At 51.1% G+C, this 63,879-nt stretch overlaps 1 protein-coding gene across 7 annotated transcripts; it reads right to left on the bottom strand.

Moving 5' to 3' along the window:
• Positions 1 to 7,446: 7,446 nt before the first annotated feature.
• SLCO2B1 (solute carrier organic anion transporter family member 2B1) lies at positions 7,447 to 56,306 on the bottom strand. Of its 7 annotated transcripts, none has more exons than XM_040258815.1 (15): positions 55,859 to 56,305; positions 54,800 to 54,998; positions 43,444 to 43,574; positions 42,267 to 42,404; positions 40,298 to 40,460; positions 36,631 to 36,864; positions 36,299 to 36,397; positions 33,597 to 33,787; positions 23,691 to 23,793; positions 19,213 to 19,570; positions 16,825 to 16,990; positions 11,966 to 12,129; positions 10,750 to 10,814; positions 10,285 to 10,405; positions 7,447 to 9,275 (listed from the first exon to the last, which is right to left on the bottom strand). In XM_040258815.1, the coding sequence occupies exons 2-15, from the start codon at positions 54,819 to 54,821 to the stop codon at positions 9,095 to 9,097; spliced, it is 2,136 nt and encodes a 711-aa protein (XP_040114749.1). In that variant the 5' UTR covers positions 54,822 to 54,998; positions 55,859 to 56,305; the 3' UTR covers positions 7,447 to 9,094. The 7 variants fall into 7 exon arrangements, with proteins under 7 accessions (XP_040114749.1, XP_040114750.1, XP_040114754.1 ...); XM_040258816.1 differs by having other exon boundaries at positions 36,631 to 36,861; XM_040258820.1 differs by lacking the exon at positions 36,299 to 36,397 and having other exon boundaries at positions 55,859 to 56,306.
• Between the last annotated feature and the right edge of the window lie 7,573 nt (positions 56,307 to 63,879).

The following is a 63,879-nucleotide window of genomic DNA, read 5'->3' as shown; positions in this document are numbered from 1 at the left end:
CCCCTCTCACTGCAGCTAGGAGACAGCCCCTCTCACTGCAGCTAGGAGACAGCCCCTCTCACTGCAACTAGAAAACAGCCCCCTCTCACTGCAACTAGGAAACAGCCCCCTCTCACTGCAGCTAGGAAAAAGCCCCTCTCACTGCAGCTAGAAAACAGCCCCCTCTCACTGCACTAGGAAACAGCCCCTCTCACTGTAGCTAGGAAAAAGCCCCTCTCACTGCAGCTAGGAAACAGCCCCCTCTCACTGCAACTAGGAAAAAGCCCACTTGCAGCCATGAAGGCCTAGCACAGCCAAAAGTAAAGAAATAAATAAAATCTAAAAACAATACCAAAAAGCCAAATGTCTACGGCACACCACCTAAAATTATTCTGAATGCTCCCATGACTAGGCTTACTACACTTTTGGAAATACTGAGACATATATTGAAACGAATGTATATTTGAAACTTTCTCTGTTGGGGTAACTATCAAATCCATAAATGAGCATGGAGGACAGGGCAAGGTATTGTGTCTCCTTAAAGTATTCTCTGTACTGTTTTATCATCAAGCTCCTATAACTTTCTGTCCATCCTCACTTGACCATGCCTTCTAACCCTATGTGCACTCCTCCAGGTAACGGAGGCCATCACAATAACACACTTCAGTCCCCACACTATTGATCACATGAGTCTTAGCTGAAGAGTTCAAAACGTGCATTCCCCACTCTACTGGACAGCACATCAGCCCAACTGGAAATTTAAATATTTTCATTGTATCGCTTTGTCAAAAATTTCACTCAGGTATCATGTAACCAGCCACCCTCCCCCTCTGATGTATTTATTCCTTTCTTTCTCATATCTCTCAAAATTCCTTTCCCAGATAAGAGGATGTCTTAGGTTTTCTTGTGACACCCATTCTAATCTCCTATCACACCCCTGTCTCCACACAGTAGGGACTCCAGTTAGTTTAAAATTCTCTTTTAGTTCTTATACATTTTTCACAATTTAAATATATTTTCCTCCAACCTCAAAAGGGCTTCTCAGGTGGCGCTAGTGGTAAAGAATCCACCTGCCAATGAAGGAGATGCAAGAGACGTGGGTTCAATCCCTAGGATGGGAAGATCTCCTGGAGTAGGAAATGGCAACTTGCTCCAGTATTCTTGCCTGGAAAATTCCATGGAAAGAGGAGCCTGGCGGGCCAAAGAGAGTTGGACACAGCTGAGCACACAGAGCACATGACCTCAAAAACAAACAAAAAATGACGGGTGGGGGGACTTCCCTGGTGGTGCAGTGGATAAGAATCTGCCTGCCAATGCAGGGGACACCAATTTGATCCCTGGGCTGTGACGATCCCACATGCCGTGGAGCAACAAAGCTCATGTGCCATGACTACTGAGCCTGTGCTCCACAAGAGAACCCACCTCAAATAGAAGCCCAAGCACCATGACAGAGAGTAGCCCCCACTCACCACGACTAGAGAAAGTCCACGTGCAAAGCAGCAAAGACCCAGAACTGCGACCCCCCACCCAAAAAAAAAAAAAACTGATGGCTTAAACTTTTTATTTCCTTAACAAGGGAGCCACAGGGACGTGGAGTCAGGGTTGGTCTGGCTATTCAGCCATGTCTCTGATGACCCACGCTTTTTCCATTCTAAGCTTTGAGAGAGAGGTTCTCCTTGTGATCACAAAGTGGCTGATGTGGCACCAAGTATCCTGACCTCCCAAGCAGGAAGCAAGGGCATGGAAATGAAAAGGATCTTCTCTCATGCCTCTCTCTTATCCTAGAGGGGCACTTTCCAAGACCATCCCCTCATATCTCACTGACCAAAATAAAGTCACACGTTCACTCTTAGACTACTCACTGGCAAAGAGGAAGGCATCTCCATGAATGGCTTGGATCATCCTGTGGCTGGGCACCCTGCTATTGGAAAAGAGGAAAAGGGGATTGGCTGTTGGAAGGCAACCAACACTGCGTGCCACACTCACCCTCTGTCTCCTCTCTGAAGCCTCCCTTCTCAGCTCTACCTCCACCAGGTGGCTTTTCTTTATTTCCACCCCTTTGTCCTGCGGATCCTCTTCCATCATGTAATTGAACATTGCCCAGTTCACTTCACAGTCTACTTTGCCAAGCTTTTCATCTTTTCATGTCCAAATCTTGTCTTTTTGGCTAGCCTGTGAGCACTGGGAGAATAATAGCAGCTACTAATGAATAAGTACCTATTGGGTGCCAGGCCCTGTTTTGACACTTGTGGTAGCTTGTTTCCAACAGCTCCCAAAGATCCACACCTCCTGGTATCCACACCTGTGTGTGTTCCTGTCCCACGCTTTGCCAAGTTTAGTCTGTGTGACCAAAAGAGTATGATAAAAGTAATGGTATGTCACTTCCAAGATTAGATTATAAAGGATACTGTGGCTTCCATCTTAGTAGATTCTCTTTCTTGGCTCATTCATTTAGTGAAAGTTAGCCCCCAGTCATGAGCAGTCTCATGGAGCCTCTTGTGTAAAATGGAACTGAAATTTTTGACCAACTGCCAGCAAAGGATGGAGACCCGACAACAATCACAGAGGGAGCTTGGAAGTGGATCTTCCAAACCTGGTTGAGCTTTCTGATGACTGCACCCCTGGCTGACACTTGACTGCAACCCTATGAGACATTCTGAGCCAGAATCTCTCAACTCTGAGTTCTTACTCCTCAGAAATTGTACGTTGCACTCTGCTCAGTCACTCAGTCCTGTCTGACTCTTTGTAGCCCCATGAACTGTAGCCTGCTAGGCTCCTCTGCCCATGGAATTTTCTAGGCAAGAACACTGGAGTGGGTTGCCATTTCCTCTTTCAGAAATTGTGTGAGATAATAAATATTTGTTGCTTTAAGCTGCTAAGTTCAGGGATAAATTGTTACTCAGCAATAGTTAACTGCTACACGGCTACATTATCACATTAAACCCTCATCAAAGTCTGAAACATAGGACTTTTTTCTCCCAATTTTCTGATGAGAAAACCAAGGATGAGATGAATGCAGCTGACTTCCCATACCTGGAAAGTGAGGAGCTAGGATTTGTCCTCATGTCTACTGGATTCCAAAGCAGAGGGAACCTGGTTCTGTTTTCCCAGCTGGAATGTCTCCAGCTTCAAGGTGAAGGTTCCAGTCACATCAGTTGGCAGCTACTACATCTGTTGTATGTGTGTGAGTCGGGGACAAGTACGTTTCTTAGAAAAAACACTGGGGTTTAAGAGGGGGATACCTGAGCGACCTTGGACAAGTTCCTGCCTCGGTTTCTTTAGCCATTGTGTGGAGATAATAGTTTTTGTTCTACATTCCTCCCAGGCAGCTCTGAGAATCAGTGTGAAGGGACTTTGTAAAGTGTAATGCTGTGTAGTGCTGTGATCATGGAGAGGCTCTCACAGTCTGCAGGGGTGACAGCCTCACAAGGTCACCTCTGTACACAAGGCCAGTGCTCCCCCACTTCTTCCACCTGACTCTAGGTTCGGGAGACAGAGAATACTGAGAGCAATTGAGGGTCCCAACCAACTGCGCCAGCATCATCCCTCACTATGATCTCTCTTAGACTACACTGTAGTCCTGCTGAACTAGTGGAAATTTCCCAAGCTTGATAGGAACTCTCTGTATTTTGAGCTTTTATCTGTGTAGTTTCTTGTCCCTGGACACTGTCCCCCAACTTCTCCACCTGGTATGTTCCTACTCATCTTTTAAGACTCATCTTAGATGTCGAAACTTCCAGGATGCTGCTGTTGACCTGGTTCAAGGCTTCCTACATCTCCTGTTCATTAGAACACCAGTCTCCTGCCTGATCTCTTGGCATTCAGCTTCTTGTTTCCATTCAAAGCCCCCATGATGCAGACTGCAGTCTTTCTAAAGCACAAATCTTGTCATGTCACTCCTAGCTTAAAATAACCAGTCGATTGACTGATCCATCAATCAGTGCTTCAAGGGCTCCTCTGTGCCCTCAGGAAGACATCCAAAGCCTTCAGCTGGAAATCAAGGCTTGGTCCCCACAGGTATCTCCAGCTTCGGCTCTCCTCTGTCTCCTGGTGGCCCTGCACATGCAGTACATCCCAACCACCTCACTCTTGTACCATATCTCAGACACACTTTGCTCTCTCTCTGTTTTTTTTTTATAAGAATGTGATTTTTATTTATTGCTGTTGTGCCGGGTCTTCACTGCTACATGGCCTTTTCTCTAGTTGCTGGGAGCAGGGGCTACTCTGCGTTTCAGTCCGTGGGCTCCTCTTGTTGCAGAGCACAGGCTCTAGGCTCACGGCTTCAGTGGTTGCGGCACATGGACTCTGTTGTGGCTCACCTAAGCTAGAGCACAAGCCAGTCGGGGTGGCTCCTGGGCTTAGTTGCTCCGAGGCCTGTGGGATCTTCCCAGACCAGGGGTGGAACCTGTGCCACCTGCAGTTGGATTCTTTACCCCTGAGCCACCAGGGAAGCCCACACCTTGCTCTCTTATTCCTTCCTATCTTTGCTCTTCCCACTGTTTCTCATGCCCACTCACATATCCTCTACCTGGGGATTTCCTGCCTAATCTTCAAGGCCAGCTCTGACTTAACCTTTTCTGGAAAGCCTTCCATGGTGGCTCCAGGGAGAATCCATAGCATGCCCTTCTCCCCTCTCCAAAAAGACTACTCATGCTTTTGTTAACTATTTGTCAGCTTATCTGCTTATACTGGGAGTTTCCCACCCTGGCCCCAAAGCAGCATCCCCAGCAGAGCCAGGACAGGGGTGTAGAGAAGCCATAAAAATTGCTGGTTGGTTGGGTGGTTGAATAAATGAATGAATGAATGGTCAATGGATCCATCCTGGAACCATCATTTCTTGGCCAGCGCCAGAACTGTTTCCAGCATTAGCCCATTTTATAGCAAAAGGGGAAGCAGAAGGAAGGGGCTGCTGGGACTGCTCGAAAGTAGAAAGAAAATCAATAAAAATGTAAATCTATTGAGAAAAGCTGTCCCAGGCTGGCTGTGGGGAGAGATAAGACTGGGCTGGCTGAGCCCTGGCTGACAGGGGAAGAGATTAGGGGACAGGCAGAGCGGCAGCCAGGGCAGGGCAGAGGGAACGTGTCTCCTCCAGTGGTGCCTCCTCCCTCCGTCTTCACTGTCCTCTCGCACCCCCGTGTGCTCCCTAAATTCTTGCAGGGACAGGAGAAGGGGAGGGAACCTTACAAACATTGGTCATCAGGTGTACTGTCTGTGAATGGGTATATTATCATTATTTTGTCTTCATACTTTTTTAGGGTACAGGAAGTAGGAACAATCAACCTCACTTTACAGGTGAAGAAACTCAGAGCCAGAGAAGTTAAATCTTGCTCAGGGTCACACCATGCATCAGTGGCAGAGTCCAGATTTGAACTGACTCTAAAATTCTGTTCTTTTTTCTCCACTCTGCTGGAGGTCTACAGCCAGGCTTTAGATGATCCCCAGCCTCTGAAATCAGATGCACAATTGTGTATAAGTCTCTGTGCATCTTTAATGGGACATCTATATCTTTTATCTGATTCCCTAAGGTGGTAGTCACCCACTCCCATTGCTTATATGATGCTGTGTCCCTGGAGGTGGTGGCCTTTGAGCTGGAGGTTTGGGCAGGACTTCATGAAGCGAGATTGAGAGACTAACAATGGAGTGGGATGTGAACAAGGCCAGATGGACAGAGGGAAGAGCACATTAGGGGTTCTAGGGGGAAATAATTCAGTACACCCAAAGAATGGCAAGTGTGCCGTAGGTTCTTGCTCCTTGTTTATTTCTGCTCCAGTCATGGCTTCTGAGGGCGATCTGCCTGCCCTGCAGTTTCTCAGGATGGGTCTGCAGCCCAAAGGAACTCCCGGCCAGGAATCAGGATGTCCAGTCTGGTTCCTGTGCTGTTCTCAGCTGGTTTTACCACCACAGAATCTAGCAGGAGACTATATACCTTCTCCTCCAACTCCCAGGGACAGGGTGAGAAGAAGGGGGGCTAACAGGTGCAGCTGCTCATGGCTTTTCGTTGGCCAGAAGCCTTGTCAGGGAAGAGGGCTGCTCCCAGTATCTGGGAAGTCCGCTGGCCCTTAGCTGTTCCATCCCTGGCTCTCAGCCCCACATGTCTCTTGCGATTTATTCCTGGAGTCTCCTCATCCTGACCAGCTTGGATGATTTTAAGTACCTCAACTTCTTTGAATCTCAGCTCAACCCAGAGGTGGACTCAGCATGAAGCTAAGGCTGCTTGAGCATCAAGGCCTCTACCCAGGCCCAGGGTGAGGCCTCTGCAATACATCCCTCTTGTCAGGTTCTCAGGAAATTTGCAAAGGTTGACACTGTCACCACAGTGGGTCAAGACTGCTAGTTCTTTCCACTCCAACTTCCCTGTATCCCAGCTTCCCTTTATGTAAGGTCGTTGGCATGAGAATTTCTGGAATATGGCTAAGGGGGAGTGGAGTTGGAGATCAATTTAATTTGGGCTCATTGGAATATATTTATGTGGTTATCAGTCACCTCCACGAAGAGGTAAAGTTGCTAGCTACCTCTGTATAGAGAATGGCTTCTAGGAATCTTCCTATCCACAGTCCAACTCATTTGGCATTGTGACATCAAAGTGTCATATTCAGAGGTCATCTGGTGACATGAATGTGTTTTCTGCTGCCTCGCCCTGGAAGTATATGGACAATAGAGGAGAAACAGGTTTGAAATCTACAGAACCAGAAGCTAGTCTGTAGAAAATATTTCCGATCATTAGGGGGAAATTTTTGGAAGTGTGCACAGCAGACAGTAAAAAAAAACTTAGGCTATTTTTCTGAATTGTGAGATACATTGTTTTGACTTATTTGGCCACCTGATGCGAAGAGTTGACTCATTGGAAAAGACTCTGATGCTGGGAGGGATTGGGGGCAGGAAGAAAAGGGGATGATAGAGGATGAGATGGCTGGATGGCGTCACCGACTCGATGGACGTGAGTTTGAGTGAACTCTGGGAGATACTGATGGACAGGGAGGCCTGGCGTGCTGTGATTCATGGGGTCACAAAGAGCCGGACACGACTGAGTGACCTGAACTGAACTGAAATATTCACCTTCTTACCTAATTTTGTATTCTTTTGCTTAAAGAGAACTTCCCAAGTTGTATAAGCTCCAGTTCTCACAAAATTGAAGTCTAATCCTGGCTCCAGCATTTACTTTGTGTAATCTTGGTCAAGTTGCTTATCCTTTCTGAACCATTTCCTCTTCTGTAAAACGTGAATGACAATTTGGGCAGGTAAGGACTTGGAAAGCCTTGTGACCTTACTCCACTTCTGAAAAGGTTACTAGAGGAAGTAGCCCAGCCAAAGGAAAATGAGACCAGCCTATACAGGGAGGGGAAGATGTAATATACAAGAAATAATGGTAAGCAATGAATCCAGTAAAACTTAAATCTAAATAACTGGAAATAATGTGGTTGCAAACTGTAATGCAGTTTGTGAGAAAGATTTCTGTAATAGAAGAGACACTGTGCAAGAACAAATTTATTGATAAGCTATATTTATGATTCCAGATTATTTCTGCAAAACATGGGAAACAAGAGGGAAGGAGGAAGAATACGAACATAGAAACAGCCTCATCTTGTTGGATGAGACTTTGAAATTTCTGGCATTGATACATACAGGCTCAGATATTTGTTAAACATTTAAAGGTATCAACCAGTAGAATAAAAATGGGAATTAGAACATTTGTATCTCCCTCTTCTTTCATACAGAACAGCACTGAGAGCTGCACAGAAGGCCAAAGCTTCTGGCTAAACCCCCAGCTTCTCCCCTGGCCCCCAGCACAGGGCTGCACCTGGGTTGGGGAAGCTCCTGCTGATGACTCCCTGTCTCCTGTCTCCCAAGGCTGGGTATGGGTGGTGACAGAATGGGCTGGGAGCAGGTTGGGAAACTCTCTCCACTTCCCAGGAAGATAATCAAGCCAGATAAGACCTGGCCGAAAACCAGACAAGGCCTGACACAGACAAGCGCCTGTCTGTTCAGGCCCAAGCAGCCCACAGACCCACTTATTACACAGAATCAGGCATTACTGCTCCTGGATCACAGGGCTGGGCATCACAAAGAACAGGTTCTTATGCCAACCCAGGCATCACAGGGAACCAGATGTTACCCCAATATGTGGGTGTCACAGAAGGAGACATTGTCTACAGAATCCCAGCTGACACAAGATCAGGCACTGGGGAGGAAATGGTGAAATTAAGACTCTCATCACAGAAGTCACAGTGGTGGGTCCACGTTAAACGTATGAAATCTTGGCAATACGTGGATGCCAGTGAGTCTATGATGAGTGGGTTTGGTCTTTGAAATTAGAAAATGCACAAGAGTGGGGCCTGGATCCCCCTCACCACCAGGCAGAGAATAGGCCTCACCCAGACTCTGACACCTTGAGGGCGAGGGCTGGGGTTTCCTGAGTCCAGAGAGGCAGCTCCCTGCTCAGCCAAGGCCCCTGGGGCCTTCACCAGGTTTCTGAAGGCCCTGCATGCCTGGACATCTTGAGTGTCTCCCACTGCTCAGGACTCTGCCTCCAGGGGGCGCCAAATAGACACATCTCAATAAAGGCTGTGCTGGCCCCACATTCAGGCTGAGTGGGGCTGGGGAGGAGACCTGAGTTGGATGTCCAGGCCACATAGATGGTCCCAGCTGGAAGAGGCCTGAAAGCTGACAAGTTCATTTCCGCCTGACCAAGATGGAGGCTGAGGCTCAGATGGAGGCTGAGGCTCCAGGTGAGCAGCAGAGAGGGGCCAGGACCCAGGGTGTGGGGGAGCCTGGCCTACGATTGTCCACTTCTCCATCCTAGGGCCCTGGGGGGAAGATATGCGGTCCTTCCACCCAGGAAAGTCTGTTTTCAGGTCAGCCTGTGTGGCTGAGGGAGAAAGGCGGAAGACCCTCATGCTCCAGGAGGGGTCAACACAACAAACCCCCAAGGAACTCTTTGGTTCAGATGAACAAACACAGGCCCAGAGAGGGTCAGTGGCTTGCTCAAAGCCACACAAGTTAGTGGAAGACTCACAATTGGAAAACAGGGTTCCCAATACCCAATTTCAGGCAAAGGGCCCTGAGGAGGTACTCGCTGTGGCTGCCACTCTGGGCTAGGCTGGGGCCCTGGGACAGCTCACACTCTGGATTCCTCAGGCTCCTTCTTTGCCTCTGATACTAACAGCTGCTGCTGCAGGCCAGGGTTGGGTTTGGTCGCCTTGGCCCTCTCCTCTTTGTCCTGCTGCCTTAAGATGGCCAAAATCAAGGCAAAGCAGGCCAGGGAGCCTGTCTTGAAGAAGAACTGGAGGCCGATGAACCTGGGAAAGAGTGAGGAACCCTTGAACTCAGGACCTCCCCATTCAAAGCCTGGATGTGCTGGGGCTGGGAGCAGAGTCGGGTCAGCAATCATCACCCATTATGCAGTGGAGACACTGAGGCCTTGTCAGGGAGAGGCCCCCAGCCTCAGGGCAGTGAACCCTGTCACCATGGCTTTGGCTGGGGAGGCAGGGGAGCCCCTGAAGTTGACCCCCATGGGAGTCCTTCCTTGGAAGGTGGGAAAGGCTCTGAAAAGGGAGCCCTGGGTTGGGGGAGAAGCCTGGGCATCTCCCCTGCCCTGTCCTGACTGCCTCATGGCCTGGGCTGGCCCTGCCTCTCTCTAGGTCTTTCTAAGGGCTCAAGGGGCCTATTAGTTGCAACTCTGGATCACCTCGCCTGCCACAAGAGAAGGATTCCTGCTTCTCTAATTCACCCCTCTTCTTTGAGTTTTCCTCCTCTAGGAAGCCCTCCTGGAACCATGCACTCCTGAGCTGGAAGTAAACAGCTCCCTGCTTCCAGATCTGCTAGTAAGTCCCTCTCCTCAACTGTCCATTGATCCCAGGGCCAGTAGCCTCTCTGCCTGCAGGGTCCTTTGGGCTCCCCATTATACAGATGGGAAGACTGAGTCCCCCAAAAGGTAGGTCTCACAATGAGGGAGACAGAGCTGGGCCTGGATCCTAGGCCTCCTGTGTCCTAGATAGAGCCATCTTCCTACCCCATGACAACTTCCTGTCTTTCTCACCACTGCTTGGCTTCCCTTAGTCTCCCCTCACTCAGCCCAGCTTTGCTAGTTATCAGCTGTGTGACTTTGGGCCACTTACTTGAATCTCACTATCTTCATCCATCTAAAGGGGAGACAATATCTAGCTGGCAGGCCTGGGGATTAGCACTGGAGAGAGCCTGTGTCACCTTACAGGTGGGTGTCAGCAGACCTCCCCTCCCTGATGGGACCCCAAGAATATTTTTAGCAGTTTCCCTATAGCCCCCTGGCAATTGACTCCCAGGTCTCACCGGTTTCGAAGGAGGTCGTGGTCATAGTAACGGCAGACGGCCCGACGCCCGCAGCTCTGGGCCCAGTACACACAGGTGGTGTCGATGGCACTGCCGTGGATCACGGGGCTGGGCATCCAGGCTGAAGGAGGAGGTGCTCAGGGGACAGTGGAACCTTGGCATCCCTGTATCACTCACCCCGCCCCGTCCCTAGCACTGAACCACTGGGGCTCTGAGCCACTGGGAGCCTCTTGGCCCATTAAGTCCTCAGCCTTCAAGCCCACCCCTCACCCTTGTATTGGATGCTGTTTCCCTGATGGGCTGTTTAGCTGCTTGAGCACCCACATCCAGGGTACCTAGGTCAGATTTGGAACCCTGTGGACCGGTGAAGCCTAAGGTCAGGGACTGGTTCCCACTCATCCCTGTGCCCCCCAGGCCTGGCACACAGCAGGTATCTGGACCAGTGATCCCCAGCACGTTCTTTACCCAAAACTCTCATGAGCATGAACTGGATCCCCACAGCCAGAGTCTTGTCTTCTTTCTTCACTCCCCTAACAAGCAGGGAAAGAATAACATGAGGATTGAGAGGGCTCCAGCCTTCAAGGGGTTCTCACCATCCCCTGCACCCCCACTACCCAACATCAGCCTGCGTCCAGTCTGAGGTCCTTGGTGGATAGGGCACAGGCTCCACACTCCCTTCAACCTACAGAGCCTGTTCCTAGGTATATCCATTGACCATCAGGGCCCTGTGCTGACCTACCTGTGCGTCACAGCACCCCTCTCTTTGCACCCCCTGGTCCCACCAAATCCTCCCCTTCCTTCTAAACTTGGCCAAACTTGGAGCTGGGCAGTCAGACACATGGTTTAACTTCCCTGATCACTAAGATACCTCAGCCTGGGTGGCCCTGGTGACCACTGGCTCCTCCTCTTAGTAACCCCAGAGTGCTCGCTATGGTTCAGTTATTTTCTAGTGTGCGCCCTCCTCGCCATGTCACCACCATATAGTAGGTATAGCATTATGCCCATTTTACAGATAAAGAGACTGAAAGATATTTAGACAGGTTGAGTGACTTGGCCAAGATCCCAGAGCTGATGGGTGTCAGGAGTCAGAATTTGTGCAGCAGACTGACTGTATTAACTCCTCTTAGGCTGCCTGCTGGGGCATCTGATTCCTCTACTTTCGCTCTTGCAGCCAGCCTAACTTATGGATCTACATGCCTTCTAATATTGTAAGGCATGCCTCTTCTAATTTTCTAGAAAAGAAATAGGGAATAACATAATCCCAGCATAATGAAAATTTGGAAATATCCTGCTCTGAGGTCCTCTTATTCCAGCCTCCACCTCAGGAGGTACTGACTCTGGCCTCAAGTGACAATTTGTCGGTCCCAGCAGGTATCCTCAGAACAATGGCTAGGAAGATCTTGGACCAAGAGGGAGTGCACAGCACAGGCTAGGTCCACAGTGGGCACTTAATCCCCTCAACACTTGCTCCTGACTTCCTCTGAGCCTCAGTTCTCCTATCTATAAGATGGGGAGAAAACTTCATCTCAGCAGTTGCCATGAGGATGATGATATGACAGCCTGATCTACTGCAGGGGCCCAGGACACCAGCTTCTTCAAACCCCTCCCTCCGGATTCCCTGTCCCGCTTGTGGTTAAGGACCTCTTGGTCTCCCCCTGTTCTGGCACGCCTCTGCTTTCACCTTAGGATGAGCATGAAGGAGGGTGTGTGGGTGACACTCGCCAGCGCGGCACCCAGGCTGATCAGGATCATGAAGGGAAGCACCAGGTGGCTGCAGGCCGAGTCGCAGGAGCCGGCTGGCACGGGGCCGCCCCCCGCCACGCAGCTGCAGTTGGTGTAGAAGACCTAGGGTGGGGAACGGGGAAGAAGAGCCTTCAGGAACCTCTAAGGACAAGCAGCTGGCCAAGGGCACAAGGCTCCAGGAGGCGTGTGAGAGCCATGGACACCAACGACAGCGAACTGGGGCAGAGCTGGCTGGATGCTGGGACTTCTGACCCATTGGCTGAGTCAGGATTGCTTGAGCGCCAGACAGAATCTGGACACAGGCTGTCTGCACACAGGTGGGCTGAGGCTGTGGGAAGGGGGAGCAGGGAGAAGAGAAAAGGGAGAAAGAACCAGAAGAGAATCACCCCCAACAGAGCACACAGACACACACATGCACGTTCGCTACACATGCTCGTGTATGTGCTCACACACACTCACACACATACGTTTAATCACACACTCACTACCTGTACACACACATACCTTCACACATGCTGACAACTCACACCCACACACATGCTCATGCACTTACACACACTCACACACCACATATGCTCGCTCATTTTTTTCACCTGGCAACGTCAGAATGTTTGAAATTCCTGACGGTCTGTGCAAATACTAAAGCAGCAAAGAGTATTTGTGGGGAAGGAACTCAGATTTTCCAGTTCAGTGTCCCCCTTTCTGCCTTCCTGAGGTCTTCCCAGACACTGGAGGCTAGAGTGGATTCTCAAGGAGAGATTCAAGTACAGGATGGAGAGACAGATATCACAGGAGGAGTCTTGGATCAGCAGGCAAGGGAGGACCAAGGAAGGCTTCACCAAAGAGAGGTGTTGGGTTTGGGTCTTGAGGAATGAATAGGAGTTCGCCAAGAGGAAAACTGGAGTGAGTAGAAGGAGTGCCAAATGTAAAATTACAGCGGCATGAAAGAAGCCAGAAAACCTTTCCTTGCACATGTGCGAGGGCGGAGGGGAGGCTCCCGGGGTGTGGGACGCTGTGTGCTGGGGCCACATTGTGAAGAGCCTTGGACGCAAAAGAGAACCGACTGCTGTCTCCAGAAGAGGGTGGGCCAGGTGCCCTGTCAGCCATCCTGCTGGCAGCGATTTAAAACACTGGATAAAACGTTGAAAGCAATGTTCCGAAATCATCCATAGGCTGGAAAAAAAGAAAAAGTCCTCAGGTTCAGAACTAAGGGAGGCGAACCCAGGGAGGCGAGCAGAGTCCTGACACAGGTTTTGGCTGCCAGGGTGTTTGCAGAACCCTGTACGATGGAACACAGCTTTCTGGGTTTTGGGGGCTGCAGGGCCAGAGGACAAGCCCTGGCCCTCCCTCCAGCCAGATGAAAAGCCTAATAGGAGACGCCCGGAAAACTGGGACCCCACCAAAGGCTGAAGAATGAGAAAAAGCAGACCACTTTCTAAAGTGCAAGGAAGTGTCCTCAGGCTGGTGTGGGGTGCATTTGATTCCATCCTTCATCTCCACCCCCAGGTGGCCTGGAAAACCCCCAGTTCTTTCAGAATTGGTCTATACCACCTCAGGCGCCTGAAGGGAGCAAATCTGACCAAATAAGACCTGGCTTTGATCCTCTGCCCTGTAGATCAGAGTTTCCCAAACAGTGTGTCCAGAGGCCCTCGGCCTCAGCCAAGAGACAGGTGAGCAGGGATGCCAGCAGCCCTCGGGATGACCTGGTGAGCTCCGGGCAGAGAGAACCCTCTGGGCCTTTCACCTTCAGCTGTGGCAGCTGTAGACTCTTCCTAGTGTGGAACGGGCTGGGAAGCCCTGATATGGATGCCCAGAACCACAGGCAGATTTTAAGCGTGGGAGAGACAAGACCTGATAGCACACAAGCTGCTCTGCTGATTCAAGAGGGTGGACCTGATCCAGGGGCTGAAGAGGCAGGAGGGAGGGAGAGTGGGATGAAGAAAAGCGTTTTGCTTTGAGAGATACTGCTTTGGCCAGAATGTTCATTTGGGTTTTTTCCAAACATACATCATATGGGAAAACCTGAACGAACCTTTTGGCCAACCCTATATTTAGGAGGTGGAATTAGGGCAAGGTGAGACACACATACACAGAAACAGAGGAGAGATTGGAGACCTCGGATTCCAGCTTGGGTGACTGGGTGCTCCATCCATTACATGACAAGGCCATGCTGGCCATATATGGGTCCCCTCTGAGCACACACCATTTGGACCTTCACTACACTGAGCAACCCACTGGGTTGGAGATACACTAGAGGGACAGGTAAGTGGAGAAATATACCAAGGCCAGGTTACTGGACGTGAACGTGCATCCTGTTCTGAGAGGCAGAACGTTGCTGGGAGGGGTGAAAAAGCTACAGGCCTTTCTCTTGGGGGTTTCCCAGCCCTTTATTCATATTCATCTAATTCCACGGCAGGAAGTTGTTCTTATGAACGGCTTCAATCTCTCCAGCTGCTCCTGAGTCTCATTCCCTAGGGCCCCACCCCCTGAGCCCTAGATGCTGCCAGCCATCCATGTCTCCCTTTTTTCCTCTGGTCCTTTACTCATTCATAAATGGTTACTGAGTGGAGCTGTGATGGACACTGACTGACTCATCCCTGGGCTGAGGAGCTCAAGTCGGCCTGAGGAGGCAGGCTCATCAAGAGACAATTCCAGGACTGCCCTGGCAGTCCAGAGTGATCCCTGGTCCAGGAGGATTCCACATGCCACGGTGTGGCTGGGCCCGTGTGCCACAGCTATGGAGGCCCATGCACTCTAGAGTCTGGGCTTTGCAACAAGAAAAGCCACTGTAATGAGAAAGCTGCACGCTGCAACTAGAGAAAGCCCATGCGCAGCACCGAAGACCCAGCACAACCAAAAGTAAATCAATTAATTTTAAAAAGAGAAACAATTCCAGGCCAGCGTGACAGTTTCTGAGTGTCAAGCAGGACTCAGCTGTACCCTCCCCCAAATGCCATACCTAACACCACCTCTGAGGGTGCTCTGGAGAGGGAGCCAGGCTCAGAGGCCAGAGCCCTTGGGTCTAGTCCCAGCTCTGGCATTAAAACCTTGGGCAATGCCTTATCCTTTCCTAGGCCTCCATTTCCCATCTGTATAATGGGCATAACAGAAGTGTGTATCACTGCATCCTTAAAATTTCTCAGGCTGAGTGCTTTTCATGGATCATGTCATGTGGCTCTTCACTTAATAAATGTATCTAGATGAAGAATTCTGCACAGTGCCTGGTGTATAGCAGGCACTCAATACTCTCACCCCCACTTTGCAGAGCAGGAAACTGAGGCACAGATTAAACCATTTGCTGAAGGTAACAGAGCCAGCTGGAAGCAGAACAGGGGTCTGAACCAGATAGCCTGGCCTCCATGCTCATAGCCCCATATCTGCAGGAGTTCACAGTCACGTCGAGGATCCTGCCCCAGCCATCAGGGCTGGAGACCTCTAGAAAGAGTCTCGGGGAGATCAAACAAGGTCAGGACAGTGAGTGCTAGGACGCTTGAAAAGGCTTTGATTGCGATTATTCCAAATGCAAACAGTATACATAGCTTGGGAGGCACCTGGCTGGCTTCTGAAGTACATCAACCAGGTGCTTCCCTCCATGCCAGCCTGTGCGGCCCAGGTCCCTCCCCAAAGGGGTCTTGGGCTTAGAGGCTGCTGCCCAGCAGGACACAAAGGCAGGGGTTCTGCATGATGTGGGTGGGGCTCTGGAGAGAGGGAGGTATTGTCATAACAACCAGGCTGACACTACCCACCCCACAGCACACACACACACTATATTCCAGCCTGGGGACCTGAGGAAGGTGACTATCGTCCCCATTTGCCCTTCGGGGGCAATGAGGAGAGAGGAGGGGAGGAGCCACCTGGTCCCGGTGGTCTTTCTAAGGCTCCCATAGAATGCACTGCAGTTAGTTATGCTGTCCACTCCTCCCCTTCTCTCCCCAACACCCCACCCCTGGGAGCTCCTTGAGAGCAGGGCCCCTTGGCTCTGGGTCTGTCCTTAGCCCCCAGCACAGGACCTGGCACAAAGGTGGGGCTCCACAAAGGTTTGTTGACTGAGTGATTGACTAACTGAATGGGCTCATTTCTCCGGCCTCCCCCTCACCTCCCTGCCTCCTGGTCTGCATTCTACTCACCTTCCTCCACACTATGGCCTCAAATGTGATTAAACACAAGTCTGACCTCCCCGGCTCAAAACCCATCCAATCTCCCCACTGCTCTCCAGATAAAGTCTCTACTCATGGCCCTTCCCTATTCGAGGCCCTTCCTTGTCTGGGCCTTGCTTTCCCTCCATGAACTCTCAGGCTTCTGCCCCAATTATATGAGCAAGTGTGTGGATGTGTGCCTGCATGCCATGTGCTGGGCCCTCCCTGCCAGAAAAGCCCTTCCCTAGTTTGCCTGCTCACCCTTGAAGATCCAGCACAAATGCCATGTCCCATGGAGCCTTCTGGGACCCTCCCAGGTGGGCTACATCTCCTTCCATCATTAAGTGTCTTTGTGGGGACCACTTCTGTCTGTCACGACCCCTGGAATTCCCGAGTTACTTCCTTCTGCACCTCCCCTGCTTGGACAGCTGGGACCAGATCTGATTCACCTCTGCACTTGGGGCCCCGGCACAAGACTGGCAATGAAGGCTTATTGAAAGAATAATATTCTGTATCTGCCAACAGAAGGAGAAGACAGGTGATAAACAGAAAGAAGAGCCAGAGAATGAGGACATTCAGAGGTGGAGGGTGTGACAGGCACACAGAGACAGGGAGAGCAGAGCCCGTGAGAGGCAGAGGGGCAGCCGGAGGCCTGACCCACCTGGCTTTTGTCTGGAACCTCCTGGACTACCCGGCTTGTGCAGCCTGCGTGGCAGGGCGTGATGTACTCCACACGAGTGCTGGAGTCGCAGACAGGGTTAAAGTCGTCTGAGGGGCAGGAACAGGACTCCATGCAGCCTGGAAATAGCTCCAGGCCAGGCTGGGCACTGGTGGAAGAGAAGGCCGGCCTGGTTGGTCTGGTTCTCCCTCCCTCAGGCCAGGGCTACCTCACCCCTGCAACCTCCTCTGAGAGCCACGGTCAGATTTCAGCTCTGCACAGAGGTTTTTACCATCAGAGTTGTTCCATGACATGCAGTGGTGAGCCCCTCGCCAAGGAAACTGCAAGAGGCCTCCAATGGGAGAAGTGGAAAGCAGGGTATGGGTCAGAGGGTCCGAGACCCCTTCCAGCCCCAAGATCCTACAAGTCTTTGAGCTGCTTCTGTGACCATCTCTGTTCTTCAGTGACCCTCTTTTTAGGGGACATATGATAAATTCTTCCCAGAATTTAGTCTCAGATGAAAAGTACCTTTATCTAGATGAGCTGGATTGCTTCCTTTTCTGATAGTTAGAACTATACGTGTGGGGTCCGGTCAGGGTACCTGAGTAGCTGTGAGGTCTCCAACCTGTTCCTGCCTCTCTCTGGCCTCAGTTTCTCTGCCACCTCTGTGGATTCCTTCTCCCTATTGCCATCCTGCAGTCTCACGACCTCCCTCTCACTGTCACTCCCCTGTTCACTGCCCAGGGCATGTAGCAGTCCCATCTGACTCCCTTTGAGGGTCTGTTCCCAAGCCTCAGGAGATCCCCTGCTCTAGTCTGGCCAGGCTCGGCACCCGGGGACAGGAGATCAGAAGGGAGGGGCCTTGCTATCCTCGTCTGTGAAATGGGGATAATGGTAGGACCCCTCCTGGAGATCCCACGAGGGTTCAGTGAGATGGAATATGGGAGCATCTGAGCGCATGGAAGACCCTCAGTTCTTGGCAGCTGCAGATACCATTAGTTATGATGGAGTGTGAAAGTGAAAGTGAAAGTCACTCAGTCGTGTCTGACTTTTTGTGATCCCATGGACTATACAGTCCAAGGAATTCTCCAGGCCAGAATACTGGAGTGGATAGACTTTCCCTTCTCCAGGGCATGTTCCTAACCCAGGGCTCCCGCATTGCAGGCTGATTCTTTACCAGCTGAGCCACAAGGGAAGCCCATGATGGAGTATGAGAAATTCTCAATTTGTTCGGTTGGTCCTCAAAGGCTTCTTCAATGAATTAGAACCCAAAGCTCAGTGAGTAAATTACAAGAATATAGATGAGAATCTGGGTGAGATGAAATGTTGGGTCAGGGTGAGAGACTTCAGAAGAAGAGACAAATGGGGCATGTGAGGTAGGCTGACTTTTCCCCATTTGCTTAAAAAAAAAAACTGTAGGAAAATATTTATTTACTTTTTAATCTAAAAATGATTAAAAGGCCCTGGCTCCCTCCTCTGACCAGAGGCTTCATGAAGGCCTGGTTGAAGCCCCTCCTTCATGCCCAGAGGGAGGCTCTGCAGACCTTCGAGAAGAGAAGAGACAAGGAAACAGGGGAGAGGTCAACGAGGTGGGACCTGGGACAGGGTGCGCAAGAGCTGAGCATATCTGCACTGAGCCTCCCCAACAGTTACACAGAAGGAGCCCCTGGTGTGGAAAGTTGGCACATGGATGGAGGGAAGAGATGCCAAGGGAGAGGAGTGAACAGAGCACATTGGGGGATGTTAGCTGGGTGTTGTGCCAGCCTGAGCCTGGAGTGGCTTCCCAGGAAAAATGCAATCATTCTGGAGAAGAGGCATCAATGGAACTTCCAACATCCTCTCCAAGATGGTTTCCTAGGGGAAAGAGTCTGTGTCTATGAGGGTTTAGGGGGCAGAAGGGGAAGGGAGAGAGGTATCAGAGGCTTTCCTCCTGGAGGGTAGAAGTCCTGCCCCTCTACCCTCCAGGGGAAAAAGACTGGTACTTTAGGGTCACAGGACAACAGGATTTTAGCTCCCAGCCTCTACGGACCAAGAATCTCCAAGGTCTCCAGTCCAACTCCCTCCCAGGGCATATGTCCCCTGGGCAGCGTTCCTGAGAAGGGCCTTCTTACATGTGCCGTCCACACAAGTGGCCTTGCCCTGCCTCAGCCTCCAGCCCTTCCCAGACCTGAGCTGTCCTGCACACAAGTTCCACCCTTACCTGGTGGTGACTGACACCTTCACTGAGCCTTCAAGGGAGAAGTCCCCCTGCTCACAGCGAGCTAAGCGGGGAGAGGTGGGGAGATGTGAGGTAGGGGCTACTCCACTGACCTGGCCTTTTCTGGGCCACTCCCTCCCATGCCCCTGGCACCCTCCTCCAGCTTATGCTCACCGGCTCTCAAACATACTCACCCAGGCTGGTGGCTGATGCCTGCAACCTGATGGGAAGAGCAGCCCATGAAGAAGAGGGGCGTGCTGAGGATCAGGCAGCACAGCGCCCCCAGCAGGCAAAGGGTGCCACAGTGCAGGGGGCCCAGGCGGAGGCGCTTGACCAGGATGCCCCCCACCACGATGCCCACGATGGCCAGCGGGATAGTGAGGCAGCCTATGAGCAGGTTGGCGTAGGATGCTGTGATGGAGAACTGGCGTTCCAGGAACTTGGGCAGGAAGGTGGCCATGCCCGCCACCATGGACGACATGCACACCTGGGACAGGACCACCAGCAGAAAGATGGGGTGGCGCAGGGTCCTCAGCAGCACCCTGGGGAAGACTGTTGGGGTGAGTGGGGGGACAGTCAGGGTGGGCTGGCCGTGCCACGCGTTTCCGTCCCATCCTGCCCTGTTCAGCTTGTTCCGTGTCTTCCATCCTGTCTCGTTCCATTTAATTCTATTGCACTGAGTTTCATCCCATGACATTCCATTTACTTCTGTTTCATCTTTGAAGTTCGGCTGCATTTCATTCCATTGAGTTAGACTGCATTTTAATCAACTACATTTATTTCCAATTCAATTCTACTCAAGATGCAATTCCATGTAGTTTGCTTCTATATTATCCTGTTTGATTCTCATTCAGCTCATCCCATCTCATTTCTTCTGTTCTATTATCCATCTCATTCCCCCCACTCAGTCCTTTCCAACCTGTCCTGCAATAGCTCTTTCCAAGGCAACCCAGGCCTCTGTCTTCCCTTCTGTGTCTCCAACATGGGACAGCACCCACTGCCTTGATTTCCCCATTCCTAGTTTATGTTTCTCCATAGCACTTTACCCAACATACTACACATTTCACTCATTTAGCCATTTTATTGTCACCCAATCAGAATGTAAGCATCATCAGAGCAGGGATTTTTATCTATTATGTCAATTGCTGAATCTCCAGAGCCCAGGGTATAGTAGGCACTCAATAAATATTTATGGAATGAATGAGAAAATGAGTGAATGCACATACAGACTCAAGGTGATCAAACAGCAAAATGTTAGGGTGGAAACTAAAATCTTCAGAGAAGATTAAAACTGAGCAAGCCTGGTGCTAGGCAGCTTCCTGGAGGTAGGACAGAGGCAGGGCCTGAAGAAGGGGAAGATTTGGAGTGGGGCAGTCCTATAGGGGAGAAGCCAGGGCAAAAGCCCATAGACAAGAATAGAAGGGATGGCTCTCCCCTCTCCTGCCACCTTCTAAACCAATGCCTATGTACAGGTCTCCTCGCTGCAAGTCGACACATTGAGTCAGTCCCGCGGTCTGGGCTTCGGGGACTTCATCAGCAGGGCCACCCAAGGTGATGCCCAAGAAGGCTTTGTGTGACCTCTTTCCACTGACAACAGATGAGAAATACATGTTTCTTCCCTCAGAAGGCAAGATGAAGTTAGAGACATAAAGCGTGAAGGAGACAGGAGAAAAGGCCTTTCTAAGAAGAGACATCTAGGTATCGGGGACTTCCCTGGAGGTTCAGTGGTTAAGACATCATGTTTCCATTGCAGGGGGCATGTATTTAATCCCTGGTCAGGAAACTAAGATCCTGCATACCGCATAGTGGCAAAAAAAGGAAAAAAAATCCTGATTCATACCAATAGGTCATTCTATAGGATTATATCTAAAACAATAAACAGTATTTATCAAAAAAGAAAAAAGAAAAGAGGCATCAGAGGAGCAAACTACTTGCCAGGCTGGGCTGGGGGAGAGATGGACATGGGCTCCTCTGGGCTGAGTCTGGGGGGTCCCTTCTGTTCCTGCAGCAGCAGGGCCAGCGTCCCTGTCATGGGAAGTTTCTGTTTGTCCTCAGAGCATGGGGAGAGCCAAGCCAGCTGGTTCCCTAGCACCCTGGCCTGGCCAAGAACACTTCTCCTTGGGCGCCAGAGAATCAAAACAGAGTCTAGGCAGGGTGTAGCGGGGAGAGCTGGGGCTGTGGAATTCCCCTTCCTCCCAGTCCCAGGCCTCCTCCTGTCCGAGTCCCTGGCCACACACGCAGCACATCCAGCCGGCACTTGGAGTGGGGAAGGTGTGACACCGGGCCTTCACCCCAGCCAGCTACTCCACTTCCCTCCCTCCTTGAACTGCTCTGGCCAGGAGTAGCCTGGGCTTGGTCCAAGCCATACAGGTGACCTCATGGTACGTAGGGCCAGGAGTGGGGCAGGGACTGGCCCAAGTTCATCTAGGAAGGTCTGATTCAGGCCAGGAGTTGCTGGGGGTTTCCTGACTCCTGGTGTCAGTGTCATTTCCCCTTCTGTGCCCCAACTCCCACCCCAGCCTACATTCCTAGGCCTCTGGCTGCCTGACTTCAGAGGGAGGGCTCCATCTCATGGACTGCTTCCATCCCGTTCTCCTGGGCTGATCACTACAGTGCAGCTATTCTCTAAACTCCTTCATCTTCAATTGTCCCTAGGGCAGATGGAAAATTCCTGGAGGGCAGGGCTATGCCTATAGCTTAGATAAGGGATACCTGAAGGGGAATTCCAGGGCTGTCTCTAGCTCAGAGACTTTAGCTAAACAGGTGCTTCCCTTGGCTCATCACAATGTCTCCTCCCCTTGGACAAGCCAAGGCCTCTCACTGCTTAGAGACTGTGTCTCCCTTATCAGACAGGAGAACCTCCTCCAGCACAGAAGCCAGGTCTCCTCCATTAGCCAAGGCAAGTTCTCCCCCCATTCAGGGACTAGGTATCCTCTATCAGACAGGGACTTATGTCTCCCCATCAAACAGTGCCTCTCCCAGCTCAGGGACTATGTCTCCCCCATCAGATTAGCTCAGAGACTGTCTTCTTCTAAGAATTAAGGATTCCAGAAGCTGAAGGACTGACTGTGTTGCTTCTTCTCTCTGCTGCTCCCTCTCCCAATGCCAGGTTGTCAAGGCCAAACCTTAGGATCAGACTGGCCTCCCTGGAGCTCAGCAGGAAGCCGAGAAGCTGGCCTGTGCCCGCCCTGTCTTGGTCTCTCCTAGGATCATGTAGGAGCTTGAAACCATCAGAGATAATCTGGCCCAGGACACCCACTCTAGGATCCAATTTCTGCGACTGGCCCCAGCTTTCTTCTGGGCTGAAGCCAAAGCAGTGATTAATAAGCTCTTTCATGGAGCAGGGCACTGGAGGCTTCCAGCAGCTGGGGGTGACCTCAGGTTAAGGAGTCTAAGCCCCTGCCTCTAGGTCCAGCCTCATAGGTTCCAGGCCTATCTTTCCCTAGGAATAGAGGACAACAAGGCTACTGGTATCCTAACATCAAATCCTAGGACACCAGGGGATAGGTGGCTGATATCCTAATATCAAATCTGAGGACACCAGGGGCTAGATTACTAGTACCCCAACATCAAATCCTAGGAAACTTTCCCCAAGAAACTCTCCCCTAATTAACTTCCTAATGCAAAAGTCCTTGGGGATGGGGAGTGGTTTAAGCAAACCCTGTGGTTATCACCCTCATAAACCACAGGCAACTCAATTTACTGTCCTGAGATATGGTCAGAATAATAACAGCAGGGCAGAAATAATAATTGAAAAAATAATTGTACCTTATATAAGCATAGTTTTTTAATAGTATGTAAAGGACCTTCCATTCATCATCCCATTTGAGTCTCCTAACAGTCCTTGAGAGAGGCAGAGCAAAGATTACTGACCCAGTCTTTTAGATGAGGAAACTCTGGTTAGGGGACGAAAGTAACTTCTAAAAGATTGTACACTGGGCAGTGCCAGGGGTGGGCCTCTAAACCACCCCTTCTTCTGACTTGCCATCCTGTGCCCTATAAGATCCTGATGCACAGCAGGCACTGTGTTTGCAGGATCAGACTCTTTAGACAGGATGATGGGGCCACAGCATGGACCCTGGTTACTGATCAATTTAGCTCAAAGTCTCAGGGTCAGAGTGAAATGGATTTCACCCCTCACTGTACAGATGGAGAAAGTGAGGCCCAGAGAGGAGGAGCAAGGACCCAAGATGAAAGTCTAGATTTTTGGACTTCAGCCCAGAGTTCCTTTCACCAATGCTACAGCCAAAGAATTTAATAAAAAAAAAAAAAATTTACTGAGAGCCTCCCATTTGCAGGCTCTATAGTGGGAGAGGAAAAAGGGTCACAGATGAGCCATCACAAGCCAGATGCTCAGGAGCTCGCTGCTTGGTAGAAGGGTTGGACAGCACAGATCTGAGCTGATACAGGAGCCCTGAGAGTTCAGAGAGCTGACAGCAGGGAGAGCCAGGCTGGGGGATGGAGAGAATGGCTTGACTTAGAGGTACAAGGAAGCTTTTATAGTGATAAAAAATGATGTTCTAGGCAAAAGGAATCCTATGAGCAAAGCCTTACATGAGAAATGTATGGTGCTTATGAGGGGCCTGTAGGTATGGAAGATGAATCAAGAAAGGCAGACGGGGGGCTGGATTCTGTATAGTCTCACCTGCCTCTCTGGCCTCAGCTCACTTACCTTTGATAAACTGGATCACAGTCAGGTCTGGGGCAATCTGAGCCAGGTTGTCTTTCTTCTCTGGGGAGTCTGCAGGGCTCTGCTCAGAAGAGGAGTCCTCACCCTGGGAAGACACACGGCCGAGGGCAGTCAGTTAGATGCCCAACATTCTGCTCAGAAGTGCTGTGGGCGAGGGAAGGGAGCTCTGGGGCAGGAGAGGACGAGGGGTCTGTCACTGCCAGCAGCGTCCCATTTGTTCTTGGCCCAGTAGATACTTAGCAAGTGGTTTTTGAAAAGTGGATGAAATTCCAATGGTTGAACTTTGTCATCACCATTATTAACATCATAATAACCAACATGACCATGAAAATTCCCACAACCGCCATCATCATTATTCTCATCATCTTAAATATCACCCCCGTTCATATCACCAATTTCACCACCAATAAACAACCAAGATTGGCCTTACTATTGTTGTTGTCTCTGGGAAGGTCACCAACGGGCAGTGGGTATAGGCAACACCAGGCTCTTGGAAGAAATGTGAGAACATCAACAGGAGATGCTATTGTGTTGGCAGGAAGCTTGTAGCTATCTGAGATGCTATCTCCCAGGCTAGAGTCCTCCTTTTGCTCCAAATAAAACTTAACTCACAACTCTTGTGTTGTGCCTTTTTTTTTTTTTTTTCCAGTCAACAGTAACTTGCACAACATCACCCAACTAGCACGGGTCAGAACTAAGATTTAGCTTAAGCCTGCCTGAGTTAAAAACACACATCTGATCCACCAAGCCTGTGAATCAGAGATCTGGTGCAGGGCTGGCAAAATTAGGAAGCACCATTGTGGGAGGATGTGAAGGGGCCTGAAATCTGAGTCTTATTTTTCTGGATGAGGCACTGTGGATCTGTTATTCATTTTTGTCTCAGAGCTGTGCTGTCTGACGCACCACTGGAACTGTGACTAGTCCAAACTGAGATGGGCCAGAGTGTAAAGTACACATTGCATTTCAAAGACTCAGTATGAAGGAAAGGAATGGAAAATATCTCACAACTAGTCTTTTATACTTATGATATGGTAAAATGGAAATATTTTAAATATAGGAGATTAAAGAAAATATTTTATTAAAATTAATATTTTTTATTTTTGAATGTGGCTACTAGACCATTTGGGCTTCCCAGATGGCCCAGCATTAGAGAATCCACCTGCAACGCAGGGTTTGATCTCTGGGTCAGGAAGATCCCTTGGAGAAGGAAAAGGCAACCCACTCCCGTATTCTTGCCTGGGAAATCCCATGGACGTAGGAGCCTGGCAAGTGACAGTCCATAGAGTCACAAAGAGTGGGACATGACTTAGCAAATAAACTAGACCATTTAGAACAATGTTTGTGACTCAAGTTGATATTTCTTTTGGACATGGTGTCTTAAGGAGAATTAGAAACTCTCCTTACTCCATTCTCAGGCCTAGCCTAGCTATAGGAGAGCATGTGGGAAGTTCCTGGGTCCCAGAGGGAGAGGGTGCCGCCCCAGGAATGGGAGTAAGAAGGGTGGGGATAGATTGATTTCTTTCCAATCTTCCTATTGGGGGTGGGGCAGGCCCATCCTTCAGACACACAGCATCTTGTGAGTTCCTTGCCTGGGGTTCCTTGTCCCCGAGTAAACAGTAAAAGCCACAGTGTCATCTGCTGTGACATGTGCAAACCCTCTGTGGTCTACACTGCACTTTCACATCCACCCTGTCATTTAATTCCCACAACAGTCTGATGAAGGGATTGTTATTGCACCTACTTCACAGAAGAAGAAACTGAGGGCCTCCCCCAAAAGGGCACGTGTCACCGGGGAGTAATTGGCAGAGTAGTCTCCGTTACCACCCCCAGCACCATCCTGCCCTCTGGGGTTTGGAGACAGGAGGGGAGGGACAGTCCTTCAGGGGCTGGGGGGTCCAGAGGGCATCCAGGGAGAGGTGAGGTCTGAGACTGGATCCACAGGAAGGGAGAGGTTATTTGAAGCAGAGGCCTAGTACTAGCAGAAGGGTGGTGGCTGGAAGAGCGGGGTGTGTGAGGTGGGGGGAACCACCCTGAAGGCGGCTAAGAGCCTCTCAGGACCATGGCAAGAGAACCACTGCAGAAAAGCACCCCATCAACCTCTACTTGTTACAAGAAATGGCCAGACCCCAAAACCTGCCAGGGTTAACACTGAACAACCATTTCTCCTTTGAAATACTCACAAACTACTCTTTTTTCCCCTCCATAGGTTGTCAAATATATCTGGAAACCAATTAGAGATTCTCCCCCACTTCCAAAGAAACAATTTTAATAGAATGCTTGCCAATCAGAAATTGTCTCAGTATTCTTTATACTCTTTAAAACTCACTTTTCTTTCTAACACCTTTGATCCTCTCAAGAAAAGAATGTAACAGCAGATGGGTTCACTTGTCAAGTTTATGAATAAACAGTCACTGTTAACTTTTGGGGAAAAAAAAAGAACCTCTCAGGGCAAGAGTGGGGTGGTTCAGAGGGCCAAGCTGAGGGATTGGGGCTTTCTTCTGTGGGTACTAGGAACACTGACCTCCAGTCCCTGTCTCTGAGGCCTTCAGAAGTTCCTCCTCCCTCCCCACATCTGTTTCTGAGGACTCCAGAGCGGGCTTCAGAGAACGACACATCTGGGCTGTGGTTTGCCCAGGTCAGCAGGTCTGGGATCTGGTCTGAACTTCCCCTCTTGGGCTGTGTGCTGACTGCTGCAGCCCTCAGGAGTCGGGGTGCTGTGTGTGGTCCAGCACGTGGGAGAGCCCACTGCCTGCGGGGCCTGCAGAGGCCAGGAGCTGTCCTCGGAGGAAGCTGGGTTCCTCGAAGGCGCTGGGGCAGGACTGGGACCCCAGCCCCATGGAGCCTGTGCTGACCCTAGTGGGTGATGTGGAACTCTCTGCCAGCCCTCAGCTTCCATCACACGTGGTCATAGGAAGCAGGCACAGGATGGCTGCTCAACTTGTACACACACACAAACACACACACATGCACACACAAACACGTGCACACACACATACACGCATGTACACACATGCTTTAATCAGACAAGTTCTACTTTTCCATATTTTTATACCAGTCTTTTGAGTGAGATATAAATTGAGAAAGGGGTTCTACTACAAAAAACAGTATTTAAAAACACTGGTACAGTCCAATACCACCAAGTTTTAGAGGAGGATACTGAGGCTCCTCCAGGGTTTTCTATTCAACTTCTTATCTCCCACAGGAGGGAGATGGTGTTTTCTAGCAGAGTTCCTGGGCATCTGAGATTCTATGGGATGGGGGGTGGGGGAGGAGGGTGGTGTGCTCCCAGCTCTCTTATGTCCATGGGTTTCTTGCAACTGACCGTGTCTCTTTTCCTTGTGGCTACCAGAAAGCTCAGGACCAAGTGAGTGTTTCAATAATAGCATCTAAATTCGTCTCTCTTTCTCTCTCATTCTGATAAACTTTTGCTGTTATTTCTATCTTTCTGTGTCTTGGTCTTGATTGAGTGACTCAGCACAGGCCCTGTGACAGCTTTTCTGAGCCTGAATCCCAGCTCCACCTTTTACTAGCAATTCTACTAGGTTATTTTATCTCTCTGTAACTCAGACCCTCGGGTGCAAAACAGGGGTAAAAACTGAACCTATTTCATAGGTAAGTTATAGGGAATAAATAGGCTAATTAATACAAAGGGCATAGAACAGAGTAGGCAATACAAGTTGGCCTATTTTCCACTCTTACTAGTACTGTACATGTATTTGGTGTGAGTAGCCTTTAAACCTTTTATGGAATATAGTGGAAGTAGGATATAGAAAAGCATCTAAGAAGAATATCAGAAAAAAAGTCATTTTTCCTTTTAAGAGCTGGCCTGATCCATGCTAAGAACAAGCACTCCTGGTTACTGAGACTGCAGGCTAGGTATTGAACAACCCACCTCACAACCTCACCTCATTTCCTTTTACAAGCCCTGCCACAGGGATGTAGATGGTCTGATTATTCCCATTTTACAGATTTCAGATTAGTAAGTGACACAGTTAGAATTCACATGCAGGCTGGGATGGTGCAGACAAAGCTGCTGCTGGCCTTCCTCCCTGCCACAGAAGGAGGTCTTAGACTCAGGCCAAGGAAATGCTTATATGGTGCATCCTGGGCCAGATCAGCTAGAGTCAGCTCTCTTCTTTAGCCTCAATCTCCTCCTCTATCATTTGGCAGTGTTGGACTACACCAGTGTTTTTTTTTTGTTTTGTTTTGTTTTTGTTTGTTTGTTTTGTTTTGTTTTGTTTTTGGTGCCGGAACCCGGGACACCAGTGTTTTTAAAACTGGTTTTTACAATAGAACCCCCTTCTCAATTTCTATCTCACCCAAAAGACTGGTATAAAAACATCAAAAAGTAGAACTTGTCTGATTAAAATGTGTGAAGTAGAACTTGTCTGATTAAAGTGTGTGTGTATGTGTGAGTATAAGGGAGGAAGGTCCTTGGCCCTGCTGGGGAACCCCTCTCTCAGTCTCCCTGTGGTGGCAGCCTTGGGGTCCTATGGGGTGCAGTTGAAAAGCCACAGAGCAGATCACCCCAAAGGACTTTCCATACCCAATGACTGAGGAGCTTGGATCTGTATCAGGCTGGGCATAAGAAGCCTCTCTTCAGCCTTTTGGGGCCAAGCCCTGCCCTTTTACAGACTGGTGCAGCAGGAAGTGCCGCTGGCCAAGCTCTGGACACAATCTTGACCCAGTCCCTCTGTCCGTAAGATGCAGTGACGGTTGAGCTGGATGAAGTGGGGCGAGGATCAAGTCACAAGAGCGGGGTCACTTGGGAGGGGAAGAACTCCTAAACCAACTGGGAGGGATCTGGAGGTAGTGCCAGCTAAGGAGAGACATTGGGCACAGGGAAGACCATGTCACCCGGCACCCAGCTGCAAGACGGAGCACAGAGTCTTAGGCCAAAACTATAGCTACTTGGAAAAGTGAATTTTGGGAGTCACATAACATTTGAGGCACAGAATCTTAAAGTAATGGAACACAAATACTTGAGAACCTACAATTAGTATAAACTTAGAACTTTAAAACCAGATAATATTAGAATCCCAGACTCTGGGAGATACCCTAAAATAATAGACATGGAGGCTCCTGGGAAATATAATAGAGGCCAGTGGTGCTCAGAGGGTGGGTGCAGACCTGCAGTCCCCAGGGGATCTGATTTCAGTCCCGGGCCCAGGACCAAGGGCAGCTCAGAAGGGCCAAAGGGCCTGGAGAGCAAAGAGGGCTGCTAGCTGAATGGGTCCTATAGCCACTGCCCATATGGGGCCAGAGGACCTGCGAGGTGCACTTAGGAGACCTCTTTACTACATGGGCCCTGCAGGGCCATCTGCCAGGAGCCCTGAGCCTTTGACAGGACCTTAGAAACTGGCTAATTGAAGACAGGGAAACAGAGGCCTAAGAGAGGTGAGGCCTACCCTGGTTCCCTTCTAGAAAGATGTCTGCGTAGCCACCCGAGTTCGAGGTCACAGACACATGGGCAGAGCCAAAGGGAGGGAAGCTGAGCTCCTGACGCTCCTATACGGGCATGGCCTCCCCGACCCCCCACGTCATAGTCTTCTCTGTGGAGACTGTTAATCCCCTGCCCCCTGGCAGAGAACTCTGTCATTCAAACCTCAGCTGTGTTGTCTTCCATCTCTCTGCACCTGGCCTTCTTTCACGACCTGAGAACTCCCTGGGGCAGGGGCTGTGGGATGCACCCCACTGTCCCCCTGTGAAAGTGGTCATGTTACTATCAAACCTCCCAGAGCTAGCAAACTTTGTTCAGTCTTCTGCCTATTGCATGGACAGAGAGACTGAGGCCAGAGACCTTCTCTGGGTCATACAATCCTTTCTATTACATACAACCATCTCCTGGACACCAGTAAAAGCTGCACTTACTTCTAGGAAGGTATTTAGAGAACCCCTGTGAGGGGGTGCTTGAAGGGACTTCAGAAATAGCCTCCCCCTTGACCCTTCATTTTCTCGTGCCTGTTTCTACTCTCTGCAAAAGATACACGACCATGTCGAAACACTTGGACTTTCACCTAATTGGGCCAAAACACTTGGACTTTCACCTAATTGGGCCCTTCCTCCTGGTCCATCCACCTCATCAGTGGCCTGAGCACACTGGGCCAGCCCAAGCAACTGCAAGCCGAGGCAGCCGAGGCAGGCGGGGGAACAGTTCCTCCCACTTCAATATTTATTACCTGAGAGCTGCTGGAAGCAGATCATCATGTTCTCGGCCTTCAGTTCTTTTTTCAGAACCTCTCACCCCCTTCCCTCCCCACTCACCATCCCCCATGTGCTGACGAATGAATCCAGACAGTCAGACAGGTTCACAGCCTAGGAACCAGGGTTTCAAGGCCATCACAGAGACAAAGCTCTTAAAATGAGAATCTCTGCATCACAGTAGCTTTGACTCAAGAAATCGTGTGTTCTCAGAATCCAAGGCACACAAGACATTGCTTCAGGAATCTAAACCCAGTGTCTTACACAATAGAACAGAATGGGGAAGTGACTTGCTCAAGGTCACATGACCGAGCAAGGACATATGACTGAGCCCAGCCTAGCCCAATCTCATCCTTGTTTCTTCCACCTATTCCACCCCATGGCCCAAGTAGCACTTCTTTGTTCAGATTTAGTACCCAACTTGGAGATTACACATAACTGGTAACCAGTCTCTTCCCTTCTGTGATCATCCCTGCTTCTAAGAACTCTTCTGCAAGTTCCAGGAATTCCATCTCATTCATATTTTGGCCTGAGCTAGGCAGAAGCGGGAAGGACCATCTGTGGTTCCAAGCTGTCTTCTTCCTTTCCCTGAAACTGATCTCTCTCCAACGCCTGCCTCCCCCTGCCTCTGAGCCAGCATCAGCCCTTCACTGTCTCTGGGATGATTGACCCATAGCAGAGCAGGATACAGGTCTGTGTGTTTCCCCTCCTGCGGGGTTCTTTGGACTCATCCCCACACCTGCCTTACTGCAAATGCACCAGTTCCTGCCTGGACCAACGCCATAGCTGTCACATCAATCTTCCTGTCCCCAGCTGCTCTCTGCACATCTTCCCTTGCCTTCCAATCCTTTCTGTGCTAGCACCTGGTGATAAAGCCACAGGACTCCCTCCAGGGCTATCCGCTGCTCTTGAAGCTGGCAGGCAAGGCTTTAATTGTTCTGGCCCCTGCTGGCTGTCCTGACATCAATTTTCTTTAGTCCCCCAGCCCCATGTACACACCCTTTGCTGCAGCAGGGGGTGGGCAACAGAGTGGTGTGGGTGCCATATCAGACTGATTTGGGGGTTGAATCTCAGCATTTCCAGCAGAGGCATTTTCAGCCCTTCGTCTTAAGCCCAGACTTTCTTGTTCTAAGAAGGAGACACTATCTCACATTATGGCAAATGTATTCAAATGCACCAACCTGCAACATTAAATTGAATTATTCTTGCTGCAAAATATTTGACAGGATTTTTTATAAATTGTCCCTTTGAAATTAGAATTACTTAGCAACAACTAACTTCCTTAATTTATGATTGTTTGTGGTTTCTCAAAATTCTGGCACAGAGATCCTAAAACTCCTGTAAACAAGGGTGCTAAGAAAATCTTTTGTTCTGATATTTAGCCTTTGATCCTGGTTCCTGACCCAGAGCTCCTAAGAGCTTTGTAATTTCCTGAGTGGTAAGAGCATCTGACACCGAGCTCCTAAGTCCCTTGGCATTTCCTGGTGATAAGAACATCATTTGTTTTAATGAGGTGACTCCACTGGGCTCCAGGTTAGGGCTGGTCACCAGAAAGACCAAGCCATGATTGGAAGCTTAGAACTTTCAGCCCACCACTGCAACCTAATTCTGCAGAGAAGGGAGAGAAGCTAAAAATAGACTTAATAATCAATCACACCGACATGATGAAGCCTCTATAAAAATCCCAATAGTATAGGATTCAGGGAGTTTCCAGGTTTGGTGAACACAGCCACGTGCCGGGTAGGCAATGCACCCAAACTCTACAGGGACAGAGCTCCTGGGCTCAGCATCCTCCTAGACCTCGCCCTAGGCATCTCTTTATCTGGCTGTTTATCTGTATCATTTATCATATCCTTTATCATGTAATGGAGACCTTCCCTGGTGGCTCAGAGGGTAAAGTGTCTGCCTGCAATGCGGGAGACCTGGGTTCAATCCCTGGGTCCAATCCCTGGGTCAGGAATATCCCCTGGAGAAGGAAATGGCAACCTACTCCAGTACTCTTGCCTGGAAAATCCCATGGATGGAGGAGCCTGGTAGGCTACAGTCCATGGGGTCGCAAAGGGTTGGACACAACTGAAGGACTTCACTTTTTCACTTTATTATGTAATAAACTGGTGAACAAGTGTTTCTCTGAGCTCTGTTAGCCATTCCAGCAAATAACCAAATCCAAGGAGGGCATTGTGGGAAACTCTGACTTGTAGCCAAGTCAGACAGAAGTTGAAGGTAACTTGGGGGCCTCCTACTTGTGATCAGCATCGGCAGCAGGGGCAGTCTTGTGGAAGTGAGCCTTACCCTGTGGCATCGGATACTGTCTCCAGGTAGACAGAGGCAGGATGGAGTTAGGTTGTAGGACACCCAGTGGATGTTGCAGAGAATTGATCAGTGTGGGAACAGCCCCATACATCTGGTCACTGAAGTATTGTTTATGTGTTTGTGTGGGGGGCATGGGAGGTGAGGTGTAAAGGTGAAATATGAGTATTTGTCTTTATACACCCAGACTTGGGAAAATAGAAAATCTAATGCACAAATTTTCAGAATATAATGAGTGGTGAATATAATGAAACGTGTATGAGTATTAAAGAAAAATGAATGAAGCTGACTCTAATGACATATAATTGAGCTTTTATAGAACATTTCCATTTTGTCATTTTTCTTTTGTATTTTAGAGCCAACGTATTATTTCGGGCCTCGTGTTTTTGTGGGTCCCTGGAAAACGTAGAGAACCCTAGCCCAGAATCCTCTCTCCTGTCCAGTGGCCTCACATAGTCCTGCCTTCTCCTGTCACATGTGACCTTGAGCACATCCCTGCACCTTCTGGGCCTCAGGACAGTCCTCTGAGGAGAGACGACCTGCCCCAGGAGCTGAGCAGAATGGTTCAGCGAATCCCCTTGAAGCACCCGGCCAGTTGTTACTTATCAAAGAGCCTCTGTCCTCACTAGGCTATGCCTGTTTTAAGGGTGGGGCTCACATGCTGAGCCCCGGGGTCCAGCCTGATGCCTGGTCCCCAGCGAGGCACTCAATACCTGTTTGTCCCCTCACTGTCCCTGAAAAGGCCCTGGTCATTTCTACAGTCAAGTCCTTTGTCCAGGCTGTTTCCCACCTAGAATGGCCCTCCCCGTCCTTGCCATGCTTCTACACAGGCTTCAAAGTCCAGTAGAATACCCCTCTCCTCAGAGAAGTCTGCCTAGACCCTCCTGTAAGCTCTCCACCTCCTTCCAGTTCTCAGCACTGCTGTAGCATTTCACAATCTACTAAGCACGTTCAGTGACAAGCAGAGGCAGTAGGGTAGTGGTTAGAGCAAGGGGCATGGGCTCAGATAGGCTTTGGGTTCTGGTCCCAGCAGTACTTAACCATGACACACACTGCCATAAAGCTGAGAAAGTCAAGGCCCAGAAAAGGTCAGGGATGTGCCCAAGGTCACACAAGACACAAGTGGCAGAGCCACAGCTGATACCCAGATCTCCTTGGGGGGGTCACTTCCGGCTCTGGCCCTCGACCCCCTCAGCTGCGGAAGGGGCTGGGGAGACGCACCAAGCAGGAATGCTGGGGAATGCAACCGAGCTCTATGGAGATGGCTTTGGAAGCTGTGACGTGCTGTGCCCAGGAGAATGGAGTTGAAGGTTATACCAGAGGACAAGCGTGTGGGGGCTGAAGCTTGGGTTAGGGTGGGGCAGGGAGGGGGCTTACCTTGCTGACAGGTAGGTCTGAAACTTCCAAGCCCTTTCGCCGGAAGCGAAGCTCTTGCTTCTCCTTGGGCATCTCCTTGGGGAAGAAGAAGTAGGGGATGGCGGCCAGGGCCATTGCACCAGACGAGATGAGGAAGCCCAGCCACCAGGCACCCACCCATCGGGGGTCCTTTGAGGTCAGGTTGATGCCACCTGGAAGAGAGGGTGTTAGGGTCGGGATGGGCTGTAGCTTCGCGGCCACCACTCTCGGACCAGCCTCTGAGGTAGGACGTGACCTGGGCCGGGGTCAGGAGGTCTGGGTATCCGCTGTGGCTCTGCCAGGTGTGTCTTCTGTGACCTTGGGCACGTCCCTGATCCTTCCTGGGCCTTGATTTTCTCAGCTTTACGGCAGTGTGTGTCATGGTTAAGGTCATGGACTTTGGAAATGGCGTGACCTTGGGCAAGTGACTTAACCTCTTTGTGCCTTGGTTTCTTCCCCTGTAAAGCATAGATGCTAGTAGTACCTACATCATAAGGCTGATGTGAGGATCATAGAAACTAATATGTGTAGACCACTTAGAATAGTGTTGGCACATAGAATGTCGACAGCGTTCGCTCTTTGTTTACTGTTACTTTTGTGATTGTTATTAAACTGATGGCTAGAATGATTCTTGGGGTTCTCAGACCTGCCTGATGGTTAAAATCACAAGGGGTGCGTATCAAAACTACTCAGCCTTTTCCAAGATCAACTTAGAACTGTCATCGGATGGGGTGGAAAGGTAGCCAAGGAATCTGTACCTTTAACAAGTTCCCTAGGTGATTTTGAGCCCCATCTAGGTATAATCAGGACAAGATTAACTCAGATATGGGCTTCCCTGGTGGCTCAGGGGTGAAGAATCTGCCTGCTGATGCAGGAGGCACAGGAGATGCAGGCTCGATCCCTGGGTCAGGAAGATCCCCTTGGAGAAGGAAATGGCAACCAACTCCAGTATTCTTGCCTGGGAAATCCCATGGACAGGCAAACCTGTCGGGCAACAATCCAAGGGATTGAAAAAGAATTGGGCACAACCTAACGAGTAAACAACAACAACAGTCCCAGATGTGCCTCCCTACTGGAGTGCCCATCTCTGCCATCAGACCTCTTGACCCCAAGGCTGAGTTAGGTACCTCCTTCTTCAACTGCCACAGCACCTGCAAACACTTTCTAACAGTACGGATGCATGACAATATCAACCCCATGAGTGGGGCTGGCTCCCAGATGCTTTGTCCTGAGCGCTTCTGGAACCGGGCCCAGAGGACACAGTCAGCACTCAGCAAAAGCATCTGTAAAAGTGGGGGTGGGGTTGGCTTTTGTGCAATTTCCTCCTCCACTTATTATTCCCCCATCTTCTGTTCCAGGCTGGTGGGAATTCACGCACATCCATCTCAGATCTTCCGCTTCTTACATGCTGGTCTGGGCTTGCAGTGGATGTGACCCACCCAACCAGTGAAATCCCCCAGAGAGAAAGAAGGAATAGAGAGACAGCACCTTGGTTTGCAGTCCACAGGAATGCCATGTCTGCCTGTGAAGGTGTCAGCACCACCAGGATGATGTCAAGAGAGCCGGAAACATACTCCCTTCTCCTGAATTGGGGTGTGTCTGGGAAACTGAGCCCTGACTTTTAGGACTGTTTCATCAAGGGAGAATGGAATTGCAACCAGAGACCATGCTGGGCTCCTGGGCCCAGATTTCTAGAAGGAAGGGGGTTGGGGCAGGGCCACCCCTAGTGACTCCTGTTCAGAGCCACCCAGACCTATCCTGGCTAGAGGCACTCTTGGGCAAAAGCTGGATAACGAGAAGCAGAATCTGCCTGTCCATATTCTTGTGGATGTGCCCCCTGAGGCTTCCAGGGTTGCTGGAAAATCTCCAAGTGAGGGATGGGACATCTGAGCAGCAGGATGCGGCAGGCAGAGCTGGAGGCTTGGAGCTGCTTGGTGTGACCAGCAGGCAGCTGAGACACCACAGTGACCTGTTCTAGAAACAATCCCCTCCCACTCCCCACAGAATGCCAGAGCTCTGAGACCCCCAACACTCCCCCCTCCTGACTGTCTTTGAACAAACTTCAGTTCCACACCTTGGCCCACCCTGACCACCACCTGGATCAGAGACCCCTTTTCCCCAAATGGTGCCCTCAGCATAGATGGCGAAGCTTTGAGGTGGTCAGAACTTGAAGGGTCCTTAGAGGTCACCCTGAATTTCCCCTCTGAAATGGCCCAAGTTACTGAGTCCTGCTCCAAAATTCTCTCCATCATCCCAGTGTCTTCTCTGGATCCTGAAGACTGTCCCCCATAAAGGTGGGAGCACCCCAGAGACCAAAAGAATACATGGCCCTGTCTGTGGTCCTGTAGTGTATCTGAGCAGAAAGCTGGGGGCCTAGGGTCGGGGGAAGTCAGGGTGGAACTAGGTGAAGACTCATAACAACAGTGGCAACAATTACAACTCTCCATCTGATGGCAACTTCTGGCTTATCTCCACATTCTCACTGCATTCTGATTGCAGCTTTGGGAGGTGGACAGGGCAGAGAGTATCTCAAAGATGAGGAAGCTGAGGCTCAGAGAGGTTAAGAGGCATGTCCCAGGTCAGTGGGGTTGCTGGGTCCTCTGGTTCAGCGTCTTCTATGAGACCAGCAGTTGATCAACTGTGTCTGTGTGCCCCTGGGGACAACTGTGTGCTCTGAAGCTCACCTTCTGGCATTCGATCAATGTCCACGTAAAGGCGCAACATGAGGCTGCCCAGCCCATAGGCCATGCCTGGCCCCATCATGGTCACTGCAAACAGGATACCTGCGATAGGAAGCCTGGGTTAGTGCCCTCTGGCCCAGCTTCCCTTCACAGGTCAGGGCCTGCTCAGCCTCCACTGGGCAGGAGCAGCCCATCTCCCCCACTCAGGCCTGGGAAGCTCTCCAGGGCTCCTCTGGGCCTCTAGTGGCCACAGAAGGCAGAGGTCAGGGATTCGTACTTAGCCCGACCTGAGCCTGGCCCTCCCTCAGAGCCTGAAGTGTGGGACAGATCCTCACCGAGGTAGAGGGGCGAGTTGCTGTTGTGGGAAAAGTCATCGATGTAGGAGATGCCAAAGGGCTGAATGGGCACCCCACCCACGCCGAGCAGGGTCTGGGCTGTGAACATGATCCCCACCACAGCCAGGTGCCGAGCCTCCGTGTAGCTGGAGCAGCTGCTGTTGGATGAGGCTGAAGCTAGGGCCTTGTTGCTGGGCAGGCACAGGGAAGCCTCAAAGTCTTGTGACATGTCTGCTGAGAGATGATAAAAGTATTAGGACAATAGCTAAGACTCCTATAGCACTTACTGATGGGAGGTACTCTTCTGAATCCCTCTGACGCCCACAACAAACCCAGGGGATGGGTACTCTCATTACTCCCATTTTGCAGATGAGAAAACTGATGCTAAGGCAGCAACTAACAAGGGGTGGAGCCAGGATTGGAACCCAGGCAGTTAACCCGCCCTATGCCAAATCTCTGAGCAGAGGTATGTGGAAGTGCCATGGCAACGGTGGATCTTGAGTGAGGGTGGGGTAGGACAGCTGAAAGAGGTGGTTTGAACTGGGCGGAAAAGAACGAACAGGATTTTCCAGAACGGGAAGGTGGTGGTCAGGGGTGGGGTCCAGAAAGAGGCCACAGCACATGTAAAACCAAGGTCTTGAGAAGTTCAGCATGGCTGGCTCACAGAGTGTTAAGGGTCAAGGCCAGGGCTGAAGGCAGGGCCCAACAAGGGAGGGGTGCTGCGTCTGGGCTGTGGAAGCAATGGTTCCCTTAGGCCTTCATTCTGGGAAGGGCTCCTGTCAGCTCGGGACACAGAGGTAGAGTGCAATAAAGGGAAATTTCTTAATTTAGGGCCAGACATTTGTTTCCTGTAGCTCACCAGTATTTGGTGAGCAAACTTAAGAAGACCCTCATACTATTATTACCCCAAATGTGGGTAGAGAAGTGGCCTCCTCTCTGCGGCTGGCCAAGCCCTTTCTGGGAGCTGGGTCTCTGAGCCATGTCCACCCAGCCCGGTGAGACACTCTCTAGGGCTGGAAAAAGCCATGTAAACCAAGTTCAAGGACTTGGACCCTCAACCAGATTGCCTGGGTTGAAGATGGTGAGACTTTGGCAGAGGACCTCAGCCCCTCTGGCCTCGGTTTCCTCATCTGTTGAACAAGCCGTGTAGAATGAAAGTTCTACAGAAATATGGAACTTACAAGCAGAATCAGTGGTCAGAGCAGAGGCTCTAGGGCCAGGCTAGCAGGGGATGTCTACTAGTTGTGGGCCTTGAGGAAGTACCTCCCTCTCTGAGAGTCAGTTTCCTCATTCATAAAATAGGATAATGATAACACCTGCCCTAAGGGTTGTAAGCGTTAGGAGTGGTGAGTGATGCCTGTGACAGTGCTTACTAGATGTGAAAGTGATTATAGGGATCTGTCTTTTTTTCCACCCTTGAGTCCCCAGCAGAGGGCCTGGCACATAAACATTAATGTGCTGGATGCTAAGTTGCTTCAGTCGTGTCTGACTCTTTGCAACCCCATGGACTATAGCCCACCAGGCTCCTCTGTCCATGGGTTTTCTCCAGGCAAGAATATTGGAGTGGGTTGCCATTTCCTCCTCCTGGGGATCTTCCCGACCCAGGGATCGTACCCGAGTTTCTTCAGTCTCTTGTATTGGCAGGTGGATTCTTACCAACTAGCGCCACCTGGGAAGCCCAAGGATATCTTTTGAAGGTTGTGAGTGTGTGTGTGTTAGTCCCTTAGTCGTGTCCGACTCTTTGTGACCCCATGGACTGTTGGCTGCCAGGCTCCTCTGTCCATGGAATTCTCCAGGCAAGAATACTGGAGTGGGTTGCCATTTCCTTCTCCAGAGGATCTTCCCAACCCAGGAATCGAACCTGGGTCTCCTGCATTGCAGGCAGTTTCTTTACCATCTGAGCCACCTTAATGATAATTAATTAATTAATGATAAGGAATGAGTGAATGAAATAGCCTTGTATGTCAGTTCAGGGTGGGTACTTAGAGGTCACCAAGTCCAGTTCACCCATTGGACAGATGTGGGACTGAGGCTCAGACAGGAGAAGAAGTTTGCCTGGGGTTCCGTAAGGAGCAGAAGGGTGTTGTATGGTGGTGAGGATGGAGAATGTGTGTGACCCTGCACAGGAAAAGCTCTGTTAAAGTGAACATTCTGGATGGGGAAATATGAGTAAGTATAATTTTTTGGCATCTGAGTCAGACCTCTTGACAGTTCTCCACTCTGGCCTAGAGAACCACTCTGCTGTCTTCTGGGACTTCCCCCCTTTCCAGCCATTGCCTGAGCAGCTTCCTCTACCTTCTTTCTACATCACAGTCAGACGCTGCCTCCTCCAGCTCACTCCAGCCTCCAGGGTCCATCCTCTACTCGGGTCTCTACCTGCTCCCCCTGGCTGTCTGGTGCTGGACTCTCTGGTCTGCAGCAGAGCTGCCCATGCTCACACCAACCCACGCTCCCTCAGAGATTCTTAGGGCTGGCTGTATCTGCTCCATCTTTCCATCGCTCGGCCTGGCACAGAGTAGGAGCTCTGGGGTCCGAGCTGATGGGAGGACAAGGGAGAAAGGATGCTTTCTGACAGCTCTCCTCCCCTGGGAAGCCTTCCATGATGCCCTGCTGGGCTGTGGGCTCCTTCCCTGGGCTCCTTCTGCCCAGCTCTTCCTCACACAGTTGATACACTGGGTGGGGGCAGGGGAGGTATTGTTTGTTTCTGTTTTCTCTCCCAGACTGGGAGCTCCCAGAGGGCAAGGACTGAGTCCCTCAAGAGTGTCCAGCACAAAGGAGGAAGCACTAATGTTTTCTGGGGTGGACCACCAGATGGACAGATGGGTGGAGAGGGTAGGAACAGTAACAGAGGGGAGGATAAGTAGGTGGATGGATAGGTGGATGGGTGGATGAATAGATGGGTAGATATGTAGGTGGATGGGTGGATGGGCAGGCGGATGGATGGGTAGGTGGGTAGGTAGGTGGATGAATAGATGAGTGGATGGGTATGTACGTGGATGGGTAGGTGGATAGGATGGGTAGGTGGATGGATGGGTAGATGAGTGAATGGGTGGAGAGATGGATGGGACAGGGAGGGCTGCTTTGGTCCTTCTCCAAGGGACAGCCATCCATGTGTCAAGTTGGCTCTCAACAAAATCCCACTGGGCTAAACAGGGGCTTCACTATTCCTGTCTAAAATTCTTTCATGTTTTTGTTTGTTCTTTCATTCATCCATTCTTTCAACAATGCTTTGACTTCTTGTGTAAATTAAATGCATCAGTACACATTAAGTGCTTAGAACAGTGGTACCTAGTAGGTGGTGTGTGATTCTGTTATTATTATTCCTCAGATATTTCTTGAGGACCCACACAGACCAGGGCCTAAATCCACCTCGACCTCAAAAAAAAAAAAAAAAAAAAAAGCACCATACAAGCAGGCCCTCACCAAGAGAAACCCAGAGGGCCTCAGCTTTCTGCCCCAGGACTACCCCCCCATCACCACTGCTCAGGGCTGCCAGAAGGACTCATCTGGGCTGAAGCTGAAGGAGGCAGTGGGGTGGGGTGTGGGGGACTAGTAAGTGTTCTGGGAAGCTGGGCCCATCCTGACCGCTGGAAGCCTGGGTGTGGACCCTGTGTACAGTAGTGTGGCAACTCATATCCACCCTCAGCCCAGCTCCTCCTGTTCTTACCGGGGCTCGTGTGGTCGTAACGGTACGGCTCTGAGATGAAGTGCGGGACAGTCATGAGTATGCCCGCCAGGGTCACAAGGATGGCTCCATACCCGATCAGGCGGGGCCGATGTACCCGGCTGCCGAAATAGCTCACAAACACGATCAGGGCTGTGTTCCCCACCTGCAAAGGGATGAGAGGACCCATGAAAGTAGAGCCCTTCTGCAGAATGGTTGAATTAGAATCATTCAGGTCCCTGTTAAAGACACAGGTTCTGGGTCCTCCTAGGATGTGTTCTATTTACTGCTCCAATAGAGGAGAGAAATAAGAGCAGCATGGACAGGGCCAGAAGTTCAGTTTCATTCTAGAATGTGGGTTGGGTCCCATGTTAAAACACGGGTAGTAGGACAGTCAAGGACAGGGATCTGAGCTTCTGGGATGTCATGAATGGGAAATAAACGAAGTCTGGGTCTCCCAGGTGGCGCTGTGGAAGAGAATCTGCCTATCAATGCAGGAGACGTGGGAGACCTTGGTTCGATTCCCTAGGTCAAGAAGATCCCTTAAAGTAGCAAATGGCAACCCACTCCAGTATTCTTGCCTGGAAAGTTCCACGGACAGAGTTGCCCGGCGGGCTACAGTCCAAAGAGCTGGACACGACTGAGCACAGCACAGAGTAATCTGCCCGTGTGTCTACACCCAGAATCAGAACTTCTGTCCTGTTTAGTGCTTCCCTGGTGGCTCAGACGGTAAAGAATCTGCCTGCAGTGCGGAGACCTGGGTTCGATCCCTGGGTTGGGAAGATCCCCTGGAGGTGGGCATGGCAACCCACTCCAGTATTCTTGCCCAGAGAATCCCCATGGATAGAGGAGCCTGGCAGGCTATAGTCCACGTGGTCACAAAGAGTCAGACACGACTGAGCAGCTAAGCACAAAAAAAGTCTAAAGCCACAGGACTAAGGCTGGTATTTCAAGCCTTAGAATTAAAAGCCTTGGATGTGGGTGCTGGAGGGGCCTGGAGAGCTGTCAGGGCAGGGCGGGCTCTGCTGTCAGAAGCTGGGGTGTGTGTGCTGCACTCCACTGTTTCTTGGTTGTGACTGTGGGTGGGGTACTCACCTGTGAACCCCAGTTCTTTGCTGATGGAGTGGGGCAGTATCAGCAGAGGGGCCTTGGGAGGACTGATCCTGGGAGGGACAGCCACTCTCCGTTTTTTAGTTGGGACACTGAGACCTAGAGTCAGGGAGTGACTTGTCCGAGGTCCCACAACTGTGTAATGACAGTAATGACATTCTTTCCCCATCTCTGACATCTGGGAGTGGGGTGATAAGGAGAGTCTGGGGACTGAGTGGAGACCGTGGGCCTTGGGTTGGGAGGAATGTGACATGTCACCCAAGGGACAGACAATTTCACAGAAATCTTGAGGGCTGGGGAGAGAGTGTTCTCTGGACAACAGCCTTCTCCGAGGCGGAAAACATCTGGTGGGGGAGGGGCTGGGCACAGCTGGCCTCTGATCTCCAGATCCACCCAGAGGAGCTTGTCTAGGCCTCGTGGCTGGGCTGTCAGCCCAGAGGCAGAGGCCTGTGGATCCTGCGGCAACTCCACGCCCTAGTATCATCCGCTCCCTTCTCTGCCCTAAGGTCCCAAAGTTTTGCCTTTGATCTCATTTAAACCTCTCTCCCTACTGTTAAGTTGGCTTCCTCTGATTCCTTCCTGGGCCAGACAATTGTCGGGTGCCTGAAAAGGTGAAGGAACCAAAAGGAGAATGGTGGGGAGGTGCGGGTAATGGGGACCCTGCCTAGCTCTAAAATCCTCTGTGAACCCCAGCAGAAGGCCCTCCCCTAGGGTGCAATCGGAAAGAGCTGTGATGGGGTTGCTCGTGGCACTGGAGGAAGGGCTTACATTAGAGCCGTGAGGGAGGGGCAGTGGAGGCGAGAATCTCCCTCAATCCCCCACCACCTCCCCCGGCCCATGGCTGTGCTGCCGGGGCCAGTACCTCATTGAAGGCGGCCAGCAGCCCCGAGGTCTGACTGGAGAGGCCGAAGCGCTTCTCCACCGTGGAGATGGAGCTCTTGAGGTAGCCGGAGCTCATGAGCTGTGCCAGCTGCAGCAGGCTGTGGCACAGGACGAAGAACTGGTGGAGGGGCCGCAGGTGGAGACAGTCGTGGGGGAGGATGCAGAGAGACAGAGACAGAGAAAGGGAGGAAGAGAGTCAGAGGGGACAGACATACAGGAGGAGCAGGAGGAGGGAGACGAAGAGAGGGAGAGTCCAGGGAAAGAGGAGAGAAAGTGTTATTGGGGTAGTGCATGGATTCTCACAGGCCTGAAAAATAGGAAAGCTGTCCTGGGTACCCTGGGGGTCTGGGGGAGACTTGAAATCCACAGGACTGAGAGTAGGGTCTTCATGGGGCCAAGGATGGTGGGAGCCCCTCTGTCCTCAGAGGTCTCCCAGGCTGGACTAGAACCCCCTCCTGTCCCCAGGAAGCTCCCCAGATCTCACCTCACCCCACCCCACCCAGTGCTTGCCTGAACTTCCCTGGGCGACCACCTGCACACAGCGAACCCCCCAGCTACACTCTCACTTCACTCAGCCCCATGCAAACACCCTGCCTGCCTGCAGCCCTCCTGAAAACCTGGTCAAATTCCTAAGAGAAAAACGTGTCTCACAGAATTAAAAATAGGGTGTTTATGCTGGAGCTTAAAAAATAGAATGTTTGTTCTGAGTTTTGGTTTCCTCATCTGTGTAACAAGGATGACACCCCTGCTTCGCCAGGTTACTGTGAGAGCTAAATAAGACTGTGTGGAGTGGCCCCTGGCACAGGGCCTGGCACCGTGCAGGTGCTGGTACAGATTTGGTTGTTTAGGGCTGCCCTTGGTTGAGCCAGTGCTCCCAGGATTCACACAGGTTCAGGATCTTTCTCTTTCCCCCTAGAAAAACTGGCGCCAAGAAGACTGGTCCCCCAGTGCCCACAGAAGAGCCTCTCTGGAAGGAGAGAACGTGGGCCTGAAATCAAGCTAAGTGCTTCTAGAGATCACAATCACCCATCCTACAGATGAGGAAACTGAGGCTCAGGGAAAGGCAGCACCTTGCTTGGCATTTAACAGCCTGTAAGTGGCATAGCCTGCTCTGTCAGGCTCAGATGTCCCTTCTCCTGCCAGGTCCCGAGAGGTACCTTGATGCTGTGGAACACACTTGGCTGCAAATTTTGAGGATTTGGGCTGGCTTTGCCTCCAGGTGTGTCTTCTGTGCCCATCATGGCCTTGGCATCCTTGTCTGGCACCTGGAGCTCCTCACCCATCGGCCCTGTGGGACAGAAAGCCAGGGAGTGAGAGCGGAAATGGAATCTCAGAGAATGACACTGACCAGGCAACCTGAGGGGTTTCTTGGGTTGGTGAGAATCTGAGTCAAAGCACTGACAGCTTTCCTGCATCTCAGGAGCCAAAGGAGCCCTTCCTCAGAGGGTATGTGTGTGCTCCATGTGCCTAAGCTGGCCAGATCCCACTGAGACCACCTATCCACCTCTTCATTCCATTCCTAGCATAAAGCTTCCTTCCAGTGAGAAGCTGCAGATGCCGCCACACATCCTTTGAGCTGTGGTGCTAGTGTAGAAATGCATAGCCCTACCCTACTGGGGCCTGTATCTGTGAGACGTCCAGTGTTCCTGGAGGCTAACTCTGGGTCAGGGTTTGTCTGGCTTAGTCTAAGATCAGAGGTCTAGGGCCCCGTGCATGGTCAAGGCTTGGTCCAAAGTCAGGGCATAAAGGTTTTTCCTAGGGGTAGTTTGGAATAGATAGCAATACTTCCACAGGGCACTACACAGCATATAATCGCAGAACTCACCAGTCTAATGCCCAAATCATGATCTCATGGCCCACGGCAACCATGGTAACCTTGTCAGTCTCCCACTCACTGAAGCCCTTTCAGAGGCATCTGTCAGGGTTTCCTGAGGTTTAATCTCAGTGAGGAGCCTGGAAGCCCAGCCTTGGGAGATTCCACCTCTCCATTTAGAGGAAAACCTCAGGCAGCCCAGGCTTCTAGGACTTTCCTCCCCTCCTGGGGCCCTGCTTCCTGCGGAAGCCTCTCCATTGTCTCAAATGTCTCTCAACCTGGCAGGAACTTCCCCTCATTCAACAAGCTCCTTATGGAGCCCGAAAGCTGCCCTGAGGACACTCCTGACCGAGGGAAGGGGTGTGGGCTCTCTTACGACATCTCTGGACCTAGAAGACCAACTCAGCCAGAGGGATAAGGAAGCCTGCAGCCGCCACCAGCGAGGGTTTTCTGCTCCTCACACAAGGTACCTGGGAGCCTAAGGAATCTTTAAAAATTGAGATATAATTCATATACCATACAATCTATCCTTTCAGAGTATATAATTCAATGGTTTTAGTATATTCAAAAAGTCGCGACTATCTAATTAGTTACATACTACCTAATTAGTAATATAGTATCACCACTCTCTAATTCCAGAATACTTTCACCACCCCAGTAAGAAATCCCATATCCATGAGCAATCATTCCCCATTCCTCTATCCCTCCAGCTCCTGGCAACGAATGATCTATTTTCTGGCTCTCTGAGTTTGCTTATTGTGGATATTTTAAATGCGTTCACATAAAGGAAATCATACATGTGATATTGGCTTCTTTTACTTAGCCTAATATTTCAAGGCTTGTCCATGTTGTAGCTTGTATCTGTGCTCCATTCCTTTTAATGACTGAAATAATACTCCAATGTATGCGTATATACACAAATACATACAATTCCATTTAGTTTATCCATTTATCTGCTGATGGACATTTGGGTTGTTTCAGGTCCGGTGAACATTCATATACCGACTTTCAGGGAGATACACATGCTCAGTTCTCTTGAGTATACAGCCAGGAGTTGAATTCCTGATCCATAGGGTAACTCTGTCTCACTTCTGGAGGAACTGTCAAACTGTTTTCTAACACCATCTAACACCCATTCTTGCTAGCAGTGGGTCACGGTTCCAATTTCTCCACATTTTCACTAATATTTATTGTCTGTCTCTTTGATTACAACCATTCTCATGGGTGTGAAATGATATCTCATGTGGTTTTGATTTGCATTGCCCTAACGACTAATGCTGTTGAGCATCTTTTCATTGCTTATTGGCCATTTCTTTGGAAAAGTATCTATTCAAATAGCTTGAGTAATTTGGCTGAGGAAATGGAAGCATGTGTGGCTGGGGAGGAGTCCCTTTAATGGGTACGAACACGCAGAGGAAACGAGGAGATACTGAAGTAAAAGCGACACCTGACAGGGAGATGAGGGACTGGCCTAGGCGGGGGAAGTGGAGGTAATGCTCCGTGGACATCACTCTGAAGAAGAGAAAGTGAGGGGGTTCCCAGCAAACTCAACCAGAGGAGATTGACAGGACAATTTCCGAACTCCAGCTCCTCTCACAAGCAGAGCCCACTCACCCATAATAACATAAGTTCTGTGCTACATGCTTTCCATGTATGTAAAGGCTTGCGTGCACAATCTGTACTTTGGCCAAAAAGTTGGTTCGGGTCCACCCCGTCGTGACCAGATCCGACCGAACTTTTTGGCCAAACGGTAAGTGCTTGAGAAGCCTCTCCACAGCTCCATGCCTTCGTGCAGTCATGAGCTTTGTGCTTCTGATGGGGACACCGAGGTTCACAAGTAACTAGCTCTGCTAGCTCACACTAGTGCAGGAACTCAAGCTCAGGTGTTAACTTCATGCTGCTCTGCACTACTTGCACAGATTTAATGAGGGGTAGAAGCACAACATTCTTCTCTGTCTTGGCCCAGCCAGTCCTAGCCAGGCCACATGAAAGGCAGCAGTGCCTGCCTTCCAAGGGGCAGGTCAACCAGATGATGGAGTGGGAGCTGAGGTTGGGAGGGCAGAAGTCAGTAATGTTGATCCCCAGCTCTGAGAGAAGCCCAGGGCATGGGTGAGAGAGGGAACTGAAGGTCAGTGGAGCAGATCAGAACTTTCCACCCTCCTGTGACTCAGTGTATCGTATGAGCCCCTGGGGGGAGAAGGGGAAGCCCTGGCCCCGTTCCACTGGGTTCTGAAAGCAGCTTCCAGTCAGTGTGTCGATGGTCACTAAATAGGGCTGGTCAGACTGGTTGTCAGTCCCCTTTGAGCCCTTCCTGTGGGCTGGAGTCCTCTATAGAGGGGCTGGCAGCAGAGAGTCCGACGCCCCGAGAAGAGGTAGAGCTTCCCCTGGAAGGAAAGTCCTGAGTCCAGGGCTGTAGGTCCACCTCACCTGCTGACTCGGAGGTCCTTACCATCCTGTGAAGGCTTTTTCAAGGGCCAGCTCTGCAGGAGAGAGGGCAGCTGAGGGAGTGCCCCTGAGCTGGGCCCGGGGGCCCTGTAGGAATGAGGGGAGAGGCAGGGAGCCAGGCCCCAGGAGAAAATGACAGCCCCTTCCTCTCCCAGTTGGGCAGCCAGGTTTGGGGGCCCCAGGTAGGCCAGGTGCTTCCAAGGCCTAGCTCCTACAGCCCCAGAGCTGGCAGGCAAGGGGTCTGCGTGCCTGTCGGTGGGTCACATGGATGGCCATGCGCACGGGCACACTCATGTCTGTCAGCTGGTGAGTCACTGGGCTACCAGTCCACTGTCCTTTAGGAGACTCGTCTGTTCAAGTTTGTCAGTTCTTGAACAGAACTTACAATTGCAGAACCTACTGTTCTGCAATTGCTCAGAAAGTCAGTCAATTCAGAAATTGACTCAGAAATTGCCCTCAGAAATTCAGGGCAGTTTCAGTTGCCCTGAAATTCTGTCAACCAGAGACCTTCAGTTCAGACGCTCCAGATGTCTATGAGGCAGAGTGTACCGGCCACGGCCAAACCCCCTCCAGGGCCAGGAATTTGAGTCTGGGAGATGAGGGCTGAGATTCAGAGAGCAGCCTGACAGGAAGGGCCATTTTTCTCTGCCTGTTCTGTTTTCCTTAAAGACTCAAGGATCTGCCTCCTCCAGCCACCTCCCAGCTATAAACAGCAAATCTCAGGCAGATATGGGACTGAGTATATGTTTCAAGGGGCTTCCCAAGTGGTGCTAGTGGTAAAGAACCCGCCTGCCAGTGCAGGAGATGTAAGAGATGCCTGTTCAATCCCCAGGTTGGGAAGATACCCTGGAGAAGGGCATGGCAATCCACCCTCCAGTATTCTTGCCTGGAGAACCCCATGGACAGAGGAACCTGATGGGCTACAGTCCATGGGGGTCACAAAGCGCTGGACTCGAATGAAGTGACCTAGCACGCACGTACACAAAGGTTACAAAGTCCCCAGACCTGGGTCTGAACCCCAGCCCAGCCACTGGTCCTCTGTGGAGCATGGATGTGCCCTTGATTAGCTTGTCTCCTTTGTAAAGTAAGCATATAGCCTCTACTCAGGGAGGTAAGGCATCTCGGGAGGCTGGCTCAGACCTGGCACACCATAGGCCCCCTGAGGGCCAATCTTCCCCTCTTCTGAAATCTTCAAGCACCTCTGAGGCTCCAGGCCCAACTGAACCCTTCCACACACAGCTGGCTCCTCCACGTGAACTGCTTCCTCTCACAGTGCCATCATCCATCTCCAGATTATCTCTCTCCCTCCGATCCAAGCCCCAGTCAACCACAAGACCCGAGGACCTAGGTTCCTTCCCGCTGTGCACGCTCATAGCCATGCAGGCAGTTGCACAGGTTTCAATCCTCCAGCTGGGATCCTCATCCTCAACGCAGGGATGGCAACCCCTACTTCCCACTGCCGAGAGCACCCACTGAGAACCTGAACCTTCCCTCCACATTCAGCGAGGACCCTAAAAGCCCCAAACCACAGCTTACCAATGACATTAACTTGACTTTGCTACTCTACTGTCTTCATTAGCAATTTTCTTCTTACTTTTCTTAGATTGAGCAGCCCCAGCAAATTGCTTGATTTTTCATTACAGAAACTTCCAGAAAGACGGAGCAACTGTTCAAGAAAAACTGTCAGCACCTCTGATTCTTTGAATCTCTACCCGCGAAATCCTCACTCTGATGTTTCTGCCAACAAACCCTGGACTGTTGTATCATGATTCTTGCTCAATGCTATTGATCTTTCCTCCCCATTCTGAGACACTGCCAAAACTTCAAGAGGTGTGTTGGCCCTTATCTTGGTAAAAAGCAGACTTTGTCTTATCAACAGGTTGTGTCACTAATGTAGGAGAGCCAGCATGGACACAACACATATAGATGCTCAGTGAGCATTGCTTTCTTCGCTGTCAGGTACAAACACCCTGCCTGCCTCCATAATTGCTTTGGGACAGCAAGAGCATTGCTGCCTCTAGAACCTGGGAACAAGGAGAAACGTCCACCCGGAAGGGCCACGGAGATAGGGGCTGGAGACCCAGCTCTCTGGCTCACCGCCACCCGCTGATGGGAAAGGCTCACTGTCTCCCCTTGAGGCTACCCTATGTGCTGCGCTGGGCACACTCACCCATCTGCCTAGCAAACCATTGAGGTAGCTGCTGTGACTCCATGAATGAGGAAACCGAAGCACAGAGAGGGGAGGGGGCCTGTCCAGGTCCTGGGGCCGGTAAACAGCAAAGCCTAGACTGGAGCTCAGACCTGTTTGACTCTTGGGCCCCTAATAGCAGCCATGAAATGGAGGCTACTGATCATGGCCTTAGAACCTATGAAAAATACTCCCCTTGTAGCCATGTCTGATTCTGGCCTGGCTTCCCTCCAGTGAATTGCCAAAGGTAGTTGCAATGGGGACAGTTCTACCAGCTGACTTTTTAGCTTATCAGTCACTTCGTCAGTTCATTGGTCAGTTCAAGGCTGGACAGAGAAATGTGGTGAGAAGCACACGGCTCCTGGCCTAGGGGGTCTGCGTGTGGTGAGAGCCTGGAACTTGTAAAAAGGCCCAGATGTGAACTTTGAGGAGGGACGAGCTGAGGAATGCCGAGAGAGCCTGGGAGGGTTCTCACATCCTGAGGATGGAGCAGGAGGGCTTGGACTAAGGAAGGACAAGAAAAGGGCACTTTCTCTCCAGAATATTCCAGCCTGTCCCTCAGCAGAGAGACCATGACCTAGGGTCACTCAGACCCACTGTGGCCTTGGGCCAGCAGCTCTCTGAGCCTCTGCAAAATAGAAATAATGAGCCTTGCCTCTTAAGCCTGTATGAGGGTCCCAGAGGTAGCATCCTTTGTCAACTCCAGGATGACACACAGTGTCAGTTTTGTCCGCGTTTGCCCCAAACTCACCTGGGAGCTATCTCTAGGCCTGGTCACCAGGCCTCAGAACTTACTGTCCTCCGGGGGGCACCCATCCTCGGTAATACTCTCTCACCTCCCGCTGGTCCCTGAAGAGACACAGACCCCTCAGGAAGCCTCCCTCCACTGTCTCCTGGTCTTCCCTCCGTGCTCCATAATCACCTGCTGCATTCCATTCCGTGACTTCAGGGAAGCTAAATCCTGCAGGCCTCCAGCTAAAGGTTTGTATGCGGCAACTAAAGATCTCACGCGCTACAATGAAGATCAGAGATTTCCCATGTGCCGCAACTAAGATCCAGCACAGCCAAGAAAATAAATATCTTAAATTCCAAAAAGAGAGAAGGGAAGGCCTCTCCCGGAAACCTGCCACCACACACACTTTGCCTGGGCCGTCAGAGGAACTGGCAGAGAGATAATACAGGGCAATGGTTACAACACGGAGGCCCTGGACAAAGGCCCTCTGTGCAGCTGCGTGAGCTGTGCGCCATGAGGTGAAGGGTGCCCTCTGGAGTTGTGCAGCGGATGGCAGTCCTGCCTGGAGCCGCATCTGACTCCTAGCCATTTTCATTTGGCTTGAACAATGCAACAATGCTGGCTCACTGAGTGTTTTTAAGCTAGTTGCCAGCATTTAAAAGTCAGGAAATTTCACACGAAACTCCCACTTTTTGTTTTTTCTTGAAAGATTAGCAGATCTGGCCACATTGGGCCTACTTTCCCATATGGAAACAGCTGGTCTAAGATGTTGGCCTTTCATGTGGCAATTTGTCCTGTGAGAGCCTCTTTGAGCTCATCTGGCTTGCTCCAGGACCCTTTACACTTGCCTATGGGTTTCCCTGTCTGTGACCCACAGCACCCCTGGGAACTGCAGAGTACTGTGGGACAGGAAGCCAGGGCTGGGTGAACCCTTTGAAGGGTGAGGCAACAAGGCCAGAAAAGGCCAGGACTTGCCCAGGCTCACCACGGTGGGGGACACAGCTGGTCTCTGCTGCTTCTAGGAGAAAGAATGAAGGTTCCACACATGCTAACAGCTCCACAAGACAGGTGGCCGGGGTTTTGGAAGCAAGCAACCTAGGTCCCTGCTCTCAGGGAGCTATGAGGGTGTGTGTGTCTGTGTGTGTGTGTGTGTGTGTGGTGACAGGGCAAACATCTAACACAGAACCACAGCACGTGCTCACTATGTGACATGAGGAGTCCCAAGACTTTAGGAACACAGTGAAGAGGCTCTAACCTACGTTGGAAGGTTCTGGAAGGCCTCCTCAGGGAAGAAACGTCAGAGTAAGGGGCGAAAGTGTGAAAGTGCAAAGACTGCTCAGGAAACAAATAGTCTGGGAAGACAGGAGCCCTGGGGTCAAGGTGGGGAGGTGAGGCTGGAGTGGCCAGGCTATGACTGCCCTTGAATGCCAGGCTGGAGGGCTGGGCTTCATCCTGGGCTCAGGGATGAGGTCTAATTTGGTTTCCTATGAAGACCTCTGTGCCATCTGGGGGAGAGTGGAGAGGTCAGGCTGTGGGCTGGGACCAGGGAGAAGGCAGGAGTAAGGAGAAGTGGAGCAGATGGTCGTGGGGCCTGGGCCAGGTAGGGGCTGTAGGGATGCAGAGTAATGAGCTGATGAACCACAGCTGGGAGGTGGAATGGACAGGATTTGCTGGAAAAGCAGGTGGGTGGGGAGTGCAGGAAGACGAGGAGCCCTGGGGGCAGGGGAGTGGGGAGTGGGGAGAGGTACAGCTTTTGGTCTGGGAATACTGCCACGGAAGGTGGGATTGTAGCATAATGGTGAGCTCAGCCATGTGTGAGTCTGGGCTGGTAGGGGAGCTCCCAGAGGAAGAGGCCTAGGGGGCCATGGGCTCCAGGAGAGCCCATGAGAGGACACGGGCCAAAGCCAGTCCTCTGGCTCTCTGTCTGGAAGGCACGTGTGGAGAGAAGGAAAGAAAAGCCACACGTGGGCAAACTTGGCTTGTAAAGTGAGAAGATCCATCGCGTTTATGCCCTACAGAGCAAAAGGAGGAACCCATCCTGGAACCATGTTCAGATGCCAAGGTTAAGGTGATAGAGCAGTGTCACAAAGAAGTCTGGATGTTTCTGGAAAACCTACCAACCTCCAGCACTCACACACCCACAGCCTGAGCCTGGGGAGGCAAATATTCACAGCAGCAGACACTGGGCAATGCCTCTGTCACAGTGATGGCAGGTACCTCCCTCCGGAAGTGTTGGGATAGGAGGAGGCCAGCGTCTCGGACAACCCCACCTCCAGCCCTTCCTACCTCCTAGATCTCCCTGGGCTGCTAGCTCTTGCAGCCCACGCCAGCTCCCTCTCCCTCCCCCTCCGCTCCCCCTCCTGGTTCAGTTCCCCCAGCCCTTTCTCTGGAATGCCAGGCTGGTCACCCACCTGCATCATTTACGTCCCCCTCCTGTCTGCCTGATACGCCAGTGGACTACCCCCAGGCAGAGGCTCTCCTTTCCTGGGTATAGCAGGCCCCTGTTGAAACCCTCTGGGTCAGAACCTTTGAGTTCAAATATTTGTTTGCTACATTGTATGACCTGGGGCAGTTTATTTAGCCTCTCTAAGCCTCAGCTACCCTCTCTGGGCACACAGCATTTTTGGTAGGATTAAAGAAGACCATCCTGCCTGGTACACTGTGGTCCTCAACAATGGTTAACCACTCTTCCACCCCATCGGCAGCACGTGAGTCCAGACGCCTCAGCATCCAGGAGATCAAAGCCACCCTAGTGAACATTCTTCTGTAACTCCAGTAGATGCCGGCCATTCCCCAAATTCATCCTGTTCTTTTCCACCTCTCTGCCTTCGCACATGTTATACCCTCAGCCTGGCTTCCCAAGGTGTTCCTACCTTCTCAGAAAACCACTTCTCATCTTGCAAGGACTCAGTTTAAAAACATGATTGTTGAATTGAGCTAAACTGAAGGAGGGAGAAGAGAAAGCTGGAGCGTGGGGGGTCTGGGGAAGCAGGGGCTGCGGCGGGCCGGGGGTAGGGTCGGGGAGCTTGGGGATCCAAGGGGCTTCAGTGCCCCATGTGACACCACGGGGCTTGTGCACAGTGGGGGTGGGGGGAGGTTATAATCAAAGACAGGAAGCGGGGTCAGGTCTCAGGCTTTGGCCTTGGCTTTCCTCTTTGGGAAATTCCTCCTAGCAGGACCCTTGGGTGGTCTGTTGGGAAGACAATAACATGCTGCAGGCCTCCAGCTGTTGCTTTTTTCTGGTGGTTTCCAAGCTGGGTCACAGACCCTGCACTGGGACTTTCTATTCTCAATTCTGACCCCGACTACCCCATCTAGACTCAAGATGACCCTAAAAAATAGAGATGAAGGCACAGAGAAGGGAGGGTGAGCCCTGAGCCTGCAGGGAATCCAGGCCGGCCTCCTTAGACTTAAAATACAGAGCCTGAGGCTCAGAGACACATGGGCATTGGCCCAGGCCACACCCTGTCCACCAACCACAAGTTCTGGTTCATCTCTCTCTGTGTTTACGTTTACTCCCCAGCACCTCACTGTAGCCCCATCTCACTCCTTATCATGAATCTCCAGTCCTCAACAAGAGTAGGCTTTCAAAGCAGGTTGAAGGAGGGAAGGAATGTCATGGGGGTGGGGGTGGAAGCATGACGAAGCTTCCAGGAGGCTGCATCTTCCCCAATACCTGACCTCTGCCCAGCCTGTGCAGAGTTCTGGGGCCTCAGGAATGGATCAAGTCAGACCCCATTCCCAGGGAGCTCCCAGGCTGGGGAGGTGGGCCTTGTTCTCCATCACTCCAAACATCAGCACTTGGGGTTCTGGACTGTAGCCCAGGAGGGGGAGTGGGAGCCAAGTTTATCTCCTCTCTACCCCCAGGGTGTGGATGGGCCCAGACTTGCACCCTGGAGAGAGCCAAGCCCCTGCCCCATATAAGAGCCCTCTTCCCTCCAGAGACAGAAAGCTGAGCATCTCAGCAGTGGAAGGGACCAAGCGACCACCTCAGCCAACCCCTACCATCGACTGCACGAATCCCAGAGAGAGACAGACACAGACTGGGGAGTAGATACCTGGCACCCAATTGTGGGGTCTAAGCAAGCTCGCCATGTGTTTCCCAGCTGCCTGAGATCTGGCCCAGAGGACACAGCCCAGTCTGGGAGGAATAACTCTCCTGCCCTCTCTGCAGTCACTAGCTCCCAGACAAGAGCTTGCTTTGTCTGGAGCCAGTGGAGAAGTGCCCAAGGTGGGTGGAGACTCGGCAGTGTGGGGTATGTGGAGGGAAGAGGAAACCCCAAAGGCAAGGAGGCAGAAGGGAAAGGGCTTTGGCGTCTGGCTGATCTGGTTCTGGCCCCCCACTCTGCTGCTTGCTTGCTGGGTGACCTTGGCCGTGTCACTTACGCTCTGTGAACATGTGTTTCCTCACATATTAAAAAAAGGGTGAGAATGTGCATTCTCATCAGGTCAGTGATGCAGAGCTGCAGTGTGAACCTGGTTCCTTCCCTTGCCCTACCTCCTATCCTGGGTTGGCCCACATGTCAACCTAGGACTGAAGAGAACAACAGAAACACCACCAGGAACCTCCCTGCAAAGGGAAGGTCAAACAGCATATGGGAGAGAGGTTACTTTCAACTGGATCAGTCAGGGAGGCTTCCTGGAAGAGGTGGCATTTGGAAGAGTTAGAAAACAAGGCAGATTTCACCAGAATGGAATGTGGGCACGTGCCTTCCTTTGGGTAGAGGGAAAGCTGAGCAAAGGTGCAGAGAAGGGAAAGTGGCTTCTCTGAATCACAAAAATAGGAATGGTCTGGGGAGATAATTTTTCTCAAGCACCTCTCCCACAGACTGGGACGCTCTGCCTGTTATCTAAAAGCACATGGTGAGTTGGTGGTGAGGCTTCACTGAGGCCCAGTTCTGACCCCGGCTCCTCTCTCTGCTGTCTGCCCCTGGCTGGGCCTGCTGGCCCCTCTCCCTCGGGTGAGCTGGGTGTGGGTCTTTTCTCAGGCTCTTTGTCCTGCCTGCAACCCTCAGACCAGAAAGAGGGCATGGGGGAAGACTGGCCTCAGCTCAGATTAGGGCTCAGGAAGGGAGGCCAGAGGTGGCTTCTGGTGGCTCAGTGGGCAGATGCTAGGGTCAGCCTCCCTCCAGCTGTACGTGTGGGAAGTGGAAGACCAGCTAGAGAACATTCCAGAACCAAGCCCTGCTGGCATCAGAATAACAATTGAGGGACAGGTGCAGTACAACCAAAGTCTCTAGTTTTTTCCCATTTCCATCGATCACCAGGATCCCACAGCTTGCCAAGGCTACTGAGAATTTGGTTTGTTGGTGGCCTATCTCCAAACCAACTCACCTGAATCTGACCTCGTTGTCATTTCTCCTGTGAGGCCCTAAGAGGAAGCATCCATCCCCACCCTTCCTTCCACACCACAGTCCCCAAGTCAGGGCTGCAACACAGCCGCATCTGCCCACTCGACCCAGGAAGCCCATGCGTCTCCTCCCTCTGGACGCAAGTCAGGCCTTGTCTGAGTGGGTGAGAGGCACAGAGACAACTGCAGGGAGGCCAGAGGTGATCACCACAGGGTGTCCAGCCCAAGAGCAACCCTGTCTGAAGATCCTTTGTTTCTTCCACCTCCCTCTTCCTGCCCCAGAAACTGGGCGCTCCTGTTCCCAGAACCACTGCCCTCTCCAAACAGTGCTTCCGTCACCCTCTGGTCTCAGCTTCTCTTCTCGAGGTTTTAAGACACCTTCCCACCTGCCTCCTCCTCACCTCAACGCCCAGGGTCTCTGCAGGTCTCTCTCTGATTCCACTTCTCAGCTTTCCGGCGCAGTCTGCTCTCTCCTGATCTCTGTTGTCAGTTTTCCCTCTCTCTGTCTCTGCCTCTCTTTACTTCTCCGGTTTCTTCTGGAGTCCCTGTCTTCCACACACTGCAGCTGACACCTGTTGATCTTTGTCTTCTGCCATCTCTGGCCTCTGTCTCTGCCTTTGTCCGACCCTGAGTGTCTCTGGACTTGCTGGATCTCTGACTATATACTTCTGTCTCTATTTTTGTCTGCTTTTTCTGTCTCTAGCTTTGCCTGCTTCAGAGAGGGAACAGGACATGGGGAGTAACAGGAGGCCTGCCCTTCCATTGCTCTTTCGGTCTCTCTGTCTCAGCAGGGAGGTTAAGCTGGCTGCCCTGTCTCCAGCTGAGTAAACAGCAATGCTTCTTACCTCTCTGGTCCTTCACTCATTCATTCAACACACCCTCACTAGATCTGGCCATATGCCTGGCTCTATGTAGGGAACTAGGAGCCCCTACTTCCCTGACCCCAGCGCACATATGTTAACTCTACAGCCTCCCTCTTCACCATAGGAACATGGCCCCCAGACTCCCTACCAGTGCCCCTTTCTTACTTTGTCCAGACTTACCTATCCTGGGTGCCATGACTTCTGGAGTGGGGCGGTGAGTGTCAGCCCCTATTCCAATCACAGGACTGGATTTTAGCAGGAGAGAGGCAGTGAGAGCTTATGGGAGCTCCCGGAGACAGCAGCTGGGGAGCCACGGTGGGGATGCGCCAGTGTGCGGATTCCAGCCACTGGGTCGACCGATGCCACACTGGATAGCAGCCCCCTCTTCCAGGTGGGTAAGGAAGTCCTGCTCAGACTTGACCCTGCCCCCCAAGGGCCTATTTCCTTTAGTCACTTGTTCCTACTCTCTGTCTCTTTCTCTGAATCCCTGTGATTTCTGGCTGGGGCAGCCCAGAACCAGAGTTGTGGAGGAGGCTGGGTTTGTTTAGATACAGCCCCGCTGGTGGGAGGAGGCTGCTGACAGCCTTCCCTCAGCCTGTTCCTTCCCAGCTTCTTGGTGTGGCATTTCCCTAGGATATTTTCTTCTACTAGTGGTGGGGAGATGGGGGGTGGAGGGAATGTGGATGGCCCTCCCAGCCCTGGGGTCATTCAGTCCTGATTTTCCAGTTTCCTCTCAGCACTCACTCTGAGCCTCCTCCCTCATCAAACTCTTGTCTCAGTTACAGAACTTTTTTCACCCTTCACGAGCCCCATATAAGGCCGTTTCTCCCACTGTCCTTTTTCACTGAACCTCTGTCTCCCTCCAGCTCTCTTCCCCTCTCACTGAACCCCTATCTCTTCTCTGAGCTCCACAGATCCAGAGCAAGGAGGAACCCCATCCACTGGGAATCACGGTGGCCAGCCCCTGGGAGATGGGGTATCACGGCAGCAGCTCCATAAAGTATCGCTCTCTCAGTGGAGGGTGGGGTTGGAGAGCAGAAGAGCATACAAGAGATCCCCAGAGTTTTTTGCATTGAAGACTGAAGATGGAGGCCTTGGAGCCAGACAGACCTGAGTCCTATCTCAGCTTTGTCATTCCATGGTCAAGTGACTTTAGGCAAGTCCCTGCACCTCTCTGAGAGTCAGCTGCCTCCTCTATAAAGAGGGACTGACAGTCCTCACAGGGCCACTGTGCAAATTCAGTGCAGGAAAGAACCGAAGCCTGAGGCCTGGAGCTCAGAGAAGGGAGTGGCAGAGGCGGGACTCAGAACAGGGCAGGGAAAGGGAAAGTGAACCTGGTTTGCCTCTTCTGCCTTGCTCAGCACTTTCACATGTGAGGCCCCACTGGCCCCTCCTAATGAACTTTCGGGCCAGGAACATATTCCCCCATTTTACAGATGAGGCATTGAGTCTCAGTAACCACCCATAGGTCACCTGGCTAGGAGGTGGTGGGGTCTTGCCTTGAACCTCTGATACTAGGAACCAGGCTTTTTCCTCCGCCCAAGCTGCATTTTCTGAGAAAGACCTCTGCTGCTGCTGCTGCTGCTGCTAAGTCGCTTCAGTCGTGTCTGACTCTGTGCGACCCCCAAATCCAGGATACAGAAGTGAACCCGACCCAGTTCCAAGAATAGAGTCTTTGCATGTTACAAGGATGTGGACTGGAGTCCAGCTTTTGGAGTGCAACAGTAGAGAGATGCACATGAGCCTCACTTTGTTCCTAGTGGCATAAGGGATGCTAGAAGGAAGTGGGGAGTATCTGAAACAATCACAGCAGCCTGGCACATAGTAGGCCCTTGACAGATACTCATAGTGTGAGTGAGTCTCTGAGAGATCAGAACTGGGAATGCAGGACCACCACCCAGGAGAGGTCAACAATTGGCTTCAGTTGATAGGAAGTTCAGTTCAGTTCAATCGCTCAGTTGTGTCCTACTCTTTGCGACCCCATGAATCGCAGCACGCCAGGCCTCCCTGTCCATCACCAACTCCCGGAGTTTACTCAAACTCATGTCCATTGAGTCGGTGATGCCATCCAGCCATCTCATCCTCTGTCGTCCCCTTCTCCTCCTACGCCCAATCCCTCCCAGCATCAGAGTCTTTTCCAATGAGTCAACTCTTCACATGAGGTGGCCAAAGTACTGGAGTTTCAGCTTTAGCATCATTCCTTCCAAAGAACACCCAGGGCTGATCTCATTTAGAATGGACTGGTTGGATCTCCTTGCAGTCCAAGGGACTCTCAAGGGTCTTCTCCAACACCACAGTTCAAAAGCACCAATTCTTAAAACCAGACCCCCAATTCTGTTTGCGAAAGTCAAACTGGCTTTCCCTCTCTAAATCCTTCAGACAGGCACTGTGAGTCCTCACAGAGACTGGCAGAGGTGCAGCCTCCCAGACTCCAAATTGCAGGCATGTGGTTGAGAAAGGAAAGGTCCCTTTTAACTTTCTGGAAGCTCACTACCCCCACAGTGGCTCCAGAGGCTGCGGAAGCTCTGCACATGGAATGATGTTGGGACTGGCTTGGCTGGCTAAGTTCATTTCACCAATCTCTGAGTCTAAGCATGCACATCACCCCACAGGGCACAGAACATACAGTAACCTCAGGCATGAGCAGCCTTCATTTATCACTTCAGCCTCCCCAGGCTGACCTAGGTCCAAGAATATTCTTGAATTCAGCTGTGGAATTAGAGGATGAGTCCAATCTCCAGGACCTTCTGGGAGTTAGGCTAACAGGCCTTCAGATAACTCTTGGACTAATCCAGCAGTGAGGTTTCCATTTTGGGTGGCCCAGGCTTAAGGTTCAACCAACCTGGTTTGCACCCCACCATTGCCACTTACCATCGTGGTGTTTGCTAAGCCCTGTACATTTCACAGGGCCCTAGGATGTGTGTGGATTGTAACACCATCTGTGGATACACACAGTTTGCAAAGCTTGATGCCTTTTTACAGTCCCATGTTGGCGGCAAAGCCTGGCACAGTTTACAGAACTCCGCAGCTTGCAGGGCCCCATGATGTTTGCACCGTCCTGCATCTTGTGTCGAGTCTGAGGCTGCTTGTGAAACTCCAAGCCATTTGCAGAACCCAAGCTCTTTTGCAAACCAGGCAAGATAGGGGACTCTTCATTTTGTAGAACTATCTGAATTTGGAGACAAGGGGAGAGCCCCAGGCTTCAGCCTTAAGACCTCTGGTCCCAGCTCTGTAACAACATTGCTGTGGGACTTGGAGCAAGCCCTTTCTCTTCCCTGGGCCTCAGTCTTCTCATCTGTTAAATGGAGATGCTGATATCAAATGGCCCAACCTCAGGACTGTTCTGAGGATCACTGGGAAAGTGTCCAGAAGACTGAAGTCAGGGCAGGGCACTGGGGGAAGGGGAAGAGTGGCAGAGGCTCCTTCCTAAAAAAGGCCCCAAACTGCCACATCAGCACTGCTGTTCCCACTTCCCTCTGGCCTGGCAGCCAGGGAGCGGATATCTATAAATGAGCCCTTGGCCAGGCAGACGAGCAATGGCCTCTGTCAGAGCCTCAGTCATCCTTACCCCCAGATGCTGTGCGGGAGTCAGAGCCCAAGCTGTGTCCACATGATACCATGCATAGCTCATTAGATCTGCCCAAGGGAGGCAGTATCATACTGACTTCAGCCACGAGGACTCTGACACTCACAGAGGCCATGTGGCTTGCCCAGGGCTACATGTCGAGGATACTTTCAGGCTGGGGTCTGAGCCAAGGACAGCAAGGATGGTACTCAGAAGGTCAGAGCCCAGCAGGAACTTGGAGCTCATTTAATTCAATCCCTCACTTTTTCAGATTGGGAGACTGAGGCCAGGAGACCAGCAGGTTCTGCTGCATTGTGACCACGGGGAAGTCACAGTCTCTCCCTGGGCTTTGATATCTCCCTCTGGTGGAAGAGAAACAGAAACCCCTCCTGCCAAGGGTTCAGGACTTTCCCACCTTTGTTGGCATGGCTCCTGGATCAGAACATAGCAAATTTCCCAGCTGGGTGAGAAGACAGGTCTTCAGGCAGGTAAGTGTCCAGCCTGGCCACTTAGCCCTACCCACCTTGGCTGAGCACAGCCACTGGCTCCTCCAGCCCACCCAGCCCTGTGCAGCCCAGCCCTGACTGTGCTTTCTGCAGCTTAAATCTGGCCTGGAGTTTCTTCCTGGAGAAGCCCATTTGCCCTAACAGCAGCCTTCCCCTGTGGCCAACTGCCGCTACCTCTCACCAGCCTCTCCCTCCAGCCTGGAGAGAATATGTACTCTGCTAGAAACTCTGCATGTGCTGTGCCCAGACAGAGCATGCGTGTGGCAACAGATAGTTTCATCCTGACCCAGTAAGATTTCTGAGGCTGTTTCCTCATCTGTAGAGATGATGGGAAACCTCCCAGCAGGGCTGCACTAAACCCAACCATCTCACTGTCTTCAACTCTACGTGTGCAGCTCTCCCAGGAGACTGTGAACTCTCCAGAGACCTAGCTGGGTGATCTGAGGTTGATCTCTTGCTGTCTCTGATTCTCAGTGCCCTTGTCTGTGAAATACCTTTCCAGGGCTGTTCAAGGGCTCAGATGAGTTGATGGATTAGTGCTCACTAAGTCTGAGAGCTGAGCAGACACAAGCCATTATTAATATGGTGATGATGGTAATGGCAATGACTCTTGTAATTCTGGAGGCAGAGGATGAGGAAGAAGTAAATCAGGTGCGTGCCAGGGCAGTCCGACCTCACCGACAACCCCATGGGACTCAATTACCTCTGAGGTGGGAGGGAGTTCAAGGGCGAATTTGGGGCTCCCAGGCCGGTGGGGTGGCCTGTTGTTCTGTGGGTGCACAGGGTCCAGACTGGGCACTGGCTGGCTTGCTGCTCCCAACCCTGGCTCTAACTAACACCCTGGCTTTGGTTAGGTCCTGTTTCCTGCCTGGCTCTAGGTTTCCTTATTATAAACTGGTCGTCCTGGGTCTCTTCCTGCTCTGCCCCGTCTTTGGGGAAGGAACATGTGAGCTAATCGATGTACCACTGCTTTTATAAGGTGTCAAGTGTGGGACATGAGAGATTACAGTTATTAATAATTTGACTTCTGGGAGAGAGGACACAAGGGTCGGGGGCGGGGGGGTGGGGGGGAGCAAGCTTTTGCCCCTGGCTGCAAGCGCCCCAGTGCCCTGCAGACTTTGTAACACTGCCCCCTGGAGGCCAGAGAGGAGATCTGCGCCCCTGGCTCTTCCTTTAAGACTCCAATCGTGGGGCGCGGGGGTGTGGGGAGGAGGGGGCTGGAAAGGAGACTGTCAGAGGAGGCTGAAGTGGACAGGCCAGGGGAGCCCAGTGGGTGCAGTCACTGCCTGTTCCCCTCTCTCCCTCTCCTCCACACTCGTCTCTCAAACCAGCCTACTTCCCATTCTGCTGTCACTGCCCTGGTGCAGGCCACTAGCAGCTCCGGCCTGGGCAGTGTCCCAGCCTCTTCCCTGTCTCCAGTCTCCATCTTGCTGTGAGCCAGAGGGAACTTTCCAGCCCTTAAATCTGACCTTGCCCCTCCCTGCTTCAAACTCTGCCCTGGCCCACACCCTGGGGCCCTCAGGATCAACCTCTCTCTGAGCCTGATGTGGATGCTTACTCCTCCTCTGTCTTCTGCCAGATCAGAAGTTCCACTTGTAATGAGAGGAAATTGTGAGTGGACAAGAACAAGGCTCTGGGGCAGGAGTACTGGTTTTTTCCACTTGGTAGCTGTGTCACTTAATTTTTTGGGGAGGGAGGGGTGTGGTTGTTGTTTTCAGTCGCTCAATCATGTCTGACTCTTTTGCAGCACACCAGGCTTCCCTGTCCTTCAACATCTCCCAGAGCTTGGTCAAACTCATGTCCATTGAGTCGGTGATGCCAACCAACCATCTCGTCCTCTGTTGTCCCCTTTTCCTCCTGCCTTCAATCTTTCCCAGGATCAGGGTCTTTTCCAACGAGTCAGTTCTTTGCATCAGGTGGCCAAAGTATTGGACCTTCACTTAAGTACCAGTCTTTTCAATGAATATTCAGGGTTGATTTCCTTTAGGATTGACTGGTTGATCTCCTTGCAGTCCAAGGAACTCTCAAGAGTCTTCTCCAACATCACAATTCGAAAGCATCAATTCTTTGCCACTTGGTCCAACTCTCACATCCATACGTGACTACTGGAAAAAGCATAGCCTTCTGTGTGTTTGGTTACATATCTAAAACATTAAATTTACTATATTTAACATTTTAAGTTTATGGTTCAGTGACATTAAGTACATTTGCATTGTGGTAGAACCACCACCATCCATCTCCAGAACTTCTTCACCCTCTTCCAACAACACAAGAGAGGACTCTACACATGGACATCACCAGATGGTCAATACCAAAATCAAATTGATTATATTCTTTGCAGCGAAAGACAGAGAAGCTCTATACAGTCAGCGAAAATAAGACTGACTATGGCTCAGATCATGAACTCCTTATTGCAAAATTCAGATTTAAATTGAAGAAAGTAGGGAATGTCACTATGACCTAAATCAAATCCCTTACGATTATACAGTGGAAGTGACAAATAGATTCAAGGGATTAGATCTGATAGAAAGAGTACCTGAAGAACTATGGATGGAGATTCATGACATCATATAGGAGGCGGTGATCAAGACCATCCCCAAGAAAAAGAAATGCAAAAAGGCAAAACGGTGTCTAATGAGGCTTTACAAATAGCTGAAAAACAGAAGCTAAAGGTAAAGGAGAAAAGGAAAGTTCTACCCATTTGAATGCAGAGTTCCAAAGAAAAGCAAGGAGAGATAAGAAAGCCTTCCTCACTGATCAATGCAGAGAAAAAGAGGAAAACAATAGAATGGGAAAGACTACAGATCTTTTCAAGAAAATTAGAGATAACAAGGGAATATTTCATGCAAATATGGGCACAATAAAGGACAGAAATGGTATGGACCTAACAAAAGCAGAAGATATTAAGAAGAGGTGGCAAGAATGCACAGAAGAACTATACAAAAAAGATCTTCATGACCCAGATAGCCACGATGGTGTGATCACCCACCTAGAGCCAGACATCCTGGAACATGAAGTCAAGTGGGCCTTAGGAAGCATCACTGCAAACAAAGCTAGTGGTGGTGATGGAATTCCAGTTGAGTTATTTCAAATCCTAAAAGATGATGCTGTGAAAGTGCTGCATTCAATAAGCCAGCAAATTTGGAAAACTCAGCAGTGGCCACAGGACTGGAAAAGGTCAGTTTTCATTCCAATCCCAAAGAAAGTCAATGACAAAAAATGTTTAAACTACTGCACAATTGCACTCATCTAGCAAAGTAATATCCCATGGACAGAGGAGCCTGGTAGGCTGTAGGTTGCTAAGAGTCGGACACGACTGAGTGACTTCACTTTCACTTTTCACTTTCATGCATTGGAGAAGGAAATGGCAACCCACTCCAATGTTCTTGCCTGGAGAATCCTAGGGACGGGGGAGCCTGGTGGGCTGCCATCTATGGGGTCGCACAGAGTCGGACACTACTGAAGCAACTTAGCAGTAGCAGTAGTAGCAAAGTAATGCTCAAAATTGTCTAAGTGAGGCTTCAACAGTATGTGAACCATGAACTTCCAGATGTTCAAGCTGGATTTAGAAAAGGCAGAGGAGGAACCTGAGATCAAATTACCAACATCCACTGGATCATCAAAAAAGCAAGAGAATTTCAGAAAAACATCTACTTCTGCTTTATTGACTACATCAAAACCTCTGACTGTGTTTGGTCGCAGCAAACTGTGGAAAATCCTTAAAGAGGTAGGAATACCATTGGTTGGTTGGGAACATTGGTTCCCGTTAATATTGGTTAACCAGGGATAATGCCACATGTCCTACCCTATACAGGTTAGTGTTGTGCAATGAGATCTGAGGGACACGTGCAAGTGATGTCCCAGTCCCACAGGCCAGGAGTGTGTGGTGAGACACGAACCCTCACCACACTTCCCCTCACCTGAGGAGGCTTTCACAGCATTTCACACTTACTTCTGATGTGACAGATACTACAGCCCCCTCACCTGAGGAGGCTGTGAGAGCGGTGCAGGGGTGTCCCTGACATGACCACTAACCGTAAATTCTCTACCTGAGGGGACTGTGACAGCAGTGTATGTGCCCCTCAGACGTGGCTGATACCACCCCCTCCTCACCAGTGGAGGCTGTCACA

This window comes from Oryx dammah, unplaced genomic scaffold (genome assembly GCF_014754425.2).
Source record: "Oryx dammah isolate SB20612 unplaced genomic scaffold, SCBI_Odam_1.1 HiC_scaffold_17, whole genome shotgun sequence".
Taxonomy (NCBI): domain Eukaryota; kingdom Metazoa; phylum Chordata; class Mammalia; order Artiodactyla; family Bovidae; genus Oryx; species Oryx dammah.
The sequence above is the reverse complement of the archived record's forward strand: the minus strand, read 5'-3'. Positions and strand labels throughout refer to the sequence as shown.

Bases quoted from the DNA above. Each gene is read 5' to 3' on its own strand.
- SLCO2B1 (XM_040258815.1), bottom strand. From the start codon at position 54,821: ATGACAACGAGGTCAGATTCAG. The intron at 12,130-16,824 runs GTGGGTCAGGCC...TCCCCACCCTAG, and splicing joins AGGTTCCAGACAAAAGCCAG to GTCTTCTACACCAACTGCAG. The intron at 10,815-11,965 runs GTGAAAGCAGAG...CCTGCTTGTTAG, and splicing joins TCCTTCATGCTCATCCTAAG to GGGAGTGAAGAAAGAAGACA.